At 35.8% G+C, this 61,726-nt stretch overlaps 3 protein-coding genes across 6 annotated transcripts; 2 read left to right on the top strand and 1 right to left on the bottom strand.

The window, feature by feature from the left end:
- Positions 1-1,016: 1,016 nt before the first annotated feature.
- Positions 1,017-26,383, top strand: LOC111049321. 4 transcript variants are annotated; one of them, XM_039423146.1, is made up of 4 exons: positions 1,017-1,320; positions 7,399-7,573; positions 16,564-16,736; positions 25,397-26,383. In XM_039423146.1, exons 3-4 carry the CDS (start codon positions 16,577-16,579, stop codon positions 26,101-26,103), a joined length of 867 nt encoding a protein of 288 aa, XP_039279080.1. In that variant the 5' UTR covers positions 1,017-1,320; positions 7,399-7,573; positions 16,564-16,576; the 3' UTR covers positions 26,104-26,383. The 4 variants fall into 4 exon arrangements, with proteins under 4 accessions (XP_039279080.1, XP_039279081.1, XP_039279082.1 ...); XM_039423147.1 differs by lacking the exon at positions 7,399-7,573; XM_039423148.1 differs by lacking the exons at positions 1,017-1,320; positions 7,399-7,573 and adding an exon at positions 13,524-13,625.
- A 3,616-nt stretch (positions 26,384-29,999) lies between these two features.
- On the top strand, positions 30,000-41,857 carry LOC111054416 (28S ribosomal protein S22, mitochondrial). Its single transcript, XM_039422723.1, has 7 exons — positions 30,000-30,215; positions 34,696-34,862; positions 35,152-35,316; positions 35,606-35,749; positions 36,332-36,561; positions 39,483-39,588; positions 41,813-41,857. The coding sequence occupies exons 1-7, from the start codon at positions 30,104-30,106 to the stop codon at positions 41,855-41,857; spliced, it is 969 nt and encodes a 322-aa protein (XP_039278657.1). The 5' UTR covers positions 30,000-30,103.
- A 305-nt stretch (positions 41,858-42,162) lies between these two features.
- On the bottom strand, positions 42,163-54,364 carry LOC111054415 (SUN domain-containing protein 5). The gene is made up of 11 exons (XM_022341453.2): positions 54,009-54,364; positions 53,221-53,301; positions 51,308-51,409; positions 50,595-50,657; positions 50,063-50,132; positions 49,172-49,280; positions 48,305-48,356; positions 47,437-47,609; positions 47,130-47,300; positions 45,325-45,423; positions 42,163-42,962 (listed from the first exon to the last, which is right to left on the bottom strand). Exons 1-11 carry the CDS (start codon positions 54,178-54,180, stop codon positions 42,843-42,845), a joined length of 1,212 nt encoding a protein of 403 aa, XP_022197145.2. The 5' UTR covers positions 54,181-54,364; the 3' UTR covers positions 42,163-42,842.
- Positions 54,365-61,726: the final 7,362 nt, after the last annotated feature.

Raw genomic sequence — 61,726 nt, 5'->3', positions numbered from 1 at the left:
TTCAAAATCGATTTACGATTTTAGTTTTGCTCTTTATTGCTCTACTTATAATTTTGTATTATATCAAGCAAAGGAAATACATTTACGACAAAAATACACATACATAATAACAGGGGTAGGTAAATCTTTTTAAGAGTATCAATCAATTTCCTCCTTATAATATACAATGAAACTGGATGTTATTTTACTGAATGCTAAGAAGATTATAACTCTTATAAGTTTATAATGAGAGAAATTCATTGAATTTTCAAATTACTCCCTCTTCCCCAATCTCCCGCTAGACGGCTAGCCTAACAGCATTTAGTTCATATGCAAAATTAGAACTTTCCACTATGGGTACAGTCCATGAAAAAGGTTGACAACCATTGGCTATTCAATGAAAACAAAAAGCAACTGAAATAATATATTTTAAGGTTAACAATCTTTGGCTATTCAATGAAAAAAAGTAACTGAAACAATATTATTGTTAATGAGCAGTTTTGACATCATTTATTAAAATCATTTTAGAACAATAATAGAGAAATATAATGCTGCATTACACAGCACCTCAAGAACATGTCATGATTAAAATTATTCCATGCTCTTTCTCAATTTTTAAGTTCAAAATCGCAATATTATGGATTAAATTAGATTGATTTAAATTTTTTCAATTATTGAATTGAAGTACATAATGTAATAAAGTTTGGATTATATTATATTTTATAATGGACAACAGTTTATCTGGCTACTCATTCACTTATTGTTTTCTAGTTCTTGTTGATTAGAAATAAAAATTAATCCTCTTTGTCACTGGAGACGCAGCATTCATGCGATCTGGAGAGTTGAGAGTAGCAAGTGATTAGAATAAGAAAAATGAATGTCTAGTCTATGTATTATTAGCAAAACAATGACATGCTTGCATGCCTCAAGCCATAAATCCTGTCAGCAGTTGTTTTGTTGGGGGGAGAGAGTGGTGTGAACTGGTTTGTTGGAGAGGGAAGTGTAGGATGCCAATGACTCCCAACTACGTCCCCCTACAACAATACTAATCAAGCTCAGACAGAAATCGTCATTTGCGTATACAAGCGCTTTCTACCGGTATAAGTGATACTACACATTAGGCGAAACAATAGTCGGTAAGAATGTTCTCTCTGATCTTTCTCTGTGAGCTCATTATTAAAAGTTCATTCCCACCAGGCTTGCAAAAAAGATCCGTGTAATGTAGCCTTGAGTGGCTTTTAGAAAGTTGATGCCTCAGCTATGACCGTGAGAGGGTCACTCTTGTCGACGCCGTGCTCCTCGTTACATTCGCTGCATCCCAATCAACTTCTCTGCTACCAGGTAGTGTACAACCATAAGTACGTTTACTAGTGAGCCCCCTGGGCTGAAGAACTCGCTATATCATTCTGATTTTAAAATCTACAGCGTAAGCTCTTCTGAGAAATATTTTATAAAAACCTATAGAAAATGTTTTTGAGAAATTTTGCTAATGATAAAAACTCTCACAGAAAAATAGAAAGGAAGAAAGTTTCCATACATAATCACATACATACTGTATGAATATAAATAAGAATATAAATCTGAGTAACCTTTTTAAATTATTTCTTCAAGACATGTTTTGGCTACTAATGCCATTTTCAAGTGATTGGAAAATGAATAAATACTAATGCATTAGTAGCCGAAACATGTTTTAACGAAATAATTTAAAAAGGGTACTCAGATTTATATTTTTTCTATATTCAAATGTAGCCCAACAGTAGAAAGACAGTACTGTATGAATGTATATATGAGCATGCACAGAACACTTTTGCAATATTAAGAAATTGTTTTAAAAGTTAATTTCAAAACTTTCTCATAAGATAGTAAACTTGTGTATGTTTAAAAAAACAGATAATATCAATAGTAGGTACATGCATTGAAAGATAAATGCACCATAGTACAAAAAATTCATCATAGTACATAATGCAATTCCTCTAAGAATAAAAGATTCAATTTCCTCACAGAGAAATATTATGATGATAAATACACAAAAAGAGCAAGTGAATAAACAGAATAATCTAGAAATTATAAATGCACTTGCACAAAATGTAATTACAAAGGGTTCTTTCAATTCAAATAGGATTCCTAATGAAACCTATTCAATTATCCTTGGAAAAGAAAAATATTGAGTTGTTTCCATCATTCTCACAAACAAGCAAACCCACAGATAGACAGCGACTTTAGCATTGTATCTGAATAGCATTACTTTTTTTAAATGAATGAAATGATCATAGAAATAACATGAAATTTAATTTCAGCTGACTAAATGATAAATCAAAATAAATGTTCTTCTTATGCACATTCAATGTTATTTGTATATCGCCTTGAAGAGGACGAAGGAATGAATCAATTTTAGTGTCCAACGAACTTGACCTGTAAAAACGTTTGAAGAATATGTGTTCAAAATTTGAAGCTGACTGATCAATTCTCAAAAAAGTGATTGTAGAACATAAAAACAAACAGAAAACGACTTTGACCTCTAGTATGTTGAAAGTGATAACTTGTTAACGCTCGTTCAATAAATATGGTCCTATATCTTTATCCTCTGCTAGGATTAATGTAAGTTAAAAGAGTGTCTCTAACTATGTGACTAAATAACACTTACTTCTTAAACTATCCATTTTGTGAGGAGTCAACATTGTTTTCCCCTCTGAGTCCTTGTGGACGTTCGATTTTCGTCTAGTTTCACTCCTTTTTTCGAGGACTTCTGGGTCCCACAACAATGAGCATAAGTTTTTGGTGAATTGGGAGTCACCAGCTTTCCCACTTTTCACATTTCTTGCAAGGATCAGTTTATCCTGTGGTATTGTGTCCGCAACCTGAAACAGTAACATATATATTTTTTAATCATAGAAATATGAAAAAAATCATTTTAAGAAAAACATGGTCAAAAAAGAGGTGACAAGTTTTGAGTATTTATACAGGCCTATTCATTATGAAATTTTAATATTCGGATCAAATCATAGTTCAGCATTCAGTTATCTTCTCTAGCAGTTGCAGTGTGTGTCTCCTGTGCTACATAGTTCCACTTCTTAACCTCAATCAAATTAAAATGTATTAAAAGTTAAAAATTGTATAATGTTGTAAAAATTGTATTAACGCTCGTTCAATAAATAATATGGTCCTATATCTTTATCCTCTGCTAGGATTAATGTAAGTTAAAAGGGTGTCTCTGCTTTTTGGTGAATAGTCTATTCACTAATAATATATTTATGTTGGATTAAAGTTCCTCTACGTCTGGGTTTGAGAGAGTCTTGATAAGAACCATGTACTAATCTAATTAATAAATGCCTTACTACAATTTTATAGTGGGACTTTAACAACCTGAAACTAGTAGTAATCTGGCTTTATAGGACTGAAACTGATATTAATGTAACCTATAGATTCCTGATTTATTAGATAGGCCTACTGAAAGCAATTTAGAGCTTAGGCATGTGAACAGGAAAAATATTGCAATGGAAAGTTAATAATTTAAAGCAGAGAACTAATTGATAACTGAATATAATTATGTGGTGGTAAGAATATTATATTCAGCTAATCAAACTTTGCATTCCGTAAGGTAACGGATTAGAGGGGTTCTATACTGGATGTTCTTCCGAAATATATTAGTTATTTTTGATGTCTGGTGAATAAAAAGACTAAAATAATGGTTTATTCCTTATAATACATAAGTAAGTTGAGAAGAAGTTTATACACTGCTTTCTCCAAAACGTGCATGGATGGGCTATCTCTTAATAACCAAAAAAATGTTAGCTTACAATCATATAATTAACAAATACATGTACCGGTATGTCTTTGGCTTGTAAGATACGGTACCTAAAAGAGCAGAATAACAAATGAATTAGTCTATTATATTCACAGTAAAAGATTCCTCCATTTGAGTAACTTTTGTCAGATCCATTTCTGGAAATGTACACAGATAGTCGAATATATATATGGTGGCGAATGTGGGCTTGAGCTTCCTTTGGGTAAAGTCGTCCCAGAGAGAATAGAATAGACTAGAGCGGCCTTGCAGTAGCGCGGAGTGAGACAATACCCCCCAACTCCTTATGTACCTTCCTCGCCCGGCTGGTCTGGTAATCCTATGTTGCACGGGCTTCGTAAATAATTCATAACTCAAGTTCAAATCATCATATTAAAATTAAATTGACTTCTATGGCTTTGTCAAATCATGCTCTACAAGTAATGTGATATACTATTTCATTGTAACTATAATATTTTCTAACTTATTGTTTACAAATCAAAATCGTGTATAGTATTTGGTGATTGCGTGCATCTCTATTCTCTTCAATGAATTTTTATGTTAGCTTTCGATGGAAAAAGTATTGGATGTACAGTAGTTTATAGTACTAGTTGAGATCTCCAGGAAGTTCCATAAGGAGTTGGGGGGTTTGTCTCACTCAGAGAGAATAGAATATAACCATAGAGTGGCCTTGCCAATACCGGTTCTACAGCGGACTAGTGAGACAAACCCCCCAACTCCTTATGGACCTTCCTCGCCCGGCTGGTCTGGTAACCCTATGTTGCACGGGCTTCGTAAATGATTCATAACTCAAGTTCAAATCATCATATTAAAATTAAATTGACTTCTATGGCTTTGTCAAATCATGCTCTACAAGTAATGTGATATACTATTTCATTGTAACTATAATATTTTCTAAGTTATTGTTTACAAATCAAAATCGTGTATAGTATTTGGTGATTGCGCGCATCTTTATTCTCTTCAATGAATTCTCATGATAGCTTTTAATGGAAGAAGTATTGGATAAAGTTTATAGTACTAGTTAAGATCTTTAATTTTCTTTATGATACCATTAAATTTTTAATAGAAGAACAGCAGATTAATGCGTTGAAGATCGGAAATAATAATTAGCCAAGCATAAAGGCTTTTAATAGGCTTCGTAAATCATCCATAACTCAAGTTCAAATCAGAATATTGAAATAAAATTGAAGTCGATGGCTTTGTGTAATCATACTCTACGAGGATTGTGACTATCATCGTGATTTTTTCATCGTAATTATCATGATTTCTACGTTATTTGTTGACAAATCTAAACATTATAATATTATTTGATATTCGCGTGCATTTTTATTTTCTTCAATAACCTTTTGTGACAGAATTTATGGTTTGAAATGAGAATTAATTAATAGAATTCATTGAATTCATTTTTCCTCCAATGCTTTGATGATAGTTTTCAAGTTCGCCACTTTCGATTTCAGTCTTTTATTTTTTGCTTTCATATTCTTCAATTTTTTTCTAGTTTCAATTAGTTTCTGACTTGTTTTTGCAAGCTGCTCTTCAGTTAATTCCAATTCAGGTTTCGGTATTTTTTCCGGTATTGGTGATGGTATCGGTGAGAGAGTGCGCTTTAAAACGCGTCGTGTACCTGAAGTTGACGGTGTAGGCTGCAAAAGTTTTGGAATTGTGGGAAAAATAGATGGAATAGCATCTTTTTCCAAATAACGCCGAAAAGGGGAATCGTTATTAAAATCACTATCTCTGAAATGTTCACTGCAAATACGACTATGAACTGAAGGTGTCCAGTCCTTTCTCCTTATAGCATGTATCCATTTATTCTTCTTCTCTGGATCGTTTGGGAAACTGTGTAAAGAAATTCGTTTTCCTTTTTCATCTGCCTTTTTAAATAGATTATTACAACCATATGCAACACACATATCACCCACTTTGCCCATTCTGATGTAAGACTCACTCACTCACATTCACTGACATAATCTCATAATTCATATTTTATCCACTATCAACTCATATTCACTGTCAAAACGTCTCGTAACGAAAAAACCGGCACGTTTAGAAACGGCAATGTTCACGGTAAGAAACAGTAATGTTTCACTTGTCTCGAACAAGTTACTTTGAACGATAGAAGTACATGTACACGAAGCTTGAACGGAAGCTTATCGACAACTGAAATCAGACTAGCTGATTTCAACCGAAAATTGCACAGAGTTTCTCGTCTGGAGAAATAATAAATATAGAAAAAATGTCGACATTGGCAGTTTTATTAATGAGAACGTTTCTATGAATACGTGATGTTTACATGAAGTGAGAGAGTATAGAATAATGGTTTATTTGCAAACACTATTCAACTGATATTGGAATGTTTACACAGGGCAAAAGCCTTTTAATAGCCTTCATGCTTGGCTAATTATTACTTCCGATCTTCAACGCATTAATCTGCTGTTCTTTGATCATAAAATTAATGGTAGACATACATAGAATTGGAGATCTCAACTAGTACTATAAACTACTGTACATCCAATACTTTTTCCATCGAAAGCTAACATAAAAATTCATTGAAGAGAATAGAGATGCACGCAATCACCAAATACTATACACGATTTTGATTTGTAAACAATAAGTTAGAAAATATTATAGTTACAATGAAATAGTATATCACATTACTTGTAGAGCATGATTTGACAAAGCCATAGAAGTCAATTTAATTTTAATATGATGATTTGAACTTGAGTTATGAATTATTTACGAAGCCCGTGCAACATAGGATTACCAGACCAGCCGGGCGAGGAAGGTACATAAGGAGTTGGGGGGTATTGTCTCACTCCGCGCTACTGCAAGGCCGCTCTAGTCTATTCTATTCTCTCTGGTCTCACTAGTCCGCTGTAGAACCGGTATTGGCAAGGCCACTCTATGGTTATATTCTATTCTCTCTGAGTCGTCCTTGTACTCAAGAAAATGCTTTCACCATTCGAAGCAGGAATTTTTGGTGTTTGATCACTTACATCAATATTTGTTTCTAATTTGGTTAGAGTAGTAGGTTTTAAAAGTTTGGTTTGAAGTATTATATTAAGCTCAGTTACTTTTTCCAACAGATCCTTAACTTTTCTGTATTTAGAACTCAACGACTTATATCGGTCTTCTTCTTTCCTTTTTAGGTCTTCATGTTTTTTTAGGATTATATACTTTTTTGGCACAACTTCATCGTTGCTGTTGTCTGCCAGCGATGCTTCATAATCACTCTCGCAGACAACATCATCATCACTTTTTAAAAACAGGCTTCTTTTGAAACTTTTCCTCTTGGTCTGTGTTGTTAAATTCAAAAGTTCTTTTGTGTTGAATTCATTGCCTCTTTTTTCAATTGTTTAACAGCCTTAGCCTCCTGAAGAGAATGAAAAGCATTGTTAGTATAATATAATAATAATAATAAAAGTAATAATAACAAATATATGAGAATGATGCAGAAAGCAGCAGTTCTTGGTACAACTAATATTGTATGCTAGCTCTTAAGCCTCTTTTCTAGAAAAGAGTGAATAGTCACTCAAATGAGCACCTATTGATATCCATCAGCACCTATTGATATCAATAGAGTTTTTCTATCGATTTCTATGGATCTCTTTCACTAGGGTAGGAACAACAGGGGCTCCAGTACAGAGCCGTGGAGTACACCACAACTCACTAATATCGCCTGTGACCTACTTCACACCATTAGCAGTGACGACCCTTTCAATAGGAGCGGAGAAACCTCCGAGAGAACTGCCAACTATGCCAGTCATCATCACTAACTTATTTGTCCTATAGGTATGTCTTATAAGTATATAGATTCCTAAAACCATGCTTTATCAAAATCAGCCGTTTGGTGCACTTGAATTCAGTATTTCCTAGTGGAGAAGGGCATATATATAAGGATAGGTATTTCGAGGGCCAAAATCTTTAACACTTGTCATAGCTTGAAAAATAATGGTCGTTTCCTCTTTCGTACTATATATAGATCATTCTTCTTAGCTCGTTAAGTCGGTTAAAAAACATGTAACATAGATACGTTGAAAAATAGGAAATTCATTCTTGAGTGTAATTTAACCCTCCAATACACAAGATAAGACCAATTGCTATATTCAAATCATGGAAATTTTAGTTAAGAATTTTCAATCAACCATAACCTCTTATTGTCACCATATTATGAATAACGTAGAACCCCTCTGGGTGTAATTTTGTTTCTACTTCAGCCTGAGACTAATTAGACAAATGGAAAATTATACAGCGGATTGAAAAAATGTAAAATTTTCAACTTGGCTACTTTAACACCAGATTTGTGAATGTTCACAAAAAGTTTTCTTCAAAAAAATTATTCAAATTTTTCTGTAGAAAAAAAGTTGAATGATACTGTGTTTTTTAAGACATTTGCAACAAATCGCCGGAATTCTTTAAAATCTTATAGTTGAAAACTCTGGTGTAAACCTCGCTCAAGATCTCAATAAGTTTTATTTATTATTGTTTTTGAAGGGACGGATTCAAGGATCCAAGGTTCAAAGAACCCCACACGTCAACCGAAGCTTATTGTGTTCCCAAGTAGTATATTATAGTTAGGCATACCAATACTTATGTCCTTTACAAGAACCAGGAGTTTTTCCCTATACTAACATTCCATCACCTGGTTGCAATCCTTGTCGCAATCCAGTGTGATATGCTTGGCAGTCTATTCATACTGATTAGTCCTCGTGACCTACGTGAGTTTCACTCCTGGCCTTCGTTGTAGGTCCTTCCGCTGAGGAAGGGGCGGCCAAGTTGCCTCTAGGGCGCCCGGTCACCCTTGACTCAGCCTTTTGACCCACATTTGTGCCTGGTTTTTCACCCATCACTGGTCTCTTGAGTTTTTTCGTTTTGCCCCTCCAAAAATTTGCAGGGTCAAAAGCCTCACCTCTCCCAAGAAGTTTTGCCTAAATGGCCACCCTTCTTTGAGCAGTGGTGAGTTTTGGCCTCTCCCCCCAAACTCGTGACCTACGTGAGTTCCACTCCTGGCCTTTTTGTAGGTCCTTCCGCTGTGAGAGGGGACGCCAAACTGCCTCTAGGACCCTCGACTCAGCCTTTTGACCCACATTTGTGCCTGGAGTTTCACCCATCTCTGATCTCTTGGGTTTTTCTTTTTGCCCCTCCGAAACTGCCCTGATGGGGCAGATCCCGTGGGTTTGAAGGCAAGGCAACTTCTGGAGTTGCCTTGAGGTCCATTTTAGTCGCCCCATTTGACAAGCATGGATACTGTGGTGGGTGAATTCTGGTTTTCAACACATTCTTGAATACGATGATCGACTCAAAGCTCCCCCAATCCATAGGGGGCTCTCAATAAGTGAAGTTCTAGAATTTTATTGGCCATAAAACAACATTACAAAAATGTAAGCAATAGGCTTCGTCAATAATAAGTAAAATATCACAATTTGGACTATAAAAACGAACAAATTTATAAATACACAAGTTGGACTTTAGAAACGAACAAATTTACACATATACATTGAAATATTCCAGGTACTCATCAACAGAATAGAAAGCTTCAGACTTGAGCCATTTATCAACAGCAATACAAAACGTTTTCAATGGTAACTGCTTAACATTATCTGGTAGTAAATTAAACATGCGAATTTGTAGGTACTTATTACTTTTTAGAATTTTAGTCAATCTAACTGTAGAGGTCTAGTTATATCATCCCTATGTCTAGTTTAATGTGAATGTATAGAAATATTTTTATGAAAATTAGACTTTTCTCTATGGAGATTAAATTATAATATATATATACAGACAAGGCAAGGTCATAATTTCGTGTTCAACAAAATTCCTCTACAAGATTCATTGTATTTCATACCAAATATAACTCTAATAAGTGCTTTCTTTTGTCATATAAATGTTTTTTTTTTTTTTTTTTTTTTTTTTTTGAAGATGAGATGAGTTGCCCCACAGTTTTATACTCCATAAATCAAGTGTGAATGGAAGAGACCAAAGTATATCATTTTAATTACATCAAGGTTTACACAATATTTCAGTCTTCGTAAGAGAAATGTTACTCTAGAAAGCTTTTTACATAAATTCACTAGGTGATACTCCCAGCTGAGTTTACTATCCAAGTACATTCCTAGTAAATTTACAGGCTTAAAAACATCATTCAGATTCGGATTACCAGTACTTACTGTCACAAAGTAAAATTGTGACGGGAAAATAATGCTAAATAAATAATAATATTGAAGAAAGACGCTCGGCTATCAGCAAAGCTAGCCGGCCGCGGAGATAAGGAAGGTACTGATGGCGCATCATCTTCCGCGCATCGGGACGATTTCCACCGCCTCTGACGGCGGCACAACTCCATCCCCTCCACTTTGCGGGAGTATTTAAACGCCGGACGAGCCCCAGACCACAGCATTCCGCTCACAACCTTCCTGCTCCTGGTACAGCGGCCCGTTGGCTGCCGTACGTCCCCGACCTCCTGCCCTGGTACAGCGGCCCGTTGGCTGCCGTACGTCCCTGACCTCCCATCTCCCTAGGGCACAGCGGACCGTTGTCTGCCGTCCCTGACCTCCCATCTCCCTAGGGCACAGCGGACCGTTGTCTGCCGTCCCTGACCTCCCATCTCCCTAGGGCACAGCGGACCGTTGTCTGCCGTCCCTGACCTCCCATCTCCCTAGGGCACAGCGGACCGTTGTCTGCCGTCCCTGACCTCCTATTCTTCCTTTTCCCCAGGGCACAGCGGACCGTTGTCTGCCGTCCCTGACCTCCCATCTCCCTAGGGCACAGCGGACCGTTGTCTGCCGTCCCTGACCTCCTATTCTTCCTTTTCCCCAGGGCACAGCGGACCGTTGTCTGCCGTCCCTGACCTCCCATCTCCCTAGGGCACAGCGGACCGTTGTCTGCCGTCCCTGACCTCCCATCTTCCTAGGGCACAGCGGACCGTTGTCTGCCGTCCCTGACCTCCTATTCTTCCTTTTCCCCAGGGCACAGCGGACCGTTGTCTGCCGTCATCGTGATAGATTGGCGCCCGCACTTGGGGCACGAGGCAACGAAGTAAGAACCACTCAGCGACAGGTGCCCAAGCTGAGTTCAGAACCAACAGTAACACAAACCCCACTCATGGACCCAGGCGTTGTATGTGACAAAGTAAGAAGCTGGAGACTGTCATTCGACGGCCAGTCAGATGCTCCCAGCTTCTTAGAAAGGCTAGACGAGCTACAACAAGCTTATGGGCTCACTGGCAACCAACTACTAGTCGCGCTACCTGAATTACTAGTTGGTAAAGCTACCCTATGGATGCGTAATCGTCGTGACCAGTGGAAATCATGGGACAATTTTGTGACAGATTTCAGATCACGCTACTACCCACTTACCTATGAGGAGGACCTCGAGAATCTAATTCAGGCAAGGAAGCAAAAGGAAGGTGAATCGTTTGACAAATTTCTCGAAGATGTACTGACACTCATGAGGCGTCGAGGAGGTTTTACAGACGAGAATAAATTACAGAGAGTGTATAAGAATCTCCTCCCACGGTACAAATTGTATATTCGGCAATCAGACGTTCATAATATCAACGAATTGGAAAAATTCGCAAGGGAGTATGAACAAATAAAAGCAGAGGAGAAACAGAATAGACAGAATTCGAGAGTTCACATGATTGAGGACACGAAAAAGATTACAAGGCTCAAGGTTGAGACAGTTTTAACCCCTACTAGTAACAGACCATCTCTTAGTGAGTCTGAACCCATGTGTGGGCAATACAAGAGACCGGGGCACTGGAGATCAAACTGTCCCGAAATCCTGCCATGTAAAAGGTGCGGAAAGAGAGCACTGGAATGTGCCTGTGATGAGCAAAAGGAGAATAAGATTCCAAACAAGACAGCAGTGATGCGAACGGCACAAAGGATTCCTGTGATTGAAGAGTCATCAAGGGACAACAGACTATTCATTGCCGTAATAATCGGCGGTAAAAAGTGTCAGGCCTTGCTAGATACGGGTGCTGAAGCTAATTATATGAGCAACGAGGTCTATGAAGTCATCCGGAAAATAGGGATGATACGGAAAGAACCAGCACGTCACCGCGCGATATTAGCTGATGGACGGTCAACCCCGTTAAATGGGAAAGTGACTACTAATGTGACCATAGAACAAATCACAGTTCCACTAGTGGCATCTATAATGGAAGGACTTGAACAAGATCTGCTATTAGGCATGGAATTTATGCGTAAAAACAGAGTGAATATTCACACATTCACAAGAGAGGTGGAGTGGGATCCTCCCCAATTGAATCCTTCAAGACAGCCAATTATGTTGCGATCACCCTTATCGGGGAGTAGGACAACAAAAGTCCCAACAATATCAGCTGTACAATCCGAATCTCAGGACAACAAGGATCGCGACAGAAGGACATTCAAGCAGGATGGTTTGAACAGAGTCGAACCCAATGCCTTGATTGATAGCAAAGCAGAGTTGTCATATGTTCCAAGGCAAACATCCTGGGGCAACATAGTGATGGATCACAGGAATGAGATGACTGACTCTGAACGCCAGGCCACGATTCATGCCCCAGCCACCAACACAAGTGGTGAATCCGAGAGGGAAGTGGAAGAGTCAATACCACCCCCTACTGTCATGGATGTGGAGGAGTCAATACCCTCCTCAACTGAAATGGATGTGGAAGAGCAAACGCAGTCTTCAACTACCAATGAAGTAGTCCCACCGCCCCAGGAACCCACACCAGGTCCCTCAAGGAGGAAGGATCCAGTGTTCTGTAGCTGAGTCTCGACACCTGGTAAGCGCAAACGGGCTGGCAAGCCACGTATAAAGATCCAATTACCGGATGGACGACGTAAATATGTGCCCGTAGATCAGGCATAGATGATGCCCATAGGCAGTGGCATACACCTCTAAAGGTGATGCCTGAGCGGCATACACCTCTTAAGGTGATGCCTGAGTGGCATACGCCTCTAAAGGTGATGCCTGGGAGGTGTACACCTCTTAAGGTGATGCCTAGATGGCTCACACCTTTTAAGGTGGTGCCATAGAGGGCTCCGACCCCCCCCCCCCAAGTAGGAGTGGGGTGTCACAAAGTAAAATTGTGACGGGAAAATAATGCTAAATAAATAATAATATTGAAGAAAGACGCTCGGCTATCAGCAAAGCTAGCCGGCCGCGGAGATAAGGAAGGTACTGATGGCGCATCATCTTCCGCGCATCGGGACGATTTCCACCGCCTCTGACGGCGGCACAACTCCATCCCCTCCACTTTGCGGGAGTATTTAAACGCCGGACGAGCCCCAGACCACAGCATTCCGCTCACACCTTCCTGCTCCTGGTACAGCGGCCCGTTGGCTGCCGTACGTCCCCGACCTCCTGCCCTGGTACAGCGGCCCGTTGGCTGCCGTACGTCCCTGACCTCCCATCTCCCTAGGGCACAGCGGACCGTTGTCTGCCGTCCCTGACCTCCCATCTCCCAACTTCTGGAGTTGCCTTGAGGTCCATTTTAGTCGCCCCATTTGACAAGCATGGATACTGTGGTGGGTGAATCTGGTTTTCAACACATTCTTGAATACGATGATCGACTCAAAGCTCCCCCAATCCATAGGGGGCTCTCAATAAGTGAAGTTCTAGAATTTTATTGGCCATAAAACAACATTACAAAAATGTAAGCAATAGGCTCGTCAATAATAAGTAAAATATCACAATTTGGACTATAAAAACGAACAAATTTATAAATACACAGGTGGACTTTAGAAACGAACAAATTTACACATATACATTGAAATATTCCAGGTACTCATCAACAGAATAGAAAGCTTCAGACTTGAGCCATTTATCAACAGCAATACAAACGTTTTCAATGGTAACTGCTTAACATTATCTGGTAGTAAATTAAACATGCGAATTTGTAGGTACTTATTACTTTTTAGAATTTTAGTCAATCTAACTGTAGAGGTCTAGTTATATCATCCCTATGTCTAGTTTAATGTGAATGTATAGAAATTTTTATGAAAATTAGACTTTTCTCTATGGAGATTAAATTATAATATATATATACAGACAAGGCAAGGTCATAATTTCGTGTTCAACAAAATTCCTCTACAAGATTCATTGTATTTCATACCAAATATAACTCTAATAAGTGCTTTCTTTGTCATATAAATGTTTTTTTTTTTTTTTTTTTTTTTTTTTTGAAGATGAGATGAGTTGCCCCACAGTTTTATACTCCATAAATCAAGTGTGAATGGAAGAGACCAAAGTATATCATTTTAATTACATCAAGGTTTGCACAATATTTCAGTCTTCGTAAGAGAAATGTTACTCTAGAAAGCTTTTTACATAAATTCACTAGGTGATACTCCCAGCTGAGTTTACTATCCAAGTACATTCCTAGTAAATTTACAGGCTTAAAAACATCATTCAGATTCGGATTACCAGTACTTACATTACTAAAATCATTTACAAAGACTAGAAACAGAAAAGGGCTAAGGACTGATCCTTGAGGAACCCCCACAGTTACATCAAGGAAATTTGAGTTTGTGCTATTCAAGCTAACCATTTGTTTTCTATTTATCAAATAACTATTGATCAGCATGAGCTCCTCATCTATAATACCATACTTTTCAAGTTTTTTGCAGAGTATAGAGTGAGAGACACAGTCGAATGCCTTGCTTAAGTCCAATAGTAAAGATCCAACTGGTTGCTTGAGTTCAAAAACATTCAAAAAGTTTTTCAATTGCATCAATAGTACTATGATTCGGTCTAAAGCCATACAGAGAAGGATAGAACAGCTGGTTGTTCACAAAATATTCATTAAGTTGAATTACAATACATGTCTCAATGACTTTACTTAGTGTAGGTACAATTGCAATTGGTCTATAGTTCTGGGGTTCATTAGGATCCCCCTTCTTATAAACAAGTGTAACTTTGGTAACTTTTAAAAAATTAGGAAAAACTCCTCCAATCAGTATATAATATACAATACAGTATAAGTCAGTTCAGATATAAAAACATCAACTACATTTTTCAACAAATAATTTGACATACAATACACATCCTCAGATTTTGAGTGACTCATTCTATTTATAATAAGACTAATGATTGTTTCATCAACCTTCTTAAATTTGAAATTTTGGCTATTCAGATTACTATATTGATACTATACTATTTAAAAGATCAGAGAAATCTACATCATTTGTACTATTACTATTTGTTTGAATATTACCAGTAGCACATGACACATTAACAAAAAAATTATTAAACTGCTCAGGAGAGATTGGAATGACCTGATTTGTTGAATTTACCAGATTACCTTCATTTTTGACAATTTGCCAGGCTGCCTTGCATTGATTTTTAGCTTCAGCTATAAATTTATCATTAGCTACAAGTTTTGCCCTAGAGATCTCTTGCTTGTATTTTATCTTTAAATTCTTGAACATAATTTTCTACTCAAGGCTATTAGAGCTCTTCCATTTGTTATATATCACAAGAAGTAGTTTACGCATACTATCAAGTTCAGGAGTAAACCAGTTTATCACAGATGCTTTCTTCTTACCATTTATATTTCTAACATTTATTTATAGACAGCTAACATTGAAATACTTTGTAAAAATATATAAGAAGTTCCGAACAACACTATTTACATCTTTGGTATAAATATCAGACCAGTCTGCGGTAGTCAATAACTGTCTGAAATAGTTTAAATTATCTTGAGTAATTAAACTCTTCTTAATGTATGTTTCACTACATGCGTCATCATTTTCAACCTCTGATGCAGGATCGAAATAGAAAGTAGACCAAATACCTGCATGATCAGAGATTATGTCCTGTTCTAGAAACTTTAGCTCCACACTGTCGGTTGAAATATTTGATGCTACAATGTCAAGACAAGAATTGAATCTGGTAGGACATTTATGACACAGTAAATGTCAAATGATCTTAGTAGATTTAACAATTCAATACCAGCACTAGCATTTTCTTTTAAGATATTCACATTTAGGTCTCCTGTAATAACTATATGTTTAAAATGTTTAGGTCCGTTTGTCAAATCAGATAAAAAAATTTCAAGATTTAAAATGAACTGGTTAAAATTAGAACCAGGAGGTAATAATAATATATAATATACATAATATTAGCACCGTAGATTTAGATATCTTGATAGCTGAAACTTCAAAAGCAGCTTCAATGCAGTACTTTTCAACATCTAGCTGTTCAAACAGCATACTTTTAGCCACGTATATTGCAGAGCCTCCATACGGTGACTGTCTGCAGTAGCAACTATCTAATACAAAATCTTCAGGAACATATAAAGAAATCTCATCCTCTAGGAGCCAGTGCTCGTTAACACAAATTACATTAGCTGGTGTTTCACTTAAAATAATCTCCAGTTTATGTATTTTATTACGGAGCGATTGTACATTCACACTAATAATATACACAAACATTTCCTAACAGCTTGCACAGTTTTGTCAGGTACTGATTTTAAATTCAAGTCAGTAATTGCCGTTCTTGACTTGGTTGTAAAAAACTGTTTTCTGACACAGTGTTGTTTCTGGTGCTCTATATTTACCTACAACACATCCTTGTGGCCATAGATTGGGATGCATCAGTTCATCGGCCAGTTCAAGAGGTACACCCACCTTGAAAGAGCTATATATAAGTGCTATATTTGGAATTGATTCGTTTACAATCACAAAGTTGAGTGGATAAAACTCTTCATTTCAAGCATGGATCCATAAAACAAATCATATATTATACACACATCATGGTAACTATATACCGTAATATTTGTGTTTTTGCAGGTCCTTGTCAAACATGGTCAAACCAAATACAATCGCTGAGATGGACACGGAATTGTTTATTTCGTCAGTTCGCAAACGACGACCTGTCTGGGACCAGCAATTGCCTGAACATCAGAATCGCTACATTCTTATTAGTCTTTGGACAGATATAAGTGAAGAAAACAACATTTCAGGTAAGATAATGTTTTATTAATAAGCTTTAAACCCCTAAATTGAGTAACAGTACTGCTTAAGCAATGATCAATTTTGTCGTTCTCCTTGAATTGAAATGTAAAACATTTATTTTTCAACTGAGAATAGAAAATTGCGGCTTATTGTTGCCTTCCTTGATTTTAATTATTGGAAATGCTTCCATAAACTTGAAATTGATATTAATGCTCTTATGCTCGTCGTCATTCTTAAACTTGATAGAGCACTAGACACTGAGATGTTGTGGAATTTGTCAGAGACTTTGTCAGTTCCATTTAATTTGTGGAGTTCACTTTTAACCTTGATAAAATTTTCCTGAAACTATGCTAGGTAGCTAATACTGGCTGGACTTTAATTTGAGTGTAAACTCAAATTTGTGATTTACCAGTAATAACTTAATATACTTGAATCAATAGTAGGCCTATCGAGTATAGCCTACTTTATTTATCGAGTTTCGGTTTTAGTTATTCAACTTTTTTAGTGAGTTATTCGTTTTTTAATTTAATATTTCCAGTTTTATTTTTGATAGTATCAATATTGAAATTCGATATTATCGATATCTTAATATCAATAGTATAGTACTGATGCACTCAAAGTGAAATGAAGTGTCTCTTCTGTAAGGCACAGATAAGAACTCCTTCTATTTTGTGTATAAGAATAACCACAAATTTTATCAATAAACGATGGCAAGTCCAGTAAAGAAGTGCACCAAGGAAAAACAACATGTAAATATTTACTTCTCAGAAATAGTTTTCAGAAAACAACATTATTTATCTATTCTTTTTATTTACTAATTTGGGAATATCTTTGGTATTGTAATATTACATTTTTTCTCACATTTGAATCAAATCTTCAATTCGAGATCTATGGAACTTTATAGTAAATGTCAGAGTCATCAATAGACGGACAAACTTTTTGACGGAGAATTTATTATCATAAATGTTTGTTGCATTGTTCCATGGTGTCACCGAGGCAGGGTTAACAAATTACTAGATAAATGGTTTATTTAAATCGAGATATATATAAAAAATTTAAAATAACATTTTCAAAATAAAGTTTTATTGAGAACAGATGTAGAATGTGAATTCTAAACTTGTAAGTTATAATATTTTGGTGACGTGTCTGTAATGTTGGAGGCGTTGGCTTTGTGACTTGCAACTTAGGTTTTTTCCTGTTTTTTCTTTTTCTGAAAACATGGCTGGCTGTTGTGTGTGTAATTTTGTGCTCTGAATTATTGTCTGTTTAAGTGAATTTATTAATGTTTTAAATTGAGTTTTATACAAGTTTATTGTGTACTAGTTTGTTATTAAATAGCTGTTTGTATTTTCAAGCCAATAGCCACTGTGTTTCAACTGTAAACTAGATAAGTATTTTAGTTCGTAATAACTCTGAAATAATTAGGCTTAAGATATATTTTCTTTGTGTATTTGTATAAATTCATCTGAAGATTATAAGTTAATTTGCTCTGAAAACTGGATTTCTCATTCATAGGCAATAGATCCATTCACAGTTTATCAAGAATCTATTTCATTGGAGCCGACAACTATCCTTAGGTTGATAGGTGTTAAATGCTATTCCAACCGTTTAAGGAAAAATTGGTAGCACGGCAAATGTTACCCCTGTGGTGGGACAGAATTACAAAATAAATATGTCCCAAATGGTACACCATGAAATCCCTGGTTATAGAAATTATTAGTGGATAGATATCTTGATAGGTTATGAATGGTTTGTTGCTGAGTGGGAGGTCGGTTCAAGAGAGATCAAGTTTTAATGAATCAGTGCATATTACAAAATGGCAAACATTAAAAATGATCTGAATCTTATAGCATTCTTAACACAAAGGTTTGATGAGCAAAATGCTAAATTTGATAAGCAAAATGCTAAGTTAGACCAAATGTTTAAAAATCAAAATGCTAGGTTTGATGATATGAAGCAAGAATGTACTAGCATTAGACTAGAGCAGGTTAGTATAAACCTTCTATTGAAAAATGCACATGAAACATTGAAAGATGAAAACAAATTGAAGCAGGATGATAGTAGTGTTAAGTTACAAGATCAACTCATTCAAGTTTCTGAAAATGTAGGCCTAGTTACTGTTGTTGAAAAAGTCAACCCTAATGAGATAGTAGAGTTGAGTAAAGAAGTAGGTAGGGAGTTGTCTTCATTGAAAGTCAACTATCAAGAAAGTACTATTGCTACATTGGAGGTTAGGAAAACAGTAAACAAATCAAATGTTTCTATGGATCAGATTACTACATCAAAAGTTAGGAAGATTGTAAACAAAATGAATGATTACATGAGACAGGTTTCTGTGGAGGTTAGGAATAATGTAAACAAAATGAATCTTGCTTTGAGTCAAGTTGATGAGTTCAACTTTCAACTGAGAATTGAAAAGGTGTATGCTATGCATTCTCAAGTGAACATGACTAACTTTTGTAGGCAAAACGGCTTTGTTGAAACAAATGAACCCATGAATAAAATCATGCTATTGAAGAAAACAAAACGCAAAGTTTCCATTGATGTATTAGTATTCAAAGGTTGTTTCAAGTTGCTTATTTACAAGATGATGACTGTGAATCACATGATGAAAGGGTATTCCCCAACACACAATGATTAGGAATCCTGTGTTATGCCGGGATTCAGAATAGCATAATCGCTACACAGTGTATGGTAAGAGTCCATAATTGTGTCTTTTTTCTTTCCTGTAGCCTATTTTTCTTGGCCCTTAATCTTTTCAATTTTCGATTCTTTCCTGTCTTTGTGTAATGTTCAGTAAAATTCTTCTATGATGCATATCTTAACCAATCTTGTCCATAGTCATTTAAATTTGTATTTTTTTTCTGAAATAATATTAGAAGTTGAAATAGTAGCTTATTTTCCTAATCTTTAAATTGTTGATAAAACTTAACTTTTCTAAAATCTATCCATTGTAGTGTAAATAATTGTTTGCTTGTGACATATTTTTTCATCATGTATCACTTATTTTGAAATGTGTGTTGTTTTAGGGAATTTATTTACCCAGTTTTCTTTTTCTCTTGTTTGTATTTTTTAAGGAACTTATTTACCCATTATTCATCTTGATCGTCTTTGTATTATAATCTTGAAATGTTTGTACTTATTATACAGTCTTTAAATTTTAAATTAGTTTAAAAAATAAATGGTTCAATTTAAAACGTTTTGTTATATTATTAATTGAAATAAGTTTTTGTGATTGATTTTTTTTTAAATTTTTAAATTTGTTTGTTCTATAAATTTTGATATGATTGATTATCGTTTGAAATGGATGCTGGAGTGTATGTAGAATTTTTAGTGGGGTTTGTTGATTAGAATTTTGCTGGTATGTGATTGTTTTTTGAGATGGAAACCCATTATTGCCTAAAGAAGGAATAACAGAGATTATGACTTAGAGAGGCAGTAATGAGATAATATTTTTTGTGTTGATTACTTATGTTGATTGCCATAGATGCAAAAATAATGATTAATAATGTTGATTGCCATAGATGCAGATTACTTATGAATATTGTTTGCCTTTGAAGCAAAATATTATTGATGTTTTGAATGGTTTCTTGTTTAATGATTGATAGTAAAGTTTTGTCATGAAATGTAGTTTGTGTTTAGAACATTGAAAAGTCGAAATAAACTATAGTATCCAACAAACGATGATTAACAATATTAAATAATTTGCTTTTTATACAATTTTTGAACAAAAATTAAAACTAAATAATTTTGAAACCCTGAATGATAAATCATAAATGTGAAATGAACTTGCTATAAATGCTATAAATGAAATGTTGTATTAAATGATAATGAAATGCAGATATATTATGAAATGATTGTGAATAGAAGACCAATTGTCTGAAATTATTGAAATATGTATTGAAATTAAATTTTGTTGTGATGATCTGATGTTTTTTACAATTTTGATAATGATACAGGGTGTTATGAAATTCTATTTCTATTTTGAAGAATGGATTAAAATTTTGATATTTGAACAGTGAATAGAAGAAAATGAATTTTTTTTAAATTTATCATTGATATGTCCATATTTCACAATTTATGTATTGCTGACTGTATAATAAGATGTTAACAAATTTCAATTTCATAAATATTTAAAAATAATTTTCATGTGTATTAGATTGTATTGATAGCCTAATCAAGTTTTTCTTTTTAGTTTATAAGCATTTTAAGGTAACAGGTACAGCACAGACATTAACATTGAAATAGTTATCATGTGAATCTCGAAATCAGCAACAAGTGAATGCCATGAAGAGTGTTAAGAACATTTGGGTGATTTTCGAATTAGTGTGACATAACTACGCCAATATCTACGCCAAAATCTACGCTGCGGCCTACACTAATAACTACGCCAATATCTACGCCAAAATCTACGCTGCGGCCTACACTAATAACTACGCCAATATCAACACCAATAACTACGCCTAAATCTACGCTGCGGCCTACACCAATAACTATGCCAATGTCAACACCAATAACTACGCCAAAATCTACGCCGATGCCTGTGCTGATGCCAACGCCAATATCTATGCCGATGCCTGCGCCGAAGCCAATATCTGCGCCAATGCTGATGCCAAAATCTGTGCCAATGCTGATGCCTACACTAATACCTACAACAATATCAACATTAATAACTACGCCAAAATGCCAAAATCTACGCCGATGCCTGTGCTGATATCAATGCCTGCGCCAATGCCAATAGCTACGTCAATGCCTGCGCCAATGCCAAAATCTGCGCCAATGCTGCACCAATGCCAATAGCTATGCCAATGCCTGCGCCAATGCTGATGCCAACACCAAAATCAACGCCGATGCCTGTGCTGATGCCAATGCTGCACCAATGCCAATAGCTACGCCAATGCCTGCGCCAATGCTGATGCCAACACCAAAATCAACGCCGATGCCTGTGCTGATGTCAATGCCTGCGCCAATGCCAATAGCTACGCCAATGCCAAAATCTGCGCCAATGCTAATGCCAATGCCTGCGCCAATGCCAATGCCTGCGCCAATGCCAATATCAACGCCGATGCCAAAGCCGACACCAAAGCATACGCCAATAGCAATGCCAATGCTTATTGCTGACTCTGTATCTCAAACTTCAACACTACTGCATTACCTGGAGGTAATTGCCATCCATGTTCACATTCACAACTTTGAATTCAGAAGAACAGTCACAGTATCATGAAAGAATTGATTCAAAAAATCCTCTCCTAAATTATTCCTGTATGCAGAACTCTAAACCTTGAAAGCTGAAAATATCAAAAAACCAAACCTTACCTAAATTAATCCTCACCTAAATTAATCCTGTATGCAGCGTCTATCTCTTTTCCAAAAAACGAATTACATTGTCATTTCAAGCCTGAAATGTACATTGTATAATTACAAATATGATACAAAATTTATGTGACTCTGTATTGAATTTGGAATGCAGCCGTCTACTACAAACATGAAGCAATGCTAACTGAGATGTCACCTGTATCGAGTTTGGAATGCAGCCATCTACTACAAGCATGAGGCAATGCTAACTGAGATGTCACCTGTATCGAGTTTGATATGCATCAGTCGACTACAAGTATCAGCCCAACACTACGTGCATCCAGATCAGCCCAACACTTAACGTCATCACATTGGAGTCACACTTAACTGAAAATCATACTGAGTGCCTTAACGGACTGTTTTCCAAAATGTGCATCAATAAAATCAACCGCGTCAATAGTGAAAGAAATGAACATTTTTTGATTTATTGAAATTTTATGTGAAAATATGTAACAATTCATCAATTCATTTAAAAAAAAAAATAATAATAATAATTTTTTTTATTCAACATACTAAAATTTTTTTTATGCAATAAAAAATTAAATTTTTCTATCTATTAAATTTATGTGCAATTTCAAAAAACTATTCTTTACATATTAAACTTTCTGTTGAGATATTTTTCTTTAAATTATAAAGCTAAATCAAAAGTAATATTGATATTCTATATCTTGAGATATTGTTTGGAAACATATAACAAATGCTATTGATGAATTTTTATAATAATTTTCAATATTTTTGGATGACATGTAATGTTTTTCTAGAAAAAATTGTTACTGTTCTCAAATTTAAATTTCAACAATTTTCATTAGGGTCAATGTAAATTTTTTTTTATTTTCAAACAGTAAAATTTTTTTTATGTCAAGAGGGGGGTATTTGTAATATTACATTTTTTCTCACATTTGAATCGAATCTTCAATTCGAGATCTATGGAACTTTATAGTAAATGTCAGAGTCATCAATAGACGGACAAACTTTTTGACGGAGAATTTATTATCGTAAATGTTTGTTGCATTGTTCCATGGTGTCACCGAGGCAGGGTTAACAAATTACTAGATAAATGGTTTATTTAAATCGAGATATATATAAAAATTTAAAATAACATTTTCAAAATAAAGTTTTATTGAGAACAGATGTAGAATGTGAATTCTAAACTTGTAAGTTATAATATTTTGGTGACGTGTCTGTAATGTTGGAGGCGTTGGCTTCGTGACTTGCAACTTAGGTTTTTTCCTGTTTTTTCTTTTTCTGAAAACATGGCTGGCTGTTGTGTGTGTAATTTTGTGCTCTGAATTATTGTCTGTTTAAGTGAATTTATTAATGTTTTAAATTGAGTTTTATACAAGTTTATTGTGTACTAGTTTGTTATTAAATAGCTGTTTGTATTTTCAAGCCAATAGCCACTGTGTTTCAACTGTAAACTAGATAAGTATTTTAGTTCGTAATAACTCTGAAATAATTAGGCTTAAGATATATTTTCTTTGTGTATTTGTATAAATTCATCTGAAGATTATAAGAAATAATTAGGCTTAAGATATATTTTCTTTGTGTATTTGTATAAATTCATCTGAAGATTATAAGTTAATTTGCTCTGAAAACTGGATTTCTCATTCATAGGCAATAGATCCATTCACAGTTTATCAAGAATCTATTTCATTGGAGCCGACAACTATCCTTAGGTTGATAGGTGTTAAATGCTATTCCAACCGTTTAAGGAAAAATTGGTAGCACGGCAGTATAAAGGTATTTTTAGGTTTATCTCAAAGCAATTTTTCCACATTTTTTAATCTATTCAATGGATTGAGAAAGTTTCAGTTTTAACGTTTTAGTTCGTGGTAGGGGCTGTAGGATGGATATGGAAGGGTATTCCACTTCAGTTTCTGGAGTATTTTCACCGTCATGCCAAGAAGTCATGAAGCAAGATCATGTCTTCAGTCAAGAACCCGCAGCGTTCCATTGGAAACTTTCAATGACGACTTTGCAACTTATTTACTCCTTGGCTCTACAACCCATTAAGGGTCTTGACCTCCCACATGGGAGTCTCGATTTTGTGCTTTTCTTCTCCATCCTCTGATGCCCATCTGCCTCAAGTCAGTTTCGACGTCATCAATCCAGCGCATTTTTGGCCTTCCCCTCAATCTAATTTCTCATCGATTGGATCTGAACACTTTCTTCACAGTTCTTGAATCATCCATATGTCCCACTTGCCCAAACCAACTTAGGCATCTCACTTTTATTTCAGCTACAATATCTGGGTTGTTGTATACTTCTTCTAAAAAATAAAAACCTAAGAAACCAGAGATGGGTAAACTCCAGGCACAAATGTGGGTCAAGAGGCTGAGTCAACGGTGGCCAGGCGCCCTAGAGGTAACTTGGCCTCCCCTTCCTCAGCGGAAGGACCTTCAAGCCAGGAGTGGAATTCACGTAGGTCACGAGGACTTATCAGTCTGAAGAGACTGCCAAGCATATATCACACTGGATTGCGACAAGCAACCAGGTGATGATTGGGATGTTAGCATAGGGAAATACTCCTGGTTCTTGTAAAGGATACAGGTATTGGTTTGCCTAACTGACATACTACTTGGGAACACAATAAGCTTCGGTTGACGTGTGGGGTTCTTTGAACCTTTGTTTCCTTGAATCCGTCCCTTCAAAAACAATAAGTTTTCGTCCCTCTGAGTCAGTAGGTACTTGGCTGAGTCGACTTGATGTTATTTGGTACTAACAATATATTGCTGATCTTGTCTTATCTGTCTATTGAAAGAACAATCCTTGATAAACGATTTTATTAAAAAAACACACACAAGATCAGAAGAGAAAAATAGAGATAGTTACCATACTTTGCCATTTTCAGTAATATTGAATCTTTTTCTGTGAGCATGCTTTTTTTATGCAGATTCTGTCAAACTTTGAGAAAAAAATTATGAGACCATTGATCATTTGTTTCCTATCTTAAAAATTGAAAATAAAATGAAATGGTCTTTCTACTACTCAAATTGAATTTACAAAAGATGAAAGGATACCCTAGCTCAATTGCATTTCCTAAATTACGTATTGCTCATATCAACCCATTCATCCATTGTTGAATAATTCTGATTGAACAACATTCTTACTAATATTAAGACATAATGCTTACCAAGGAACATTTTATTATCAATTCACAATTGCTCCAAATACTGTACTAGTAAAATACAGTACTTAAATTTGGATTAAGTAACCCTTGCTGGAATCCCTCCCCCTTTCTGTGTATAAATTAGGATGTATACGAATATTTTAACATCGTAGATTCACATTTTGATTTTGTTTTTCTTTTCAGTTGAAGAAGCACGAAAGAAGTGGAAGTCCCTGCGTGACTATTACAGATCCTCGTTCAGAAGAAGCCAAGAAGCCAATGACTCATATCAATCAAGTTGGCCTTTCTTTTCGAGCTTGCATTTTTTAAGAGACCAATTCAATGCAGAAACATCGAGTGGAAACGTCATGAATGAACACCACACCAAAAAGAGTAGGGCCAATTTATACAGTCTAGAGGAGGTCTATGTTAATCCTGACTCGCCAAATAATGATCATTGTAACGACTACTGCGATAAACTACCGTCAAATAATACAGTAGTGGGAAGTTCCAGAATGGAAGCTCTTGACTTCACTCATCATCCTAGTGAATTTAGAAAACAGAAAAGACATGATCACGATCAAACTATAGAAGAGACAATGCTCAAAGAGAAAAAACAAAAGAAAGAAAATGAAATGAGAAGATATTATGATGAGGATATGGCATTTTTCGAGAGCCTCAAGCCTCATCTGAAACGTATAACGGGTGTGAACAAATTAATGTTTCGAAATGAGGTTCAAAATTTAGTCATAAAGTTCGGTTACCATAGGGAGGAGTCAGATTCCTCATCAAGTTCAACTGCTGCTTCTTTCAATGGTTCAGGTGCTCCAAGCTCGCAAAGTGAACGCCCAAATACATCACAAAATGTTGATGAAGTTGTTAGTGTTGAGACTGTATTGGGACTGTGTTAGTGAGATGAGTTGGGTTGAAACTGTTGAGGAGATTTGGAGTGTAAATATCTATTTCAATTTATAGTTTTTCTTCCAAGTTCTTTTTCATATTGACCTAGGATACCACTTCAATTATTTCACCTATTAGAACGTTATTATAATGAAACTAATTTATAAACACAACTAATAAATAATGATCTAGCCCACATATATTTTTCTATTGTAGTCATCGCTCTAGTCTAGTTGTCTAAATGAATATAATCACTCTATTTAACAAGCAAATATATATTATTCAAAACTTAACACACTATTTTTAATGGAATATTTTCCATTTGTTTAATATACATAATATTTGTTCAGATAATATAATAGTAGAATGCGATTTAATTCGTTTTATGTGCAAGAAAGAAACGCTCTCTCCAGTCAAGTCTAGAATAGGTAGTAAATTAAGGTAGGGCATGGATAGATGGGTCTTATGTCGGATCCACACTCTTAGCATCTGCGTACACTGATCTTGATAGGGCGTTCGTCTTCTGATTACATTGCAGTGTGGATAGCATGACGAACGGGAGCCGCATGTGATGGCCATTTGGCAAGCGATTTTGATGAAACCAATTTACTTTAGTTACATGTACTACATCGAAACCTCTATATACAGTAGTATTTCCCAGGGGCGCCATTTAGAGGGTTGTGGTAGCGGAGAGGAGGAAGGGCTAGGGGGGTCTGTGTACACGATATCTCATCTCCCAATTAACGGAATGACTTGAAATTTGGAACTTAAGGTCTTCACAATATAAGGATCCGACACGAACAATTTCGATCAAATGCATTTCAAGATGGCGACTAAAACGGCAAGAATGTTGTCAAAAACAGGGTTTTTCGCGATTTTCTCAAAAACGGCTCCAACGATTTTGATAAAACTTACACCTAAAATACTCATTGATAAGCTCTATCAATCGCCATAAGTCCCATATCTGTAAAAATTTCAGGATCTCCGCCCCATCTATGCAAAGTTTGATTTAAGGTTTTCAATTATCAGGCTTCAGATACAATTTAAACAAAAACTTTCAAGTGGAAAAGATTGAGAATGAAAATCTCTACAAGTAATGTTCAGTAACATTTTCACCTAAATTTAAAATAAGCTCGAAATTCGAGAAAATGTGATTATTCAATTGCAAACTGTTGGCAACTGTTGATTAGGCTATCTATTAAATCAATCACTATGAAGAGATACTGTAGCAGACCTCGTGTGTCTACAGCGTTATTGTCCTGTCAACAGCTGGCTCAGATCTTTGAATAGTAGCCTTGAGATGCGCGTGAACACTAGCATCAGATGATCAATTTTCATAACAGCAAGGAAAGTTGTGTGAGTGCGCCACACCAGATTCATTTTATAATTTAATTCCTTGTACTGACTGTATAAACAACCTAGATAATAAGCCGCGAAAGGACGGAGAAATGAGAAATATTTGTTTTTCTGTACTACAGGGGTGAGCATAAGTCAGGGTGCAAAATTGCAATTACGCAATAAAATGATATTAAAAACAACATATTTACTCAAAAAGTGATTTATGTTTATTTGATTTGTGTACATAGGTATAAAATAGGTATTAAACAAATTATAAAAGATGTTGAAAATGTTTACCATCTAACTCGATGCACTTCAGGTACCGTTGTACATTCGCAGAAACCATCCGACTCAACAAAGCAGGGTCTCCATTTATGAGGTCAAATTCGTAAGTGATGAGTTCCTTCAAGTGATCCAAGTTATTTATGTTATTTGCGAACACTCTGTCTTTAACAATGCCCCATACGAAGAAATCCATTAATGTTAGATCAGGAGAACGTGGAGGATAAGCAGTACGGCCACCTCTTCCAATCCAGTCAGGGAGATTCTCATTTAAGAATGTGCGAACTTCAATTCCAAAATGAGCCGGTGCTCCATCTTGTTGCAAGATCATTTTATGGCCTTCAAAACGTATATCTTCATTCAAAGTCTGTCTTAATTCTACCAGTAATTCCAAATAAGATTCGGCATTAACATTTGTATCGAAAAAATAAGGTCCAATCTCTCCGTGATAACTAACACCTGCCCAAACCATAACACCTGGAGCATTCACTTCTCGTTGCATGATTAAATGTGGGTTTTTATCAGACCAATAAACACAGTTGTGCCTGTTTACTCTTCCTCTTATTTATTTTGTTATTTATTATTATTATTATTATTATTATTATTATATTACTCTTATTTTGAAGATGGCTTCGTCGCTCCAAAGAATATTGTTTGCAAATTGTGGATCAGCTTCATTCATAATGAGATACCACTCACAGAAATTTAAGCGCTTAGCATAATCTGATTATGCTAATCATGCTGTAACAACACACCTAAAGTGTGATGTCCTCGCCATTTACTTCTGATTTTGGGCCAGAGTTGATTTTTCAAGAAATTTGAATGAGGAGTACTGTTTATTGTCATTCCCCTGTCAATGTAATGCTCCAAAATTAATCCCATCCCAATGTAATGCTCACCCCAGTATGGTATGGCAAAAGCTCAGATAGAATGGGTAGGTACAATTGGGGCAGAATAAGTGAGTTACAGCGAAAACAAAAGAAGGACACAATCAAAAATGTACGTCCTGAGTTGTTGAGAATTATGGAAACAGCTCAATGTTTCTTTAGTTTTTCAACTAATAATTTTCTGAACTCGAATATATGGTCTCGAATCTTTAAAACTGTCATTTAAATTATAATTGTAGGAGAAAAATTAATTAAACTGTTTCCATGATTCTCACCATCAGTAGGCTACTCTACTGTATATTTATGACAAACATTCAATGATATTTTTAATAATCAATCACTAGGTACTAATAATGAATATTTCTCTATGGTATTATAACACTTCAAATAGGATAAATGAAGCATAGATATAATGCTTCGAATGTACCGTAATATATTTATGGGGGAAATCCCTTTAGGAGGTTTTTCATACCCCTACCCACTTTAATAATAATTTAAAAAATCGAGTAGCCTAGCCCTATTTCAATATTTTATTGGACGAGCGTAAGCGAGTTCTCACTTTTGACTCAAGGCTGAAGTCATTGTCCGTCTCTGGGTTTGTATGCTCTACAATAAATTTTGACAAGTTGATTAATAAGCTCAAATTTTGAACATACAGTATATTCTTTGATTCTTTAAGATCAAGTTTGATTTGTATGATAGATCCAAGATGGTGAGCAAAAATTTTGAAGCGACAAAAAGTTATTTATTTAATTTGAATTGAATCCCTCCAATGAAACTTAAGATTACTGTCAAAGTATCCTTGTAATAGAATTAAAGCTTTTTCCATCATTTTCACCAATTCAATTCCTGGCCCGGGCAAGATATTTATCTCGGGCCACTCCCATGTTTTGGATGAACACGTTAAGCCGTCGGTCCTGGCTGCCTAAAAAGCAGTCGTTAGGACATGTCAGAGGCCCTGAAATTGATCAGTTGCGACCTGAAAACTCTGACACCAGACCTGAGCCAGCCAGGTCACACGATATTATTATTTTCACCAATTCTTCAGAATTACAAGTTACGGATTATAAAGATCGATATAACAGTTCATGAGCGAGTTCTCCAACACAGTTGTTGACAAAGTTGATAAACTCTTATTTGGCAACAACGTTGCACCGATCTGTAATATTTTCTGTTCCAAAACCCTTTGGGCTATTTTCGTGAGGTTAACTATAAACATTATTTTTGAGAAACATTTCAGAATTATTATTATAATACAGTAGTTGAAAAAACGCCTTCTGGAGCACTGAAGGTTGGTTGAATCATCGCCTACTTACTGAGTTGAGTAAGCAGTGGTTGAATTGTACCCGGTTTGGATTTTTAGCTACTGGATTCTGGTCTTGTTCCGAGTTCCGAATTCAGATGCTCCGACTTCCGAGGATTTTGATTAAGTGAGGTTATGTTGAAGTTGAAGATATCACAATTTTTGATATTGGTCTGCTAATATTTTATTTGTTCTTCTAAAATGATAAAAATACCTCATTATATCACGCTTTTCAAACAAATTGGAACATCAACACGACTGAACCAATTATCCAATTCTCTAAATGTTAGAGGACTTTGTGATTCAAGAACTGGTTAGTAGTAGTTTATAGCCTACTATTATATTGTTTTGCATTTATACTTGTTTACTATTAGCATAGTTTATGTTTATATTCATATTCTATGGTATAATATATTATTTATGAATAAATTCACTCCTGTAATTTAGTAGTTTCAATCTTTGACCATCGGTACCATTAGTTCATCTGATATAGCTGCCGGTATTTATCAAGGTTTTTGAGACCTTTATGATCAATTTGAATAGTCTTACACCACTTTAGCCCAAATGAGCTCTTCTCGAATTTGCTAAGTAGTTGCTCTCTGTAAAGTGTTTTTGATGGAAACGTCATTGTCGGTCCCGGCTGTCTAAAAAGCAGTCTTTAGGTCATGTCAGAGGCCCTGAAATTGATCATTTGCAATCTGAACACTGACACCAGACCTGAGCCAGGTCACTCGATATTATTATTATATTGTAGAGTGTAGACTACGTTTCCAGTCAACAGAAATAATAAAAGTTTATTGATAAATTACTGAATTTAAAAGATGCACTATATTGACTCCATTTAGGGAGTGAAAAGGCCAGTTTACGTTAAATCTAAACGCATCCAGTCCAACTCGACACACAACCGAGTCTAGGACGTGCTGAGAAAATAACATGACCAAGTCATTCTAGCTTGTAGGATTGTCTTTACACGTCTTGAGTGTCTTTGAATTTTTTAAAATATTGTAAAAACTCAGTCATACAGACTTGGGTTTTTGCATTCTGGCGTCAAGCTCCTATAGCTTGTAAGTTGTCTGCTCTGACGCTAGTTGTTCGCTCACTTTGCCTACTTCTAATTTTGTATTATTTAAATGTGATTTTCTGATGTATTTTATTCGTTTCATTGTTCTATAGTGAGGTCCACGTTATAATGGCAGTAGATAAAGATACAAGAATAGCGATGCCGATTCTCTGCATCAATTAATTATATTTCTACACTGTCAAAAACATAATTGGCATCGTTGTGGACCTAGAAAAGGATATTACCATCGGCTATGTCGAATGATAAACAAGGATAGCAAAACCAAAGTTGATCAAATACTGTCATGACGTGGTTCTCACTATAGTAATTTATATTGCAGTTTTCGTCATATTCTGCAATTATTTGAGCCATTTTGCATTGGTTATGTGTCATTTTTATTTTCACCACCTTGATCTCCCATTGTTGCTTCAATCGATTTTCACTTCCGCTTGTTCTCTTTTTCAAGTCAGTTTGCCCCTTTGAGGCTTCTCCCTTTTATTTCTTCAAATATGTAACAATTTTATCATTTCACCTAAAATTAATGTTTTAAAGTGTTCTTTGTTGAAATAAAATGTTTTAATATATAATAATTTAATGTTTTAATAGTAATGTTTTAAAGTGTTCCAAGTTCTCCTTGTCATTCTGTGCAAATAAGTTTCTTTGTGGGATTTTTTCTTATCAAAATATCTTCATCATTCCAAAAGCTAACCTAGTAGCTCTGCGTCATTTCGTGTTCAACTTCAAAAATGCAAAACTAATTTTCCATGAACTCTATCATCAAAATTCAAATTTTTTCTACCATCATAAATTATTATGAACACTGAAAAATTGTATTTGTGAGTATTTAAATGTAAGTTCAATTTTTTCTCTTTTGACACTTTGTCTGATTGGTTCGGTTACAAGTCACTACTTGTAGGCCACAATATTGCTTGTTGTTTGACTACCTCTGCATCAGGACACCGTGTCCGCCACTCTGAGCATCAGGATTGAAGATCCGCCACTCTTGTCGTTTGACTATTTCCAAGATTCTAGATCTTGTGGGTGTACTAACCCAGTCCCATTCTCAACCAATCAGAAAAGTAGCCTTGCTGCCAATTTCAAGTTTCATGAACTCTGTTCTCGCCTGTGTGCGATTCTTGCCCATATGCAACCTCTGTGTGCATCCAGTGATCTGGTTTCTCAAGTGTGCTCAGAACTTTGTGTATCAAATTATTTCAACTGTATCAAATCAATTCAAATTGTTTTCACCATCGTTATGGACGATTCTAGTTTGTGCCAACTGCAACCATTATCTCATATTTTGCATATATTATGAACTCTGGCACCCTGCCATCCCCCCCCACAAATACAAATTTCGTGTGTCGGTCCACCATGGATCCTGTATATCCGCTATGAGGTCATTCATCGGTTTTCGGCGCTCTTCTCATCGGTCGTCGGAGTCCTGCTTCATCGGTCTTCGGCGCTCTTCTCATCGGTCATCGGAGTCCTGCTTCATCGGTCTTCGGCGCTCTTCTCATTGGTCATCGGAGCCCTGCTTCATCGGTCTTTGGTGCCCTCCTCATTGGTCTCCTTTTCTCGCACTGATTGCATCCAAGGTGCCCTGCCGCCTGTCCAGGTCCGAGTCACTGGTGTGTGTCTCATGTGGTCACGCGCCCTCCTGGGAACAAGTTAGATGGCCTGACTTGCAACGATTGCTTATCAGATGAGTTTGTCACTTTCAATATTTTTAGACTTATTCTTTGGCCCATTTTACACAGAGGTATTTCTAACATTCATATTTTATTTTATTTTTTAAATTGCTACTTATTTGTTAAATTGAAACTTCCACTTACCCTTTTTTATGAGTCTCTTTCTCCTTTTACCACAACATTGGAAAGCCTGTTGTGCAACAATTTTGCCACTTCAAGTATTTGAAGTCACATTTAGTAATTCTGTATGAATAATTTTTTAGGAATTTACAAAGTTTTAACACTAATTATCAATCATTTCTAATCAGACAGTACAGCTGTCTCTTGCTCTGTTCTGCACATTAGCCAAGTTGCTTCTGGTGCCCTCTCACGTCATACTAAGTATTGTTATGATCGGTTGAGATTTAATTTGAATTTATTGATGATCCATGGTTGATTCTAATCATCAATACTGTATAATATCTCTAGCCTTTTTGTCACTCATTTTCTCAGGAACAATAATCTAAGGAATCAGTGAAAGTGAATTCACAGACAATTGCTCATCTATTGAATTTCTAAATATGTTATTTCAGGGCTATTAAAATGCTCAATTCAGCTATTGAAAATAAACCAACTCTTGTTCGATAAAAACTCTTTGTTCGTTTGTGAAGTGTTCCAAGCCTATGACAAAAAGGCAAAATAAAATCAGTCATTTTTTCTGTACAACTTTGTCTTTATTTAGAAAAATCATTATCACAGGTATCAAATTTAGAACTATTACATTTTCAGGTTTACAATTACAATTCTTTTCAAACATTCTAGCTTCCAGAGTCAATTACGATTTAAATAACAGTCGTAATTTCAATTTGGCACTTTGTTGGGTCTGTGGTGTAAGAACTAGACAAGTTTTAGTTATTTTATCAAATTCTGCTTCTCACACCAATCAGTCCACTCAAGTTAGGTTGGCTTTACGACCCAACCTGCAACGAGACTCATCAATATTTTATTTCGTTTTCGCCGCTGCATAACTAATTGGTTGTGCATCCGCGTCGGTTATTACTTCCAATGTTTGTTTTCCTCACGGTCCTGGGATCGGGAAATCGAATCGATTGTGTTTTGTGTTTGAAAATGTACTACTTGATACTTCAGCTTTTCGTTTTTGACTGAGTCTAGGGTGTTGTGGTACCTCCCCCAAGACTCTGGTACGACAGTAAATCTCATTGAAAAATTGTGTCTCATTCACATTTTTTGTGTCTAATCTCAAAACTCTGTCTGATTTCAAATTTCTTGAAAAATTCATCTAGGTTACAACTTTACAACTGTTATAGAAAGAGTCAAGCAGTTCCAAGCAGCAATCTGTAGAGCCAGTTCATAAAAAACTAGTCTTGAAAAATTCATGTAGTTTGCAATTTTACAACTGTTATAGAAGATTCAAGCAGTTCCAATGCAGCAATCTCTAGAGCCAGTTCATCAAAAAAACTAGTCACACGAATTATTTTGTATATCAAAGTATTACTTGGATATATTGCGGAGACGCCATTTATATGTGGGTTTCTGTAGTGGGCACAAGCCATACTAAAATTGTATACGTCACTATAAAACACAGACTCTTCATCCCTCAGCCAGTGTTCATATATACAGAAAACATCTATGTTCATCGAGTAAGAGTTCAAGAGGGTCAGGTTTGTTTTCTATTCATTGAATAATTCAATACAAAAATGGTAACACCAATATCACTCTGTATAAACCTGAGAAGAAGATCTCTTTGGGGAAGAAGTTTTTAGTAATTAAACTCAAGTACACTAGGCAATACTCCGAAAAGTCGAGAAAATGGAATTTATTGTCAAAAAACAATCTATTCAGTAAATGCTGGTCATGGATGGATACTACTGAATCCTGAACTAAATGACAATATCACTATCAAGTAATACCTACTGTAGGTGTTAATCTTACTACAATTCACTACCAATAAAATAAATTACTCCCGCATTTTTATCGAATTTTCTAGTCTCCGTTAATCAATGTCGAATTATGTTAAGAAAATTGACAATTTTCTGTATTTGCAGGTAGCATTGATCACGACATCAAACGACGTTTTTATGAACCTGAAATACTAGCATTAGTGAAAAAATTAACTCGGCCAGATTTGCAGAAGGTATTCAGGAAACGAAAACTTGGACTCAGATTGGAGCCTCCTGAGTACAAGTTTATGACTACCGAACAACTAGAGGAGGTATGTAAATTTTACCAAATCAATGGTCATAATCTCTCAATCTTGAACAATATCATAAATTTATGAAAAAAATTATCAAACAATCTGAAAAAGCTCATATTATCAATTTCTTTTTTATTGAAGATTTTTCCATTCTCATGAGTGGCTTCTTGTTCGCTGTGTATCGGTACCGGTACACATTCATTTATACTATTATTGATAGCTGGAATATTTAATTATTTATGAACTAAACCATTTATACTTGTTAAAATCAGCATTTATTCTTTTCACGCCTGAAATTATGTTTAAGGAACGCAGAAAGGCTGATGCAAGAGCTGAAGAAAAATTGCAAATGCCGCCGGTTCTACCACCACGAAAAGAAATTGATGAAGTAATAGCTGAAGATTCCAATTTAGCTGGATTCGAAAGATCAAACATAGTATTTACTGACATTACTTTTGGAAAAAGTGATGTGGTAAGTGATTTGTTCTAAGAATTATTCTTTGTTTAATAAATAGAGAATTATATACTTCTAATGTAATTATAAAAGTAAAAAGTACTGTCATATATATTATATAAGAAAAATAATATAGGGTAGACAACTTTCTTAGTTTCATCTACCATCGTTTTATTCATGAACGAAACTTATTTTTATACGAAGCATAAGCTTGGTTCAAATACATATCAATGTTGAAAACCTAACGTTCTGTATAACATAGGATCTACTACAACACATCCTTCATTCATAATAATTATGATTGCAGAAAAGAATGATTGTGATCCGAGAGCCAAACGGCCGTTTGCGAAAAGCCAATTGGGACGAGCGATTCAGAATCAACCAAGTCTATTTTCCGAAAGAAGGCAGAAAGATGAATCCACCAACTCTGTTCAAACATGAGAACTTGATGGCAAGTATTTCAAAGCATTTTCGTAATTTAATTAGTCATTAGATTCATTTTTTTCAAATATCACTTTTATTTTATGCATATTGTAATGTAGCCTATTATTTTCCATGAAATTTCACAATCCGAGAGACGCCATTTTTTTAAAAGTTAAAAGTGTCGACGATGGTATTTTAAAAAATGAGGTCTCTCGGATTGCGATAATTCATGGCTAATAATCGGCTGCATTACAATATGTAATTCCTTTTGTTTTTCAATGGTGATGAGCTCTTGAAAGATGAATTTTTGTTTTAGAGATGATGAGTTTTCTTCGCTCACTAGAATATTTTTTATGATGAGTATGATCTCGATTTTCGTGTGATGTGTGATTTGAACTTCAATATTTTGCGTATTGAACATTTTTCATTCTTCAACTTGAAGTCACTGGTTGAAAAAGTTCCTAGTGTAGATATGAATTTCTTGGTCAATAATAAAATTGAAATTTGATGAAAGAGTAGAATTAGGAAAACTTCAAATCTTGACAACTTGATTAGGTTGATAGATTTTAGAATGTTGCGTTGTAATCACTATAGAATTTTATTGTTGCAGAGGCTATGCGAAGAGCAGCAATATGAATTTTTGCTAGATCTTGCTTGTGCCCAATTCGAGCCTGATGACCCAGAATACTTGCGAATCACCGAAGCAGTGTATGACAAAATAGACGAAGCACAGGCATACGAATCAATGAGATCGACAAGACATTACGGTCCGTTCATGTTTCATCTAGTGACCAATCGATCAATTGATGACTTATTGGTAGAAAACCTACAAACTGACAGGTTAGTACTTTCTTACATGGTTTGAATTGCAAATAGAATTGATCTGAGATCTCAACAACTTAGCCAAACAAGTGGAAAATAATTTTCAGACCCACAAACTTGTGGGTATAGAAGTAAACATCATTGAGGATTATATTTGGAACTCCACTAGCTTCGCGATCAGTATTCAGTGAAGGAGCTAGTCCACATTCAATCTATTAGCATTGAAAACTTCCAATTATTGTTATTACTTTCCTTGCCCTACTACCATAGGTAAGGAAAGTATTGCTTTCCAAAAAAAATTAAGGTACCCTAATTTCAAGTTTTCTATACATTTCAAGGCCCCCTGAGTCCAAAAACATGATATTTGGGTGTTGTTTGTATGTGTATGTCTGTGAACACGATAACTCCATTCCTAATCAACCGATTGACATTCAAACTTAAGGTCCTTATACCATGAGGATCCAACAATAAGAAATACAATAAAATTCAATTCAAAATGGCGGATAATTACTGAAAAAACATGTTTTTCACGGTTTTCTCGAAAACGGCTCTAACGATTTTCTTCAAATTTATACCATGGATAGCTATTTATAAGCCCGATCAGCTGACATGAGTCTCATTTCTGTGAAAATTGCTGGAGTTCCGTAATATTCTTAAGAAAAATGGCGAATAATTACTAAAAACCATGTTTTTCACGATTTTCTCAAAAATGACTTGACCGATTTTTTTTTTCAAATTCATACCCTGTATTTATCAGCTCTATCAACTGGCATAAGTTTCTTTCCTGGGAAACTAATGGGGGGTCCACCCCATTCTTGAGGAATGGACTTTGTAACCTCCTTCTCGTGCATGAGGTAGGTAGGTAGAGCAGTTTATAAAAATAACACATAGTCGAGATATTTCATCTGTAGAACAGCTATTTCGACGACTTTTGAAAAAAATCATCGAATTTTACAATTTACACAAAGGAAAAAGTACTCTGAAAACAATAATACACATATACAGTAGTCTGATCGTAGTTTCAAATTTATGTTGCCGCCATTCTTCATTATGTTATTCCCCTAAATTATTCTCGTTTAAGAATGAGGCTTACAGTTCAATAAGCAAGGAAAGTTGTGTGAGTGTACCACACCAGATTTTATTAATTTCATTATTAATTTTATGCAATGTCCAGGCTCAGGAGGATATTAGTTCATGAGGCAGTGATCTCTGCTTACTATGGATATTATGAGTCATTAGTGTCTTATGGGATATTGCTGTGGGGAGGATCAAGATTCTCTGCCTCTATCTTCCGTGCCCAAAAGAGAGTCTTAAGAATCATATTTAATAAGCCACACCGTTTCTCATGTAGATTGCTATTCGATAATAGAATTTTGACGGTTCCTAGTCTCTATTAGTACCATCTGGGAATCTTTGCTTATAAAATGAAAGATGATTGGCTGACAGGTGTGGATGTTCATCAACACAATACAAGATACAGGGGCTTAGTCAGAGTTGAACAGCACAGGACAGGGTTTTATGAGCACAACCCAAATTACATTGGCAAAAAAGTGTTTAACTGTTTACCCCAGAATATTAAAGCTGCCCAAACCCTAAACTCCTTTAAGACTAATCTAAAATGTTGGCTATTAGAGAAATGTTTTTATGAGTGGCAAAGTATCTTCGACAATTGAATACGTTGCATTAGTTATAAATGTTGTATGGTCTTAGATATAGGTTATTTGTTATTTTGTTATTTGTGTTGTGATGTACAAAATTGTTTTATTATGTACAAAGTTGTTGTGTTTTGTGTCACTATGTTGTTTTCTCTTTATTGTATGACTATTGGCGATATGGTGCTTGTCACTATCCATGACAGTATAATAAACCAATAATTCGCTTGTAGATCACAATAATGAAGAGTTGCAATTTTATCGAGATCTTTAGACAACTTAATGAACAACTTCATCAGACAACTTAATGAACGTTTCATGGAATATATTTTAACTAAGCTTATATTTGCATTATACATCACTGTTCTGTATTAAAGGTGCACTATTATTGTTTAACGGATTCCAGTAATCTACTAAACAGATAATATTTAACATTCTTCAAATTTATATATTAGTCGTCTGTTTCATAAAATCACTTCACTTGTATGGCCTCTACTTTATTCAAATTAATACAAACAATATAAAAACTTGTAGTACCCTTTTATTAAAAACTTTAAAATATTTTAACGACTAGTTTCGACCATTGGCCATTTTCAAGTTGGAATGAAATGACCAATGGTCGAAACTAGTCGTTAAAATATTTTAAAGTTTTTAATAAAAGGGTACTACAAGTTTTTATATTGTTTGTATTAATTTAGTCGACTGTTATACATTCTTTATATTATTAGATTAATATTTAAGAGTCTATTTAACACATGAACATTTTTTAATACTCTTGTTGAGTTGCAGTATTGGGGGTAGACAGGTAGATTTTTTTTGAGTTGATAGTATAAAGTGCGTTTCTCATTAAGAATCAACCTTTCCATACAAAAAATTGAAAACATTATACTTCTCAATATCCTCTCTATACTTCACTGAACATTATCTTTTTCGTTGTTCTCTCGATAACAAAAAAATGTTAATCCAAGTTTGAAAGAACATTCTCTGTTTGTTATGAGTACAGCCGTAGAAGTAGACAATATAAAGCTTCGGCCTGTATAAAAGTATCACTTTCAATGAATTCATCCTTTATATAACTAACCAACTCTCCAATTCTTAATTGATTCATGAGTAAATTAGATGATGATCGTCAATTATCAATTAAGTACTAAAATAAATAAACGCAAACAAGTCCTGGTCATCTTTGTAGCACTGGGTTGTTATTATTTTATTGTGTATTCTATCATAAAATATTGTTTTTGTTCAGTTTTATTCACTCCTAAATTTGAATTATTTTCCACGTTGCAGGTTGGAAGATGCGACCTGGGCGATTTCCCTCTACCATTTATTACATCCGGAATCAAAATCCAAAAGTACCAAGTTAGTTCCTGGTGGAGAATTGCAGTTTATCAAGGTAATTCTATATTTTTTGTTTACTTTGATTCCAAACAATACTCTTATTTAAGTGTTTTAATGTAACAACCGTAAAAATATAGCTTTTTTAAGTTTTCACTTGAAATGTCAAAGTGGACATTTAGGGAGTGATAGTTTATATTTTCCGTGGTACAGAGGGTTTGAAGGTGAATGGCAATGAGGTTGGTGGCGCATGAGCAGTTGATTTGATTTTCAGATGTCTAAGGGTATTGCAGATTTGACTCATCGTGAGATCGGACTCCCACTTATTAATTTAATAATTTTGAGAAATTAATGTACAAAGTTTCAATTAATTCATTCAATATTCAGTGCAAATGAAAGAACTTTGTATATCTGCATGTTCAGTCATCACATCAAGAGTCATTTTCTGTTCTTTTTTTGCCAAGTCAGTGTTTTCTACACTTGAATTAAAGAGAACCTTATTTATAAATCATGGTGAGTGGAATAAAAATGCTCCTAAAATGGAAATGATTTTCTGGATAAGGGAATTGCTTGATTATTATGTTATTTCCTGTTATAATGTGTTAATTGATTGCCGACTGAGTTGAATATCATAACTTTCTCATTTGCTGAGAATACCTAATTAGTCCAGGCAATGAATGCTCAAAAAAGGATATAGAGGGAAAAGTTTGGAAGACAATTTTTGACCCCGCAGTTCTGTTTAGGGTGATGAGGAGGTAAACTTATCAAAAGTCCCCACCCCTACCCCCTGTGTTAAGGGGGCTCAAATGTACCATTTTTTGGTTTCTCGCATATAACTCGAAAATTATGCATTTTACACTTTACAGACATGACTGTTCAATAAGAAATTAAAGCTCACGTAATTTCCTACAATATTGTTCGAACAACGTTTTCTACATCTCTTCCACTTTTCGAGATATCCGCTCTAAAAGATGGGATATTTTTGAAAAAACACATTTTCCTTCAACTTTTTGATTATATCGATGGGAAAAATTCATGCTGATCATGAGCTTATAGAGCATCAAATTCTCTTTAGTTTGATGTATAATATTATAATTTTACGCACATCCCCACGACTGTAGCAGCAGCTTCAGTGTTCAGTGTGAGATCTTCAGTTATTATTTTAAGAGAATGTTTTGAACACAATTTTTGACTTCACAGCTTCGTTGGGACCAGTTAGGGGGCGATCATATCTATTCATGGTTTAAAAGTTGCATTTTTCAATGTTTTGCACACACGCTCATATCATGAGAAAAATGCGTTCAACCGACATGACTAACTATTCAGAAATGAAGAAGCTTGATAAATTCTCTACAATATTCGTTCTGTGATGATTTGTTATATCTCAAACAGTTTTCGAATATACGCTCTTAAAAGTGTAATTTTTGAATGTTCAGTCATGTCGGTTGAACGCATTTTTCTCAAGATATGAGCGTGTGAGCAAAACATTGAAAAATGAAACTTTTAAACCACCCTCATCATTTTAGCACAAGGGGTAGGGATGAGGACTTTTGATATGTTCACCCACTAACTGGTCCCAACAAAGCTGCGAAGTCAAAAATTGTGTTCAAAACATTCTCTTCAAATTCCTTTGTCAATTGGTATATTTTTGCATAACAAGATCTCACACTCAACACTGAAGCTGCTGCTACAGTCGTGGGGATGTGCGTAAAATTATACATCAAACTAAAGAGAATTTGATGCTCTATAAGCTCATGATCAGCATGGATTTTTCCCATCGAAATAATCAAAAAGTTATGAGCAAAAAATTTAAGGAAAATGTGTTTTTTTCAAAAATTGTCACATCTTTTAGAGTGGATACCTCGAAAAGTGGAAGAGATATAGAAAAGGTTGTTCGACCAATATTGTAGGAAATTACGTGAGCTTTAATCTTTTTTTATAGAACAGTCATGTCTGTAAAATGCATAATTTTCGAGTTATATGCGAGAAACCAAAAAATGGTACCTTTGAACCACCCCCACCCCCTTAGCACAGGGGGTAGGGACTTTTGATATGTTTACCTCCTCACCACCCTAAACAGAACTGCGGGGTCAAAAATTGTCTTCCAAGCTTTTCCCCCTATAACACTTTGTTGACTGGGCTATATCTCAAATATTGGTCATAGATAATTTGAAAGTAAATATAATAATAGACATATATAAAATCAGTTTCATGTCATCCTGACCTTTGAGGGCAGAAATGGTTGTCTTGCGATTTTTTCAATCTTGCGATTATTTATCAAGCTTGGACATGTTTTACTCATCCGGTTCAACGTAGCTTACGTGTGATATCTGGCCTGTACAGGTATATTGGAGAGGAACTCTGTACTCTCCAGTAAATTGTAATGTAAATTCCTGGCATTATAGTAACTCGCAATAATATATCGCAGCCTATATAAAATGCGGTTATATGTTTTTACAAATTTCCCTTCAGCATAATTATACCTTAATCGGCCTTTAAAAAGGATGATTGTGTAAAGTAAACCAGAATCAGTCACCCATAATAATGAATTACCTACTCATGATTAATTTAGTGTTTCAACATGGGTTTATTCAAATGTTCGAGTAATTCTCACTCCATTAAAATAGTTTGAACATAATTTTTATTCCGTTTTTCTTTTTGTAACAAGTTTCACAATTTCAATGATTAGATAATTATTATAGTTTCACAGATAGTAACATATTTTTTAAATTAAATACTATAACTTGAAAAGTTCAAAAAGTAACATAATTTTTACAACTATTATAAAACAGAGAGTTTAAAACAAGATGGATAAAAGGAGAAAGCTGAAATCGTATTGTAATTGACTATCCTCCAAAATATGCCACCAAAAACTTCAATTTCATCTAGAATTTAACCACTGATATATTACCGTATTATACGGTAATTTGTTCTATTACAAAGTCTTTATCACAGTTTCTTATTTAGTTGATTGAGAACAGCTTGTTATATTATCATAAAGTGACTTTGTTATTTAGTCTACAAACTAAAATGGTACATATAATTTTAGATAATAGATGTTTTAGATTCTTGAAGATGATTTCTGCAGATCCTTGTAGATGATGACTTCAATTAGGGTAGGATATACTGTAGCTGTTCCTATTACAAAGTCTTTATCACAGTTTCTTATTTAGTTGATTGAGAACAGTTGTTATATTTTCATAAAGTGACTTTGTTATTTAGTCTACAAACTAAAATGCTACATATAATTTTAGATAATAGATGTTTTAGATTCTTGAAGATGATTTCTGCAGATCCTTGTAGATGATAACTTCAATTTGGGTGTGGTTCTCCATGAATTCTGACTCGATAAACACAGGTAAATACAGGATTTCCATGATTTGCAGTAAAGTGTATTTCGATGATCCTGACACCTGGCATGGATTCAAATAGCTGAAACAAAATATAACTTTATTTTCAACTGACTTGAACAATATTCGATGTTTTAGCCTACTTCACCAATTGACAAAACAACTCTGTGGAGTCCGATCTCATTAGGTGTCAAATCTGCAAGACCCTTGGAAATCAATATGAAACTACTGTACACTTATGCAGAATGACTTGATTAATAGAAAAATAAGCATTGTTCTTTCACATTCAGTTTGGCAATTTATCGATTTCAGTAGACAAAATATTTTGGTAGAAAAGACTTGCTGGTTTATTAATCTAGGTATATACTCGTTTCTTAGTTTCTTGACAATAATCTATGTGTGAATCTAAGGGTATGATCACATTGGATGGTATTATCAATATGCAACATTAGATGCAAGTGCACGCACAGATGAGAAACAAAATCCGGGAAGAGCAATAGGAACACTCACACTGAACCTGTGCACTTGCTGGTTGAATTCAGTGTGAGCATCTATAGACAAGTCCTTACGTGTTTCAATCTCTCTCTCCAGATTATGTTTCTCGGCATGATCTGACTTGCACTTGCACATACACGCATCCTATAGTGAGGTCTACGTTATAATGGCAATGGATAAAGATAGAAGAATAGCGATGCCGATTCTCTGCATTAATTAATTATATTTCTACACTGTCAAAAACATAATTGGCATCGTTGTGGACCTAGAAAAGGATAGTAACACCGGCTTTGTCGAATAATAGACAAGGATAGCGAAACCTAAATTGATCAAATACTGTCATTATAACGTGGACCTCACTATATGTGATCATACCCTTAGTTCGCGAACACTCAATTAATAAAGCTAATCCTGGTTGATAATATTAGGGTAGTACTACTACTGCAATGTAATGATAATGTTTTGATTTATGGTACTGATCATGCAGTGTCCTCTTTCTACTTCCACATTAGAACCTTATTATACAGAAACACAGGACACAGGGGGTGTTGAGTAGTATATATAGTCATCTCTGTGACTGTCAAACCAATCATCAATCTAAACTTTTCGCAGCCTGTTCTACCTTTACAATTTTTGAAAGTTCAAATTATCTAACCAGTGCTTCTATGATCAGGTTTAAAGTTCTATTTGCAAATCATGCGAACATCTATTATATTATAGTTGCAAAATAACGTTAATCAACAGGAATGAGATATGGAGGGTGATACCACAGGGAAGAGTTCGGGTTCTTTATTATCCAATTAGTAGCGTTGTAGTCATCGTGCTTTCTGAAATGGATAATATGGAAGTAAGCCGAAAACTAAGATTCGAGAACCAGAATGTAGATAAAAAATTCCGGAAGTGCATTTGTTGCACTGCAGTGTGGTCAGTTTCTAAAATAAATGAAGAAGTTGACTGAAGGGGCGACCTGTTATTCACGTCCAAGGCCGAGACACACATAATCGTACCGAGCCCGCGCCGACTTACGGCCGAGCTAAGCCCGCGCCACGGTGATGGTGGTAGGAGAACACACGTACTCCGTGCGACAACCGAGCGGCAGCAGTGTCACAGTTCTGTAGTGCTACTGTGTTCTGATTTATGAATGTGATCAGAAAACTATTCAAATTGTGTTAAATTTTATGAGATTTTGACATTGTGCTACTGTGTTCTGATCTCTGATTGTGATCTCAATTATGTTTTCAAAATTTCGGAACAGTGATTTTGCAATGATTGCTTTGAATCTAGAAGAAGTAAAAGAGGAAACATCAATTAGGCGGAGGAAGAGAACTTGGGTGGATAGTGCCTGGAAATCAAGATCCATTGAGGGAGAATTTAATACCTTGTTTCCTCGTCTCATAGATGATGAAATATTAAGTTCTACGAATATTTTTGTATGATAAAAATACTTGTATTCAGCATTGTGGTATTTCTCATCACTTTGATCGTACAAAACTGGAAAATTCCGTATCTCTTCAATAAGTTTTTCACTCTCCATGTTACACGAGGCCGCACCGTCACCGTCAAAAAGTAAACTGAACTAGTTGATGACGGCGCGGTGCGGTAGTATGTGTTTCGACACGTTTGAAAGCCTTTGTTTTCTCACTCGCCGTAGTACGTCCGACACTCGGCCGTACGACGGCGCAGGCTCGGTGCGGTTATGTGTGTTCCGGCCTTTATTGTTTCAATCAGTTATCATGTATTGTTTCAATCAGTTATCATGTATTGTTTCAATCAGTTATCATGTATTGTTTCAATCAGTTATCATGTATTGTTTCAATCAGTTATCATGAAGTGCATGACCAGTCGATTTTTATATTCTGCTGTTCAACTGAACTGTCTTAGAGACTGTGCCACTTGTCTGTCTTGGGTGAGTAGGTGTTAAACTGGTTTTATTGTAGTTTCTAACTCACCTCTCTGCCAACAATAAATGTCTGCCTAGCTGGCCCAAACAAATTGTATTCAAAGAGACCCAAGTGCTTTGGCTTGCAATTTTCACAATCTGGAACAGCCTAGAAACAATGAAATTTTATAAATAACTGGATTATTCCAGTAGTACAAAATATAGTTGCAAGTTGCAGTATAAATAAATACAGTAGTAGGCTAGTATAAAATAGAATAAAAGTTTTTGAGAAATAAAGAATGAGCCACCATCTTACAATGTTACAAGAAGTGTTCTATACTAAATTAAGGTCTCGACCCACCAGGACTGTTGTTTGTTCCATTGCTTAAAAATATTTTAGAAAAATCTAAAATTTGTAAGTTAAATCAAAAAATGAGCGTTATAAAATATCTTACTGAGAATTTGTCATTCTAAAAAAAATGCTTCACAAAGTAAAACCCAGTCATTGAAGTTATCCGTATCTTTAGCAGAGTATTGAGCCTGTAATACGTACTAACTGATATCAAACATATGAATCCTGTCTGATTTTACGTTATAAAATCTCTCATACTAAATTAATCCTAGTTTCCTAAGATGGTTGCATAGACTGCAATAAAATTCAGGCAAAAATCAAGGCTCGCGAAGGAAAGCACATTGTCTAAGGCTGGCCACTAACGGTTGAACGTGCATGCACATACACTAAATCAGCGAGAGGCTTCTAACGTAGAATAAAAAAAAACAATAATCAATAAACCACTGGAAAATTACAATTTGTAATGATAATATAATATTCGTATGGCTTTTATTGGTGGGGAGTTCCTGACGGAAGTTCCACCTCGCCTGAGTATATAATTTAAACCGTCAATAGACCTTACTACTGTCATACTTCAGCCGGGACCGACAGTTTGACGTGCCCATCCGATAACAAAGGAGTGTTCAAAAACTTTTGGTGACGAGCGGGTTTGAACCGGGGAGATCTAGGCTGAAAAATATTTGTTTAATTATTCATTTACATACAACATTTACCCTCGAATAGAGCAACGAAGAAAAAATAAAGAACATGAATTGGAAATACAAAAACCTAACATCAAAAAATGTTGCTCGAAGCGTTTCGCTGTGATCATAGCTGTAATGTCAAAACAATGTAAGTCGAATGTGTATGTGGTATGTGCATGCTCGTTCACCGTTAGTGGCCAGCTGTACAGTAACAGAGCGGTTCAACAAACTCCACACCACAATAATAGCCGTGCGTGTCTACAGAAGACGATTCCCATTAATGCGATACATGATGTAATTTTCAAACATTGGTATGGCGATTGGCCAGTGAGAACGAGATTAGTGTTGTTTTCATAAAGTTGCAATCTGTTTCAAATATGGATCGGGCTGCTTAGAATCGATTGCAATTTAGTCATATTCACTTTAAATTGATGGAAAGCAGTGATTTATTGTATTTATAAAGTATACTGAAAGTAAATATCACTATAATGGAAATGGCACCTGAAAATTGTTTCTCAGTAGCTTCAATAACCTATTAACAATATTCATTTCTGCCTTAGTACAACTTGGTTTGCGTTTGTTATTTACCCTACATAGAATAATTTCAAAAAATAGGTCAACTATATGTTTGTAAAAAAATCTTCGACACGGTTACTATATTTCAAACGTTGCTATTAGGCTAATTATTTGCAAATTACCAGTTTGTCATGATTAGAAGATTAGTATTATGGCTTATTTATTCCGAAAAACAACTTGAATATTACAATACAATGGTAAAATTGTAATTAATGTTGTTTGTGTCACTGATATTATTGTCATAGAACATTATGAATAACTTACTATTACTGAGAAGATCTTTGGAGCAGAAAGTGTAGGCCTGCCTGATGGTAGAAGGTGATCAGGAAAGTGTTCCAGTGTGATCGATGACACTTTGATACGTAGTGACAGTTGAATGACTACACTGCCAACTGTGCCCTTGAATGTCCAGCATTCTCCAGGTTGAATCAATCCCTGAAACCGTCAATAACGGTTTACTTGACTGAATAATCATCATCATGAACTTCAAAAAATGAAAATGAATGTACTAAGTAAACTCCATGATTTTTCAAAAAGTGGAGAAATCTTTAATATTAATATTATTTCTCACCTTGATTAAGAGACGTGGATGAGAAACCATTTCTTTCCAAAAATCAAATCCGAAGATTGATAGAGTTCCAGATGAAGAGTATGTTTGTGTATTTGGAGTATCGATGATACTGCCTCCGGTCGCTTCCAAGGCATAGTCTGGCATTGGACCATACAACTGCTCAATCATTTTATCTGCAAATAGATTTTAACAAGTATTTACATACACAAATTTGCTGTAAGTACGCTGCTGCTAGGTACGAAGGAATGATTATTGCCTTTATTGAGTCAACAAAAAAGTACTAGAAAATTTTAGTACGCAACGTTTGTAATTGAGTAAATGAGTCAAACTCTTGACGAGATGTTGTTCATAAATATTAATATTGTTTGTACTGTGACTGTTACACTTTAGATTTGAATAACTCAAACAGTTAGTGTATGCCAAACAGCCACATTACGTAATCTAATTAGGCCTACATAAATTAATTATCATTTACAGAAAATAAAACTAGACTACGAGATTAGTTCTAAAACTGAATGGATCATGAACATATTGGTCAAAATATTTTGTTCAACAATTCAAGTTCTTCCACTTCCTGATAGTGGGAAATTTTTCCCCTTCCATTTCAAATGCTCCAAATAATTTTCACTTATTAACTTGTCAATAGATTCATGGATAGCTTTTCTGTTTCAATATATTCCAATTCAAACTTGATATTTTAAAAATTATTCCATACTTATATGTAGCCTAAGAGATAAATATCCTTATAGCTTGATGGGTTTGCAAGATACTAATTTCAATATGAATTTTTTTTCAACCCGATTATTCAAGATATTTTGATCTATTTTAAACCCCGTCTAATTCAATATCCCACTGCCACATTACTTACCAGCTGCTCTGTTGATCTGCATGGCTTTCGGCTGTTGTAGTAGCACTAGAGCCTAGAACAAACCAATATTCATACATTATATCTCATGAGAAATAAGACAACAATGGATCAAGTGGGAAATTAATATTCAATATAAATACCATACTATTAGTAGAGTAAATAACTATGCATAATATTTCTACCGACTCAGTTTACGGGTGACTCTTCAAACGTTAAAGAACTCAGAGAGCAGACCTAACTTAGCCCAAGTTAGTGAGCTTAGTTTGGTTTGGTGAGTAAAATAAAATGGAAAGAAATAAAATAGATTTCGATTGAACAGACTGGTAACTCTAACTTCACGGCTCACAGTACTACAAATAGCCAGATTAGTGAATAGAACGCAGAATGAATCTGTAAACTATAAAACATCATAACTGAGAAAAGGATCAGTTAAAATATCTTCACCTACAACTCATAAAAATACATTAATATGGCGTACGTTCATTTCTGAATCTTGAATGAAGAAATTCTAGCCAAACAAATTTGAAGCAAAAACTATCGTTTCCATGTATAGGGATACTTGAATTAAAATAAACTTCAACTGAATAAATAAATAGACATCAACTGAAATAAAAAAGTGATTTAAAATATTATTTTTGAGTTAGTTTCGATACCGGCTTGATAGATTGTTCGCACTATCTTTTAAGCATAACACAAGTTCACTTCAACTTATTTTATGAGAATATCATTTTATAATGGACTTTATAAAGGTTACTCATATCATCTTACTGATATTTCCTTTGATAATCTTAATAAAATTAATTATTTGCTGCATATTTTAAGAAAATTTATTTGTAATTTCACATTATTTTGTATAATATATTTTACCTTCTCCAATGTTTCAACTTTCGCTTGCAACTGAGCCATATCCTCCAGAAACAAAGTTGGAGCGGCTGTATTTCCATTATCAATTAGAAGAGCTTCAGAGGGATTCAACCTGAAATTGTAAATTAAGAGATATGTACCACAACCAAGTATCCACATTATAAAAAAAGAAAGATAATGGTCAATTTATCTAGAATATGAATACTGACTTACATATTAAGACTTATATAAACATGAATATATTAGAACGTTTTCCAAACAGTAGCTTTTTGTTCCAAGGAGCAGATCATGAGGAGGAAGTAATAAGTAAGCACGAGAAGTATTTAAAGGTCTTAAGACACTGAGAATTTGGTCTAGAGCATTGCCGGGTACAATATCACAATTATCTGTTCGTATAGATTTACTAAATATTGAAAACATTGTATACCTTTCTATACCTTTAAGGGCCGGTTTCCAAGCTCGGGATTCAGCTAAGTTCTAGACTTTAAACAGCTGCAGTCAGAAAATCAGCTTTTTGAAACGGGGCGTAGTCGCAGTCCGCAATTAACCCATAAAATTAAATTTCGAAAAACTAGGGAATTGAACACAAAATAAAATAAGAGAAAGTAGTGTAAAGTTTCAGCTATTTTGAATTACTTAGGAATGTTTCATTTCGTCAAGGAAATGAGAAATAAAGATTTATTTTGCTGCGACTATTTACTGCGACTACGCCCCGTTTTGGAAAGCCAATTTTCTGACTCCAGTTGTTTTGTTTAAAGTCTAGAACTTACCTAAATCCCGAGCTCGGAAACCGGCCCTAAATGATTGAACAAGAAATCCAATCTGTATGTACTATTATCAATCACATTAATCATATGATAATTGGAGTCAATACGGGTAGTCATTGTAAAATACCTTGAAAAATACTCATCATGGAGATCTTCTATAATTTGAAGAAAATCAATTTGAGTACAACAGAAAAATACTGAAACACAAAAAAAGTCAAAACTTTAAATTTGAATGATAAAAAATAGGAGTTCATTAACATAAATAATTCTTTGAATTTCATTATTTGCTAAAAATGTCAATAAGTGATTGAGTTTTTAAGAAACGCTTTCACCACAGTTGAGACCATTTAATTAAATGAATAATAATTCTAATTCTTCTTGATATCAGACTCGAAGTTTCTGTCAGTTTAATTTCCTTATGGATCTCATTGTTTATTTAGAGCGGCATTATTTTTCTTGACATAGCTTTCAATTACGGTATTTGATTCTTAACAGTGAGACAAGAAGAGCCAAACTGTAAAGACTAGACAACCCTCTGTATGGAGATTTATAGAAAGGAATAAAAAATTATTTTACGAACAAGGAAAGCCAAAATTTCTAAACTTGTCCAATATCTGTATAAATATTTATAGAAAAATGTAATGGATGAGTAACTTTACCTAGTAAGGATATCAAAAGAAGCTTTATTTTCTTGGCATAACCTTTAGGCCTACTTGGAACATCTGAAACAAAATGAAGAGTTAATGAGAAAATGAAAACTTGATGAATATATGATAAGGAATATAGAATACGAGTTGAATATAAAAATTACTGTTCAGAGAAACTGAAAATAAAATAGATTCAATGATTCATTACATTTAATAAGCGACCAACAAAGCCAGGCGATAGAATTATGAATTTATATCTATAAACAAGATATTGGCACCCCGGTTAATCATATTATATTGAATTAGCTGTAAGCTAATTTATCTTTATTCATTTAATTAAAACACCTAATAACGATTAATAAATTACAAGAATTTTTCTCTCTAACAACTCAGAAATCAAGAAGTAAGATTCGTGTAGCCAGTAGAGTATGTTTTCATGGTGCTATATATGTGTTTTTTTCAAATTAGTGGTAATAGAAGCGTTGTAATAGATTACTGAAATTTTGTATTCGGTCAACTGGGAAGGCCGCTGGTTCAAAAAATACAGACTCTGGTGAACTCTTTTAGCCTATACAAGTAAGTCATTTGTGTTTAGGACGCCTAGATTTTATAACGCCTTTTCCCTACATTTAAAAAATGAATAATTTTCATTTGATTTGATTAGAATGGCACCTGATAGCGTTAAATAATACGATTAATAAATGTATACGGTAAAGCCGTTGTACCTGTTTGTGTTTCTTGATCAACGCTATTCACTCTGCTATTTGATACTGATGCTTGTATATCAGGAGAGTTTTCATCGTTTTCAATAAGTTCTTTGCCATCACCTGGAATCATTTTCGAATATTAAAGAGGCGGTACAAACATCACATTTCAATGAGTGAATATTTTTCTACTTAACTTATACTTTTCTAGTAATAAATCAGTATGTTACCATAGGCCTTTGAGGAGATCTGTTTCAGTTTTATATCCAATAACACGATCCAAGACCAGGGTTCCCTGGATAGATCGTGTCAAAATTTAAAAACTCAATTTACTTGAATGGCGGCGTCACAGACCAGCAAAGTCAACATCAAAAATCTTCTAAACAGTAGAAGCTCCTCCCAATGAGCCACCTTGATAGGGTGTTCCTGAATGCAGTAGGTGAGCGTGGCAGGCAGTTGAACATCCTGATTGCCAGCACTGGAAAACAATCCTTGACCGTAGACAAACGACGGCGTGGCACATCCAAGTTGTTCCTTCCTCGAGTGTCATGAGTGTGCACTTCCTCTCTTCTTGAAAACGAAGACAGGTGTATTTTGACATGAGGTAGTGATGCTAATATGTACAGTCCATACACAGTATGAATGTCCAACCGTTGGAATATGTGCTGGCAATGATCATCAAACTTGCTAAACGTCATCACACGGAGTGCTTTCTTTTGGCGTAGGAGAATGTCCTTTGCATGAGCCGAATGTCCCCACACCCATATTCTATACTGGATGTGACAGTTGAACATCGCGTAAATCAGCATCAGCAGTCGTCGACACTCAGAAGTCCTCTCATTTTACGAAGTAAATAGATTACTCGTGACAGCTTTTTGTAGACTCCAATAATGTGAGGCTCCCAAGACAATTTGGTGTCCACGCTGAATCCAAGCAAAGAGACAGAAGCTGCACTAATATCTGCTGATCTGGCCAAAGTACACATTATCTCCCGAGTTTTGCTCTCATTCAACCTCAGCTTATTTGCGCAGAACCAACTCTTGGCCTCTTCGAAAAGCTCATGGGCATTTTTCTTGGCTGCCTGGGGCCTCTTGCCCTGTCCCATGATGGTGGTGTCGTCGACAAAGAGCAACCTGGAGTTGTTCAGGTGCAGGTCATTAATCACTATTAAGAATAACAATGGTCTAAGCACCGAGCCCTGCGGTACTCCATGCCCTAACAGAGGCAGCACTCATGATGGATACAACCTGCTTTCTGTCTCTGAGGTAATCAGCAATCATCCCCACCCCATGCTCTGCTCTGAACCCCGTATCTGCCCAACTTCCTGAGCAAGACATCTTGGGACACACAGTCGAATGCCTTTGACAGGTCACATAGGACAAGGCCAATTGATCCCTGGCCTTCAAAAGACTCATTAATCCTTTCCACAAGACTAACCACAGCTGACGAGGTGAACCTCCCCCTTCTAAACCCAAGCTGCATGTCTCCAAGCAGATTGTTGTGTTCAAGAAACTTGGTCATCTGTCTCAACATAGCCAGCCGTCCCTATGATCTTACCAATTATTGGCACAATAGAGACTGGTCGGAAATTTCCAATGTCCTCTGGACAGCATTTCTCAGAAATTGGCACTGTATATTGAACACTCTGAGACAATACGGGAAAACGTCCTCAGACAGACAAGCATTCACCAGCAAGAGCAGTGAGCTATCCAAGATATCTGCCACTTCTTTCAGGATGTATGTGGATAGGAGTAGTATATAATATAGGATGTTTTTAAAGTAGTAACAAAAGAAATAACATTTCTATGAGTTGTTCAACAGAAGAAAAATGTTAACATAACCTTTGAGGAGATCTATTTTCTTTTTTAAAATAGTATTTGAATATCTAAACATATGAATCATAAAAATAATGAGTTGCGACAAAAGAGTCTCACCATATCCTTTGAGTGGGCCTTTTTTCTTTTTTGGAATAGAATCTGGAGATATATCACAGCCAAAAGAAATCACTGCCGTTTCTAAAAAATGAAAAACAGTTTTATTAAATGAATAATATAAGTGAAATAAACTATGGGAGCATTAAAATTAGTTTGTATTCGAAGTTGTTGAGGTGCTTGGTTTGATTCCTGCCTAATGACTTGTATTTTTGTGTAACAGAGTTAAGTTAATTGAATTTTCTTCTAGCATTTATTATGTTGACAATACTCGCAGAAGCAAAAGTCTTCAGAGTTTTTTTATAAAATTATTGATTGAGAATTTTGTTCTATTAATTATTTTGATTTTAAAGAAAGCAAATAATATTGTAATATCCTACCTCACTTCTATCTTCATATCTGGCCAAGGGATCATTAAGCTGCGTTTACACCAAAGCTATTACAAAATGTTTTTTCCATCCTCATAAGTTAGATTCTATTACATTTAACGAAACTTGACAAACACTTATGTTCATCATATGTGTATGATAAGTTACCGTATGTTCAATTTCATAGAATTTATAAAGGAGAAATAAAAATTATGTTAATAACTTTGGTGTAAAAGCAGCTTAAGATATTGTCTATCTTACAAACTCTATAACTTATAATTATAAGTAATAGAGATTATAATATAACTAATTATAACAAATAGAATATATGCTTATAAATAATTAATCAATCTCAACTATCTGCAAGTCTTTATTCTATAATAAAAAGGCTACCACAAAACTCCTGAGTAGGCAAAATCTTACCAGAGCACCCTGAAAAGTTTGACCCGCATGGTGATTGATTTTTCTTCGATAAATTATTACCATTCTCGAGACTTGATTTTGATGAAATTCTTTTTCTCAATTTAGAAAGATTCAAACAAGGAGGCTGCGAATATTCATTTCTCAATCCCATTGTAAGCCTACGTGAACTCATGGTTATAAAAATGAAAGTTGAATTGAATCTAATAAATTAGCAAGAAAATAATCAAAGAAACTTATATCTCTTTAAAATAAATAACGAGAAAAACACACTGTGATACACTACATCAACATTCAAATTGATGTAAAACACAAAATATTACAGTACAAAAACTTTAACTTTCAACTTTCAAATAATAATGAAAGCCAGATGACTGTGATAAATTTCAGTTTAGCCAACCATATAGAAAAAGATACTCTAATGAAATGCTTTTCTAAGCATACTATTCTGTGTAGACTAAAGGGATCGATCAATTATACGTCAAAAATGTAGCTGAAATGAAGTTTTCTAAAAGAATATCCACATACCGAGCTGCAGATAATCTAAATACTATAGTGAGGTCCACGTTATAATGACAGTATTTGATCAACTTTGGTTTTGCTATCCTTGTCTATCTTTCGACAAAGCCGGTGGTACTATTCTTTTCTAGGTCCACAACGGTGCCAATTATGTTTTTGACAGTGTAGAAATATGATTAATTATTGCAGAGAATCGGCATCGCTATTCTTCTATCTTTATTCACTGTCATTATAACGTGGACCTCACTATGATAGTTCTGTGAACAGTAGACCTCACGCAATATTTTCATCCACAAGTACCTGATTGAAACTATAGACTTTATGGAAATACAGCAATAGACTGGCTTCTCCACACATCTGTGTAATCACTTGTCAGCTGATTTATAATGAATAATTCCGTAGTCTGATTTTTACTCTCCTTGCCCTATTACCATAGGTAAGGAAAGTATTGCTTTCCGAATAAAAATAAGGTACCCCAATTTGTAAATTTCTATACGTTTCGAGGTCCCCTGAGTCCAAAAAAGTGGTTTTTGGGTATTGGTGTGTGTGTGTGTGTGTGTGTGTGTGTGTGTGTGTGTGTGTATATGAGTGTATGTGCATCTGTGTATGATATCTCATCTCCCAATCAACGGAATGACTTGAAATTTGAAACTTAAGGTCCTCCCCCTATAAGGATCTGACACGAACAATTTCGATCAAATGCAATTCAAGATGGCGGCTGAAATGGCGAAAATGTTGTCAAAAACAGGGGTTTTCGCGATTTTCTCGAAAATGGCTCCAATGATTTCGATTAAATTCATACTTGAAATAGTCATTGTTAAGCTCTATCAACTGCCACAAGTCCCATATCTGTAAAAATTTCAGGAGCTCCGCCCCATCTAGGTAAAGTTTGATTTTAGATTCCCAATTATCAGGCTTCAGATACAATTTAATCAAAAAATTCTAAATGGAAAAGATTGAGCATGAAAATCTCTACAATAATTAATGTTCAGTAAGATTTTCACCTAAAATTTAAAATAAGCTCGAAATTCGATAAAATGTTATTTTCAATTGCAAACTGTTGGCAACTGTTGATTCTATTAAATCATTCACTATGAAGAGATAGCAGACTTTGTGTATCTCCAGCGTTATAGTCCTGTCACCAGCTGGCTTAGATATTTGAATAGTGGACTTGAGATGCGCGGGAACACTAGCATCAGGTGATAAATTTTCATTGTCATGAAGTAAAATTGTGACAAGAAAATAATTAATAATATTATTGAAAGACACTCGGCTATCAGCAAAGCTGGCTGACCGCGGAGATAAGGAGGGTACCGATGGCGCACCATCTTCCATGCATCGAGACGATTCTTACTGCCTCTGGCGGCGGCGAAACTCTATCCCTCTATTTTGGGAGAGTATATAAACGCCGGATGAGCCCCAGACCACAGTATTCCGCTCCCAACCTTCCTCTCCTGTACAGCGGCCCATTGGCTGCCATACGTCCCTGACCTCCTGTCCTTGTACAGCAGCCTGTTGGCTGCCGTACGTCCCTAACCTTCCATCTTCCCAGGGCACAGCAGCCCGTTGGCTGCTGTCCCTATCCTCTCACCCTCCCAGGACACAGCGGCCGGTTGGCTGCTGTCCCCAATCTTCCATCCTCCCAGGGCACAGCGGCCTGTTGGCTGCCGTCCCTATCCTTCCATCTCCCCAGGGCACAGCGGCCCGTTGACTGCCGTCCCTAACCTTCCATCCTCCCAGGGCACAGCGGCCCATTGGCTGCCATCCCTATCCTCCCATCCTCTCCGAGCACAGCGGCCCATTAGCTGCCATCCCTATCCTTCTATCCTCTCCGGGCACAGCGGCCCGTTGGCTGCTGTCCCTCCTATCTATCCTTCCTCTTCCTACTATAATGGAGCGGAACCGAGGCCATAAGGCCAATACAAAATTACATCGAAGTGGCATCATCAGAGAAGAGAGCAACCTTCACGCCATCAGAAGCACCAGGAGGTGCTGTCCACGCCAGCTGAGACACAAAGAAGAAAGAAAAGGAACTTCGACTTGCCTCCAACAATAACACAATCTCCACTCATGGACCCAGGGGCGGTATGTGACAAAGTAAGAAGCTGGAGACTGTCATTTGATGGCCAGTCAGATGCTCCCAGCTTCTTAGAAAGGCTAGACTAGCTACAACAAGCCTATGGGCTCACTGGCAACCAACTACTAGTCGCGCTACCTGAGTTACTAGTTGGTAAAGCTACTCTATGGATGCATAATCGTCGTGAGCAGTGGAAATCATGGGACAATTTTGTGACAGATTCCAGATCACGCTACTACCCACTTACCTATGAGGAGGACCTCGAGAATCTAATTCAGGCAAGGAAGCAAAGGGAAGGTGAATCATTTGATGAATTTCTCGAATATGTACTGACACTCATGAGGCGACGAGGAGGTTTCACAGACGAGAATAAATTACAGAGAGTATATAAGAATCTTCTCCCTTGATACAAATTGTATATTCGGCAATCGGATGTTCATAGTATTGACAAGTTGGAAAAATTCGCAAAAGAGTATGAACAAATCAAAGCAGAGGAGAAACAGAATAGACAGAATTCGAGAGTTCACAAGACCGAGGACACAAAAAAAATCACAAGATCCAGGGTCGAAATAGAGAAAACTCCTAGTAACAGACCCTCTCTTAATGAGTCTGAACCAGTGTGTTGGCAATGTAAAAAACCGGGACACTGGAGATCACAATGTCCCGAAATCTCACCATGTAAAACATGCAGAAAGAGAGCACAGAACTGTGTCTGTGACATGCAAAAGGGGAATGAAACATCGAACAAGACAGCAGTGGTGCGAATGACACAGACGATTCCTGTGATCAAAGAGTCATCAAGGGACAACAGACTATTCATTACCGTGACAATTGGTGGTAAAAAGTGTCGGGCATTGCTAGATAGTGGCGCTGAAGCTAATTATATGAGTAATGAGGTTTATGAAGTTCTCCAAAAAATAGGGATGATAAGGAAGGTACCAACTCACCACCACGCAATATTAGCTGATGGACGATCTACCCCATTAAATGGGAAGCTGACAACTAATGTAACTATAGAACAAATCACAGTTCCACTAGTGGCGTCTATAATGGAAGGACTTGGACAAGAGTTGCTATTGGGCATGGAATTTATGCATGAAAACAGGGTGAATATTCACACATTCACGAGAGAGGTAGAGTGGGATCCTCCCCAACTGAATCCTTCAAGTCAGCCTATTAAGACGCGATCATTCTTATTGGGGAATAGGACAACAACAGTCCCAACAATATCGGCCATAGTTTCCAAATCTCAGGACAACAAAAGTCGCAACAGAAGGATGTTCAAGCAGGTTGATTTGAATGGAGTCAGAGTCGATGCCTGGATTGATACAAGGGCGGAATTGTTCTACATTCCAGGACAAGCATCTTGGGATGACATAGTTTATCCCTGTGATGAGATGAGAAACTCTGAATGACAGGCCACGATTCATGCTCCAACCACCAGAGCAAATACTCCAAACTTCGAGAAAGTTGTGGAGGTTAGGATGGAACAAAAACCATCTCATGACGAGTCAGAATCTAGCCTGGCAGTCGACACAAAGAGGATAAACAATGGTGAATATCATCATCTAAAGACAATTCCACAATCCTGCCTCGCCCAACAAACAGAAAGGTGGTAAGGAAAGATTCAATGCCACCATTGACTGACATGGATGTGGAAAAGTCAACACACCCTATGACTGTCAAAGAGATATTCCCACAGTCACAGGCTCCCAGACCAGGCACCTCTCGAAATAAGGATCCGGTGCTGTGTCACCTCAACACAACACCAGGAAAGCGCAGACAAGCAGGTCGATCACGTATGAAAGTTCGGTTACCAGATGGACAGTGTAAATATGTACCTGTGGACCAGGTATAGATGACACTCATAGTGAGTGGCATACACCTCTAAAGGTGATGCCTGAGAGGTGTACACCTCTTAAGGTGATGCCTAGATGGCTCACACCTTTTAAGGTGGTGCCATAGAGGGCTCTGATCCCCCCCCCACCCCCCAAGTAGGAGTGGGGTGTCACAAAGTAAAATTGTGACAAAAAAATAATTAATAATATTATTGAAAGACGCTCGGCTATCAGCAAAGCTGGCTGACCACAGAGATAAGGAGGGTACTGATGGCGCACCATCTTCCGCGCATCAAGACGATTCTTACTGCCTCTGGCAGCAGCGAAACTCCATCCCCTCTGCTTTGGGAGTGTATATAAATGCCGGACGAGCCCCAGACCACAGCATTCTGCTCCCAACCTTCCTCTCCTGTACAGCAGCCCGTTGGCTGCCGTACGTCCCTGACCTCCTGTCCTTGTACAGCAGCCCGTTGGCTGCCGTACGTCCCTAACCTTCCATCCTCCCAGGGCACAGCGGCCCATTGGCTGCCGTCATTAACCTACCATCCTCCCAGGGCACAGCGGCCCGTTGGCTGCCGTCCCTATCCTCTCACCCTCCCAGGGCACAGCGGCCCGTTGGCTGCTGTCCCTAACCTTCCATCCTCCCAGGGCACAGCGGCCCGTTGGCTGCCGTCCCTATCCTCCCATCCTCTCCGAGCACAGTGGCCCGTTGGCTGCCATCCCTATCCTTCTATCCTCTCCGGGCACAGCGGCCCATTGGCTGCCGTCCCTCCTATCTATCCTTCCTCTTCCTACTATACTGGAGCAGAACCGAGGCCGTAAGGCCAATACAAAATTACATCGAAGTGGTGTCATCAGAGAAGAGAGCGACCTTCACGCCGTCAGAAGCACCAGGACGTGCTGTCCACAAAGAAGAAAGAAGAGGAACTTCGACTTGCCTCCTTTCCCCACCCACATTACGACTGAGCTAAGTCATCCAGGAGCAACACCTGGGTATCAATCACTCACCTCTGAAGGTACTCAGGGTGTACGTGATATCATAATGGCAAGGAAAGTTGTGTGAGTGTGCCACACCAGATTTTTACTCTAATATAGGTGTATGAAGGAGGCTCCTTTTTCCTTTTATATTATCCTTGAAATGCAAAATTTCCAAAAACTTTGTATATACATCAAAGCGCAATTAAAAAAAGAACATACCTGTCAAATTTCATGAAAATCTATTACTGCATTTTGCCATAAATGTGCAACATCTTCTTCTTACAGCTCAATCATTTGATTGGCCTTCCATCTAAATCTGTCCATTGCTACTCTCTTCCATTGTATATAGTTTATAGCACCCAGATCCTTTGTCATTTGTCCTAGATACTGTAGCCGGGGTCTGCCACAACCCCTTTGTCCATCAACTGTGCCTTCTAGAATACTTGACATGAATGTGTCGTGTCTTATTATGTGTCCAATCCAAGAATGTCGTCTGTCCCTGAGAAAATTCAGAAGAGATCTCTTTTCCACCACCCTCTGGAATACCTCCTCATTCGTAACTCTGTCAGTCCATTTTATTTTGAGCATACGCCTCCAACACCACACTTCAAAAGCATTTAGAGTCTTTTCCTCAGCCTTACCAATAGTCCACGTTTCAGACCCATAGAGAGCTATACTCCAAATGCAACTCTTTATTAGTCTCTTTCTTATTTCCAATGATAGACTATTTGAGGAAAGAAGCTGCCTTTTACTGATGAACATACCCTTAGCTTCTCTGATTTGGCACTTTATATCTAGTCTATCTTTTCCATCCTCTCATATAATGCTTCCAACATGTTTCAACATTGATGCCATTTTCAAGTGATATGAAATAATTAAATAAATACTGCTGGAAGATTCTTATTTTTGATCATATGTTAGTGTATGTAATTATATGATTTTATGAACTAGGAATATAAATTTTGGATTTAAATTTGCATGATTCTATCAAAAATGGGGTTATTGGTGTCTAATTGGATTAAGTTTATTATTTTACCTCTGTTTAATTTTGCCACTTCATTAATATGAAATATGAAGACTTTTCTTTAACAATCAGTTTTCCACTTTTATTACCATAATTTAGTATTTTCATATTGGAGTTTATATCTGTAAAATTATGGCCTGAATCTATCAAGTGTTCAGCAATTGCTGACTTTTGTGTATAATTTTTAGATTTTAGTGCTTGGATATGTTCTCAAAACCTGATATGGAAATTTCTACCCATTTGTCCGATATAGAATTTGATGCAATCACTACATTTAAGTTCATAGATTCCAGATTTTTTAAACTTATCTTGTTGTACATTTAAATTTGATTTCTTTTTTATCAGTTTGAATGCATTATTTGTTAATTTCATATTTATGAAGCAGCAAAATTGAACAGAGATAAAATAATAAAATTAATCCAATTAGACACCAATAACCCCATTTTTTATAGAATCATGCAAATTTAAATCCAAAATTTATATTCCTAGTTCATAAAATCATATAAATACACTAACATATGATCAAAAATAAGAATCTTCCAGCAGTATTTATTTAATTACTACTTCATATCACTTGAAAATGGCATCAATGTTGAAACATGTTGTGATGAAATAATTCAAAAAGGGTACTGAGATTTTTATTTTTTTATATTTATATTACAAGTAGCCCTATAGAGAAAAGAGATAAATTTAATAAGACTGCAGATAATCATTTGTCAACTATAGTAAGATTTTTTTTATAAAGTCGGTGGGAAAGATAGGACACATAGAAGAAGAGTCTTCTACTTTGTGGATAGGACTACAGTGTACACAGTTTTGCATTTTATAAATAAAGACATGGCAGTCATGGTCGTGATTCAATTCATCCCAGTACAAGGTCTGTAGAAAGTCTGTTTCTATAGACCTAGTCAGAGTAAATTAAATTTAATAATAATTTTTTATTCCTCGAATAATAAAAAGCTGACTTTAAGACATGAAACTAATAACAGTAGCCTAATTAATCAAATGAATCTACATACTGATTCACACTGAAAGGTTGACATTTGTAGTCATATTTTACATTTTTGCATGAGTTGATCATTTATATGTTGGTGAGATCCATGATATAAAGTCAGTATTCGATTAACAATAGTGTTTAACAAAGCAGACATTGCTTTCCTTTTCAAGTTCTGAAAAATGACCTTTTTAAAGTGTGATTAATCATTAAAATGTCAATCTTATTCATAAAATTGCCCCCTGTGGATTGGGAGAGCTTTGAGTCAATCATCGTACTGAAGAATGTGTT

The sequence above is a fragment of the Nilaparvata lugens genome, chromosome 3 (assembly GCF_014356525.2).
Source record: "Nilaparvata lugens isolate BPH chromosome 3, ASM1435652v1, whole genome shotgun sequence".
In the NCBI taxonomy this organism is placed as follows: Eukaryota; Metazoa; Arthropoda; class Insecta; order Hemiptera; family Delphacidae; genus Nilaparvata; species Nilaparvata lugens.
This window is presented reverse-complemented; position numbering and strand designations above follow the sequence as displayed.

Bases quoted from the DNA above. Each gene is read 5' to 3' on its own strand.
- LOC111054415 (XM_022341453.2), bottom strand. From the start codon at position 54,180: ATGAGTTCACGTAGGCTTACAATGGGATTGAGAAATGAATATTCGCAG. The intron at 47,610-48,304 runs GTAAGTAATGTG...ATCTATTTGCAG, and splicing joins GCAGATCAACAGAGCAGCTG to ATAAAATGATTGAGCAGTTG. The intron at 45,424-47,129 runs GTAAGTTATTCA...CATTGTTTCTAG, and splicing joins CAAAGATCTTCTCAGTAATA to GCTGTTCCAGATTGTGAAAA.
- LOC111054416 (XM_039422723.1), top strand. From the start codon at position 30,104: ATGATAAAAATACCTCATTATATCACGCTTTTCAAACAAATTGGAACA. The intron at 34,863-35,151 runs GTATGTAAATTT...ATTATGTTTAAG, and splicing joins CTACCGAACAACTAGAGGAG to GAACGCAGAAAGGCTGATGC. The intron at 35,750-36,331 runs GCAAGTATTTCA...TTATTGTTGCAG, and splicing joins TCAAACATGAGAACTTGATG to AGGCTATGCGAAGAGCAGCA.
- LOC111049321 (XM_039423145.1), top strand. From the start codon at position 16,363: ATGCATCAGTTCATCGGCCAGTTCAAGAG. The intron at 16,392-16,563 runs GTACACCCACCT...GTGTTTTTGCAG, and splicing joins TTCATCGGCCAGTTCAAGAG to GTCCTTGTCAAACATGGTCA. The intron at 16,737-25,396 runs GTAAGATAATGT...TTTTCTTTTCAG, and splicing joins TGAAGAAAACAACATTTCAG to TTGAAGAAGCACGAAAGAAG.